Here is a 72,089-nt window from a genome sequence, read left to right on the forward strand (position 1 = left end):
ACATTTAAACCTGTTAGAACCAAACTTGTTTTCAACCAAACTATGATTTTTTTTTAATGTAAGTATCCTCCAGAACAGCTTTTTATCAAGAAAAGAAAGAAATTAGAATTATTCATGTTATACTCAAAATATGCTATATACAGTCCTATAATATACAGCGGTATCTCAATAAAGCAGAAGAAACCACCAAAAATTCAAAGAGGTCAAAGGAGACCATCCAGTAACTTTGTAACATGAAGAAGTTACTAGACTGCTCTGGACAAACATATGACAATTTTTTAGGTGAGATTTTTTTTCAATCACATTATTTATTAATATCAATAATGTTTAACTATTATTTTTAATGCTTTCAAAGCATATTTGTACATATGCTTTCACTAAGGAATGTTTGTTCTTACTAACAGTAATGACAGCACAGCTCTCCCATTTTTTTTTTCATTCTCTATTCACCTCTGCAAATTTTCTTCTGCATTCAAACTTAATACTTGATTTATCTGATCATTCCCACTCCCTTAAACAACAGATGGCTTTTAAAATCTCCAAAGAAAACCATGCAAACACACAAAGTAATATCCAGCAGACACACAGAATTGGTTCTTCTGTTTACTCAAAATTATTCTCAAAGGGCATATCAGAGTTTAGGTCAGATACACCCGCATCAGTAAGAATCTAAACAGAATTTTCATAAATTTAAAGAATAAAACATTTACATCCACTATATTATAGAAAAATTAGAGATGGCTATTAATTTAAAGGAAACGCTAAACGACCTTAAATCTTTTTCTTCTACAAAGTTCTTAAAAAAATAAAACACATGCTTTAAAAAGCCTTTCTTCACTACAGATAAGCTTAAAAAACTAAATGAATTTATTTATTTACTATTCACATGATGGGCCAGACTGAAAAGGTAAATTATAAGCAGTGTTACCTTATGCCAATGAACAAACCACAGAGATTAGTTAACACAGGCTAAAGATAAAAAGAAAAGTCAGTGACACTATCCAAAAATGAGCTGTGAAAATACTCAACTCTATGTTCTGTCCTTTGACTAGGAGAAAATAGATAAAGTTGCTCACTCAAGTCAAACTCTTTGCAACCCCATGGGCTTATATACAGTCCATGGAATTCTCCAGGCCAGAATACTGGAGTGTGTAGCCTTTCCCTTCTCCAGGGGATCTTTCCTACCCAGGGATCGAACAGCAGGTCTCCCACATGGCAAGCAGATTCGTTACCAGCTGAGCCACAAGGGAAGCCCAGGAAATAACACCTAAGAGCAAGTAATCATTTGCCTCAAACCTTGATCCATCCAACTCCAGGTCCTCACACCTCTTTAAATTAAAGCAAAAACACTTTAACCTGTTTTACATACTGGGCTTCTACAGAAGATTTCTTTTAAAGAATGAATCTGCATCTAAAAAATAGTTTGAAAACTGCTCAAGATAGTCCAGAAATTATGGAAAGATTTAGTGAGACATTAAGGAGCTGTGTATTCAAAATTTTGTTCTCTCCCTTCCCAGGCATCATCCCTTCCGACTGCCCCAGCTCTGGTTGTGGTGGTTTAGTCTCTAAGTCAGGTCCGACTCTTGAGACTCCATGGACTGTAGCCTGCCAGGCTCCTCTGTCCATGGAATCTTCCAGGCAAGAATACTGGAGTGGGTTGCCGTTTCCCTCTCCAGGGAATCTTCCCGACCCAGGGATCAAACTCAGGTCTTATGCACTGCAGGCAGATCCTTTCTCATCTGAGCCACCAGGAGGAAGTCCCAACTCTAATTAGGCCTAAATTCATCTGGCAACTTGCAAATGTTCCCAGATTCAAAGCCCTATTCTGGATGATCTAATGTCCTACCATTAACCCCACTCCCATACATCACTGTACTAATTCTCTAGTCTGATTAATACACTCCAAAATCCTAACTTTCTAATTTTAAAATTGTAGATCTATATATAAAACCATTTCAAATCTTCCACATGACAAAACAGAATATAAATTTTTAAAAAAGTTTAAACCACTGGCAATGCAAAATAATATTCATATATTTCATATATATGTAACGTAAACATTTGCAGCATTTCATGCCTAAAATTGATGATTTTACCCTAAGTGTAAAGGAAGTACAGGTTTCCTCACTATGGGCTCTTTTATTATCGGACAAGATAGAATAGAATACGATAGACGAGACTTAATCAATTTTGAATGAATTCTTCATTATTTGAACTCGTACGACTCACTTAGAATTTCATCCTACCCAAAAATACTTTCTCAACTAAGGAAATGCAAAAATTAAGATAGCAAGAGATTCTTTCATAATATAATTTATTTTCCCCACAGAATATGTAATTCTTCTTTTAAGTAAGTGCTTATAGAAAACAATGGCTGTATAAAGTTAGCCTTTATTTATTTTAGAAGTACAGTTTTTGTACTGATGAATTGGTAAAAAAAATTCAACTGTTAAATACTAAAGAGCAGGATGCACAAAATCTGCAAGTGCTTCCCCTAAGCCCAAAGTGTATGTATATTTAAAAGAAAACAAAAGCCTCACTACCCAACATGAGGTATTTTCTCAATCTATTTTCTTCACAACTGTTTTAAACCTTTTAATAACAATAATAAAAAAAAGCCATTCTAGGTATTTTAGAGTACCTTCTTAGCTTCACAATTTAAAAAATATAAATTAAAAATCTCCAATGTGAAAGAGAAAATATGAAAGTTTTTAAATCCTTGAAAATGCATAATACATAAACAATGCACAGAGGAGTTGGTAAATGGAAGGAAGAGGAGAAAGATGCTAACTTCCTTCTAACTGGGAATTTGCTTTTGCTCTAATTTTTTTTATTGCCGAGGCATGGTACAGAAGCATCATACAATTTTCCTCAAAAAAGTGGAATTCACCATAAATGTTGACTTTATAGACCTAAATTTCTGGTTCTAAGTCTTTTTGGGATCACAATCCACCTCAAAAAGTCTAATAAAAGCTTTGAGCTGTCCCTGTAAAAACACATAAGACACAAAACACTCTGCATAGAATTTCAAAGTTTTGTAGACTTCGTGATTCCAATTTAAGAACCTCTGATACAATTTAGGAGTTTGGGTGGATTGCTTTAGGTGCAATAATGGTAATGTAGCTATGTTAGAGACATACAGAAATATTTGAGATGATACAATAATGGAATTTGCTTCAAAATAACAGTGAAATAAAAACAGTGGCCTTGAGGTAATTAACGAAGCTAGGAGACAGGGCGCTGGAAGTTCATTACATTATTCTCTACTTCTACAGGTCTGCAATTTTCCAGAAAAACAAGTACAAATGCATTCACATATTTGTGCGAGCACGCGTGTGTGTGTGCAGCCACAAAAAAGACTACTAAAAAAAAAAAAAACACATCATTAAAATAGTTTCCATGCAGACAGATCATCAGAGCTTAGATTTCTGAACTCTCTAGAAAATTTTTCCCAGTCTGCCAGGCCACATTTGGTTAAAAAAAAGAAGTGGGGAGAGGGCTGCACCCTCAACAGCACAGCTTAAGAGTTCATGTGGCCATCCCCTGTCCTCCATGAATACTAAAGGTATAAATTCCTTTCTAGAGAGGCACACAACCTGCTTATCCTGTACCAAGCATACCAAGGTACTGAATAATACTCATGGATCAAACATGAAAACTACACCGTCACTCTATCAAAAAAGAGATTTTATTAAGGACCTACGAGAAAAACAGGAACTTCATATTCACTATATTTACCTTCAATACCAACAATGGCCTGCTAATATATAATGATTAATAAACCAAGAACTTTTAAAAATAAAGTTATTTAAGATAAACATCTGATCCAGATGACAATACATCTCTCTCTCTCTCTAAAGATCTGAATTTCAAGTATCAGTTGAAACACCTGACTATCCAGTAGTATTTCTGTGTTCAAGGGCATAGAATGGGAACAAATGTAGAGATGTGTTTTTGGCTTGGGTCATTCTGTGAATCAGTCAAGTTCTTATTCATACAAAAATATTTCAATGTACTCAATACAAACATAAATTCACTTCCACCTCAATTAGTTATAATACTGCTATGTATAACAACTTTATCTGAGTAGGTTCCTACTTGATCTACGGTTATAGGTACTAAATAATTTTAATTCCTTTGGTATCGCTTCCAAATAATACTTTAAATATCCATAAAAAAAAAATTGGAGAATAGTTAGGAGCCCACCATATGCAAGAAAACAACTTACTTCCATCTTGTACTAAATGCCTTGTAGGAGGTTCTTACTGGCAAAGCCAAAGGCTTCCCTTCTGCAAAAACTTGGCAAGTAACATAGAGGTCTGAACATGTTTCCTGATACAGTCCTGAAAACTTCAACATCGGGTCTTCTAGAACGGCTTTGTAACTCTTTTGTTCTCTCTTCCCTTCCAAACTTCCTCTGAAAGCATAAAATAACATTTAGACACATTTTTTTAAAACAAACCTAACAAATACTAAGAAGACTTTATGGTTATGTCCTAGTAAACTTATGCTACCTCAACATTTTCCTATAGATAAAATTAAAGTCTAAAGGTCTCTTAAAATCCTAGCATACCCAAGATCATTCCTATTTTCATCAACATACTTCTCTATTTCAGGCTTCTTAATTTTAAACCCTGTCATCAACTGTTAGATCTATCTTTGAGATGTCACCAGCTCTCCAAGCACTAATTTTTTTTTAATTTCAAGTTGACCACTTATTCCCATATTCTTTCAACAACATTTATTGTACTCAGCATAAAGGCCCAGCAATGAAAGACAAGATAAACAATACAGTGTTACAAGAAAATATTACATCCCTGCTCTGGGGAGAAAACTTACTGTTAACTGCATACTTTTTTATACTTTCAATTTATTTACTTCTTTTACTATGTAGATGTATTATCTAGTCCATTTTTTAAATTAAGAAATACAGTGTTTTAAGTCATAAAAAATATGCGTAAGATTATAAAAGAGATAGGAACATTGCTTGGGAATTAAGATTACATCATATACTGTGCCAGGCATTTTATAGAGACTTTCCTACTTACTTCCCACCATCTTACCATTTTATAAATCATGAAGCAGAGACTCAGAAATAGAATTTATTATTGAGGATCACAAAACAAGTAACAGAGCAGACAATAAAAACCAGAACAGAGGAGGCCAAAGCCAGTATTTTTCCGATTAAAGAAAAATACATCAAAAAGTCTCAGGAACACCTTGGAGGCAGGGGCTGCCTGAAATGAGCTTGAACAATACACAGGAGATGAAGAGCTACAGGCAGGAAGTCATCCTGGAATTAAAGTACACCATATATGGCAAAAAGGTAAGACTGTGTGTCTGGGGAACTACAAGTTGGTCCAGCTAAAGCATAAAGCTCATGTGGAGAAGAAGCTAGAGATGAGAATCAAGGGGAGGCGGACAATGAAGCTACAAAGTAGCCACCTCATTCAGTGCAGTGTCTGTAACAAAATAAACATTCAAAAATCTGTTCATTGAACAATTTGAAGTGAGAGGACTATGATCACATTTGTGTTTATGATACTGTGGCAGGAGTTTAAGAATGTAATGGAGAGATGGGATTGAAAGCAAGATCAGTTGGAAGACTTTTTATCAAAATTAAAAGGAAAAAGACAGATTAAGACTAGGGCAGTGGGCTTTCTAGGGGACATGGATCAAAGATACTGAGCAGGTAGATTCAAGGCAACTTGAGAATGATGAAACAGAGGTGAGAGACGGGTGTCTGTATGACTCCTTAAGACTCATTTTCTATCTTAACCAATTCAGTGAATAATGCTAACAGTCACCAAAATAGAGTGAGAGAAGATTAACATTAAAAGGGCAGGCTAATGATGTGCTCTGTTGTGGACAAGTTACTTCTAATGTTCTTTGGAACACCCAAAATGACCATGTCTTGTGGGCAGTTCGATATTCACCTATGGCACTGAGAAACGGGACATCAAAGTGCAAATTATTAAAATGACAGAAAGAGATGAAAAGACCTGGGGAAAACAAAATTTTAAAATTTACTATTCTTTGATTTTATGATCCTAAATTGATACTTCCTGTCATCTCCAAAATCAGTCTCAGAAAATAAAAGGTAGTTAGGACTAAATTTTCTTCAAAATACTCAATGCATCTGTTAATAAGGGACCAGTTTTCTTTAATTTTTTTCATTTTTCCTTTTAATGTCCAAAAGTTTCAAACAAATAAAAAAAATGCATTCATATACCCAAGAAACACTGAGAGGAATGGGACTGAAGGAAAGTCCTTTACCAGATGATGGCAACACAGGTCCTATATAAGCATCTATCTGTAAAAACTACTTTAAATGGGTGTGTCAAGCATTACAAAGGTGCAGTTTGGTTATTGATATATTATTCTTACTGCCACCACAAAATCAAAAGTAAAGGACTTATCAGAGTCTGAAGTAACTTTCAGAAACAATCATTCAAGGGAGCATCTAACAACTGAGAAAATATAAGTGTGCAGCCCTTTGTCCAAAGTACATTTGTTAAATACTGACTAAAATATGGTGAATGATGTTAGATAAATAACTTGTGATAATTTACGATCGTTTTCACACGTGAAAATGTATCTAAGAGACTGCTAACGGACATAATTTCCAACTTGGTCCTAGCTGTTCCCCATCTCGGTTCCATTAGTGTGGTCTCAAGACGTCATGTCTTGGACTTCAACTGTGATGCCTCAAGACTTTCCTGAGAAGATCTCTTCTCATATATTCTGGTCCCTTTACAACCGGAACCCTCCTCACCTTTGAATGACTTCCAGCTTCAGTAGCTGAACAATAATAACTGACTGTTCCTAAGATTCAATCTAAGCCTCTCTCACCTCTCATGTTTTTAGTACTATATCCAATTCTCAGCTACTTTATCTGCCTCTCCGTAATTTCTTCAGTATCCATTCCACCTGCAGGACGATGATTTAACCAAGACTTGATTTCTCTGTAATATGAGTAATAATCCCACAAAAGGTTGCTGTGAATAGCAAACGCTTTCTGGAAAACAAACCCTGCGGAATTTACGGACTTACTCCTACCGCTGTCTTTCTCACGAGATCGCGCCCTCGGCCTTTCCGCACGGCCCCTCTCCGACCTCCAGTCCACCTCCGCTGCCCCGGCTGCAACCCTCTCGGCCGTGGCCAGGCTGACCCTCAAGCTAAGAACCATCTTCTCTCCCCAACCCGCAGGCCCTTGCCGCCCCGCCTCAGCCTCGGCAATCCCCATCCCCGTCCCCGGACCCGCTCACATTTTAAGCTGCACGTTGATGTCCAGGTCACAGCTGTAGACATAGTGAAACTTCTCTGCTTCCCCCATGGGACCAACAGGTAACAGGTACACCTAAGGCCGAGAGCACGGCGCTGGGAAGAAGCTGGGGCTGAACTCGCAGAACAGCACAACACAGGCGCTTCCGGTTCCGCCTCTCGGCCCTGGCGCCGCCAATCCCTGGCCGGAGCGCGACCGCTTGCGGCGGAACTGCCCGCCCCGCCCATGCGTTCTCCTGCGCATGTGCAAAGGGACCCGCCATCTTGCTTGAGTGCAAACAGGATTCAGGAAACGCAATGTACTTGGTTACATTCCAGACTTCCGGTATTCCCGCGGTTTTGTTTTCGATTTTTTTGTTTTAAGAAAGTAAGAAACTGTCTTTTGATTCGGATCTATTCTGAAGTCAGACCAAAAGGAAATTCAATTCAAAAAGAAGTGTAACAACTTTCATTGCCTGGAGGTCAACCAAGGAATAAGCACAAGGATTAGAGATTTACCAAGTGTAAATTTCAGTGGCCCTTCCAAAACCTGTAGTTTAATCACGTATTTGCTCTCTCAAGCAAAGATTTCCTTTTTCTGTTCTAAAGAATGGAGAAAGAACTAAGCAAAGATCAAGGAAATCTGGCTTTACACTACGTTGATTAGAGTGCATGTGTGCTTGTTTACCGCTGGATGTTCTTAGACCCAATGTACACTTGAAGACCTATGGAACCTAGAAACATCCAGTAGCAAGTCTAGGACTCAGAATTCTGACCTCTAAACTCCTACAATGTTTACTTTTAGTATATAAAACTAATTTTTAGTATATAAAAATGTAATGGAACTGTAATCACTTCCAACTAGACCCAGAGCTCTTGGCAAGAGCAATGTGTCCCTTGGTGCCTAATGGGCTTATCTGGTTGATCAGATTACGGGAAAGAATCCGCCTGCGATGCAGGAGACCCAGTTGGATCCCTGGGTTGAGATGATCCCCTGGAGAAGGAAATGGCTACCCACTCCAGTATTCTTGCCTGGGAAATTCCATGGACAGAGGACCCTCGTAGGCTACAGTCCATGGGGTCTGGAAGAGTGAGAAATGACTGAGTAAGCACTTGATGCCTAATATATTGTTGACTGTAATAATTGCTATTCATTATTGTTAGTGATGAGCTTCCCTGATGGCTCAGATGGTAAAGCGTCTGCCTGCAATACGGGAGACCCGGTTTCGATCCCTGGGTTGGGAAGATCTCCTGGAGAAGGAAATGACAACCCACTCCAGTATTCCTGCCTGGAGAATCCCAGGGACGGAGGAGCCTGGTAGGCTACAGTCCATGGGGTCGCAAAAAGTCGGACAGAACTGAGCGACTTCACTTCACTTCATTGTTAGTGATATTGACTAAAAATCTCTACGTGTTTATTTTTAGGTGTCATATTGTAAAAGAGACAATGCAAGAGTATAAGTTATTATAATTTAGGGGAGAAGAAAAAGTTTTCAAGGAAAGATTGCAAGGCTTGTAGCCATTTAACTTGGAAAGCCAAAAAATGACTAATGTACAATGTTTTGTCCAAAGTTAAGTTTTTAAAAACATTTGTGGAAGCAACAGTAGGGAAAAACATAAATTAGTCTCTTATAAGGTACAGTTCCAAAAAAAAAGCAGACTTGACTTGTTCCTAAGTATTAATATAACTACTACCAATGGTTGGAACTGACAGGAAATGTAATTTTAAGTAATGAAACTTGAACTTTCTAATCAACAGAGCTCCCAACGGTAAAACAAACAGTTACAAGTCCCCTGTCTATGGGATAATTCCAGCGGTGGGTGTTAGGTCTAAGGTGAAATAGATTGCTCAAACTTGAATAAAACATTGACAATTTGTAAAGAACTAAATTTTCTGCCGACTTAAATTGCTTTTATTACAATATTATTTAATGTGTAAACCTGTGTAAACTTCATATATACACCAATATATTTCTTATAAAATTTTAAAAAGCAAGTTTACAAATTAGATATAAAAACTTCAAATTAACAACCTTAATGCAGTACATAGCCTTTTTGCTGAAACCCTATTGCCTACAGCATGAATATGGAATTGACTACTCTTACAGAACTGGTTCTTTGAAATTCAAGACCTCTATATTAAAAAGCAGAGACATTACTTTGCCAACAGAGGTCCGTCTAGTCAAGGCTGTGGTTCTTCCGGTAGTCACATATGGATGTGAGAGTTGGACTATAAAGAAAGCTGAGCACCGAAGAATTGATGCTTTTGAACTGTGGTGTTGGAGAAGACTCTTGAGAGTCCCTTGGACTGCAAGGAGATCCAACCAGTCCATCCTAAAAGAAATCAGTCCTGAATATTCACTGGCAGAACTGATGCTGAAGCTGAAACTCCAGTCCTTTGGCCACCTAATGCGAAGAACTGACTCATTTGAAAAGACCCTGATGCTGGGAAAGATTGAGGGTAGGAGGAGAAGGGGACAACAGAGAATGAGATGGTTGGATGGCATCATGGACTCAATGGACATGAGTTTGAGTAAACTCTGGGAGTTGGTGATGAACAGGGAGGGCTGTTATGCTGCAGTCCAGGGGGTCACAAAGAGTTGGACACTACTGAGTGACTGAAATGAACTGAACTGAACTGATACTGCCCTTTTATGGCAATTCCATTTTCTTGCCTCTTTTTCTATTCAAATAACTATGAACTCTATTAGTCTAAGTACCATGAGGGTATTTGGCCTTCATTTGACCCCAAAAGTACTTTTTTTTGTCTTAAGTCTATCTGTTCTTTTCTCATTAGCTCATAACATTCAAAGTTCCAATACAGTTACAGACACACCACAGATAAAGGCATAAAAATGAAATATCAATTCTTAGTTGTAAGATATTCATTCATAGGGTCCTGGGTAGACTTATGTTAATATTTTAAAGGTAATAATCAAGAAAAAAATGTTTAAAATAATATTAAAAATGTATATGTGAGAATCTTAGAAGACTGTACTGTAATTGTCAAAGATGATAATGCAACAAGGAAAACTAATATGCAAGTGAAGAAGATAATGGTAGGTCACAGAAGCATTGGAAAAGTCACAGAAATCAAAACTGGCAATGTCTTTCCTGGACCAACCATAGATTGAGAAGATGTGGTTAGTAGATGTGAGTATCAGACTCCAGTTAGCAAGACCATGGGAAATGAAAGCCTTGGGTATCTTTTTCTAAAAGGAAAGAAGTGATGCCTTCTTTCCCATGTGATCTTTTAGAACTCATAAATATAGGACACTGAAAGTTATAGAACATATTTCTTGCATTGCAAAAATTCTCAGTTTTACAGACTACTGCGTGTCTGTAGGAAAATAATTTTTTGCATAAATGTTTTCTTTATGTGGTAGGCCACTTCATTGAATATTTGGTCTCATATCCAATTGTAATTTAATTAACTCATCTTTGTATTTGCAGTTTTTATTTTGTTTCCTTTGCCTTATTTTTTTCAATTTCATGTTTATTCAAAATACAAACTTTAATGTTGGTTGAGAAATTTGTTGATAATAATCTGTTCCCTCAAGTTGCCCAGGACTTATGTAGTGATTATCAGGTTTATATTTGTCAGTTTCTGTCACCCAGTTCATTCTCTTTAGCTTGTAATAAAAAAATTTACTCATAGCTTAAAATATTTACCATCTATTATTAGCCTTCCATCAAGATAAAATAACTGTGATATTGTGAGATTAAAATAATCTCAAAACTGCTTTTTCTCCAATTAAAAATTGCCTTTACAAGTTTTCTAGTAACTTTAGGGATTTTAGAACCTAATCAAATGATAGAAGAGACAACATTATCAGGAAACTTGAAAAATCCTACATCATAAGCCAAGACTTATAGTCATTTGTCAAGTGACAATGTTGAAAAAGGTGAACTTGAGACTGTCTCCTAGTGATCTTGGCGTAGGAACCTACAAAGTGGGTGGTTCCATTGAAAAAAGTAAGTTCTATCAGCTACAAAATAGAACAGATCAAAAGAATGCATTTTCTGAAAAATAATAAAAGTATACTTTGTGTGTGTGCTCCTCCTACTCTGTAATTAAAGAAGCTCCTTTAAGTGTCATGAGAAAAAAAAAATGCTGATAGTTGAATAATATTATTGTCAAAAATTGCAGTTGTAAGAGAAAAATGGGGTCATATTTCCCCCAGAAAGCACAATCAGGTCCCTCCCAAGGAACATGCTTCTGGGTTAAACTCTTTGTGCCTCCTCAACCCCTTCATTCAATAAGAGGAGTGATCTCTAGTACTCAGACCTTGGAAAGAAGAGCTTTCAAACTGTGAGAACTATCTGCTGTTATTTATAATCTCTTGATTTAAGATTTTTAGAGATTTTTAAACTCTAAGCCCCATGGACTCTGGGCTTTTATAACATGTTCTAGACCCCGAAAGAGTCTCCAGTATCCTCCCCTACCTTTGCCAGAAAAACAAACAAACAAACAAAAAAGATTAGATTTATGTATTGCAGGCCTGAGATTGCTACCTCTGAGAAGCCTCCTCTGACCCCACCTTCCCTCCCAACACTAGAGTAAGTCATCTCACTCAAAAATCCATTCCTCCTGTATTCTGCTTCCATAGTATTTTCAATAGTCTCTATAATAATTATTTAATTGATGGCTGTCCTTCCCATTAGGCTACAAGCTCTCCAAGGGAAAGATTTCTGTCAATTTTATTTACCCCTGTACTCTACTATAGTTCCTGGCACAGAACAGATGTTGAATAAGAGAAGTAGGAAAGAATCTAGCACTTGAAAACTGTTATCTGTCAGATAGCACATTACATCAGTATAATAGTGAAGTAGGTGCTGTTATCCTATTTTACAGAAAAGTAACTGTAATGTATGTTAGGTAAGTTATATAAAATTAACAGCTAATAAATGGCAGAACCAGATGTGTTCAACTTCAAAACACATGATACTTTTACCAAACTGTGAAGGAATATTCCAGAATAATTCCTAAATTTACTTTTTGTAACAGGAAAAAAATTATTAATGACAGTCCTTTTAGCATCCTTGCTGTTATTTAGCACTGCCATTGATTCCCTCCACCTCTCTATAGATTATACTCTCAGGTAAACATCTTGACTCACTACAGATCAATTCCATGGAGGGAGGAAATTTTGGCCCACTCAGCATCTTTTCAGGTCATCCATTAATTTAACAAATTTTTACTTAGTGCTAAAAATGTGCCAAGAACTGCAGAAAGCATTGTATCAGACACTAGCCTCTCCAGTCTCACCAGAGAACAGTGTTCCTTGTCTGCATGTGGTGTCACCCCTGGCATCATCCCTCAGAGTGTGTTTCCTATGTCATTGTGCAACCTGTCTTCTAATATCATAGGACACAAAGAGCTTTATTTCATTTGTTCTAAAAGAAACTGTAGGATGATAATGACTTCAGGCATCTCCAAGAATCCATTGTTTTTAGAAAATCCATTACTCTGAGTGCAACCTCAGCCCACATTGTGTTTGATCTGTAATCCTGCTCTATGTTAATTATTTCCTTGTGATTCTATATGCTTTGAAGGACAGAGAATGCTGCTGTTATTTTTGACACTTCTTATTGCTTTGATTGTATGCATTTTTGTTTGTGCATGAATATTTAATCCCAGAAAGATTGTTGACTTGCGATCAGACTTGCTTCTCTGAGACAAAAAGAAGAAAAGCAATCAGAGCCTGAGTCCATAGGCAGTCATTAGTGACACAAGTAACTCCTCAAGATCCCTGGAGTCTTTTAAGACACTTTACCACCTACCCAGATTCTTTAAATGCACAGGGAAAGAATGGCAGAGACCTTAAAAATACAAAAAGGAAAAAAGGAAGGAAAAGAATGAAAAAGAGAAAAGAAAAGGAGAATTGTTCACTTGAGGGTCTGCTTGGGTTTGAGCTGTGCATTAGTGTGAGAGTTACGAAAGCTAACAATCTTTTCAGGGAGGAATGCTTAGGATAGCAATGAGATTTGATGAGGGAATAGACAGAGAAAGACTAAATGAGAGAATGTGAGAACTAAAATACTTAGACCTTCATCGTCTCAGAGAAACCTACTCTACCTACAGGACAAAGGTGAAACATTATCCCTCTTTCTGTCTTAAAGACTGTTGGAGGAGGTTAGGAGAGGACTTGACCACTGGCCAATCCTCAAGCTGGACCTGGAGAATCAGAAGGTCTTCATCCCTCTACTGTCCTTAGAATGTATGCTCTGCCTATAGTTCCCACAGTGGAAGCTGTGTTTAAGGATGGGGTATTGAAAGAGCAACCTGTTGTTGAGACTACACTGGATGTGTACATAAGTGAACCCCATTAAGGCTTCTCTATAACTCTTAAGATGCTATTGAGTGGACCAGATCCACTCCTGGGTAAGTTTCCCTCATATTAACAGCACCACCTACCAAGAGTTGCCTCTTTCTTTGGTCTCTCCTTGTCCTCTACGTATGGAGCCAGGTTCAGATTATACTCAGAAGCTCTCAAGTTTACAACACAGAAGTGATATTCTATACCAAGGTTCTTCACAGGCATTAAGAAGAAAGGGAGGCTTTCTAGAACCTTATGGTCTGTTTAAAATTGGAGCTAAGTTTTAGTTGTTTTGTGAACTTATTTTCTGTTTGTCTCTCAATGTTTGCTTGAACATACTAATTCTGAATAATATCTTTTCTCTTATTCTGTATTCAGATTTTACCTTTATCTCCACCCAGTAGTGGTAGAATTGTTGCACATGGCATTCACAATCTATAAAATCACAGTGCACTGAATTAGTAAATATTGAAACACTGATAACACAGTGCACAGTATAGGGAAAAGAGTGGGGCAAAGAAATTCTTTTATAATTAATTTTTTTCTTGTCTTGCCATAAAATATGAATTTTATTTCACAGAAGGAAGAGGTGACTTTTTAGGGAGAAGATACAGCATAAGCAACAAGTATGTGGGGAAACACAGGTTGCAAGAAGACTGTAGTTGGCTGGAACTTAGACAGAGTGTCCATCTTGGGAAGCAGTAGAAAATAATGTACCAGAAGGAGGCTGAAGGAAGAATCTGAAAGATAAAGCAGCCCTAGCTAGTCAAGAGACCTGATTTTTATTCCACCAGGTGTGATTAGGCATTAAGGGTTTTGAGCAGAGGAGTCACAAACTCATATATTAAGTGTCAATCTCATATGTCATTGTCTCAGTCAACAAATATTTACTGAGCATCGGCTATCCATCCAGGGCTAGCACTAGAGATATAGTAGTTACAGGTAGGTATTGCTTCTGCTGTCCCCAAGGTACAGTCTCATAGGGAAGGCAGAAAACTGAACAAGTACAGTTAATCCTCATTGTTCATAGTCTATACTTATGGATTTGCCTACTCACTAAAATTTATTTGTAACTCCCAAATTAATACTTATGGCACTTTCATGGTTGTTCACAAACATATGAAGATTGGGGAAACTCTAAGTCATCTAGAGTACACATTCCCTGCTGAGGTCAAACAAAGCAATGCTCTGCCTTCAGCTCTCATACTGTAAAGTAAACTTTTTGCAGTCTATTTAGTGTCACGTTGTTTTGCGTGTTTGTATTTTTATTGATGACTTTGCTGTTAAATACAGGCCCTAGGGACTTGCCTGGCAGCCCAGTGGTTAAGACTCAGTGCTTCCATTGCAGGAGCTTGGTCCTGTTCAGGAACTAAGTTCCCACACGCCATGCAGCATGGCCAAAAAGAAATTAAAAATGGCCCCCAAATGTAGTGCTGAAGTGCTGTCATATGTTCCTAAGTGTACATTGGTTGTGATGTACCTTATGGAGAAAATAGTTGAAGTTCCACTCAGGCATGAGTTACAGGGCTGTTGGTCATGACTTCAACATTAGTGAATCAATAATATATATTGAATAAGGTGTCTTTAAACAGAAACACACATAAAAAGAGATTTTGTGCTGATTAATGAAAATGTGACCAGTGCCCTTACAGGAACCTAAACCTCTATTTCGCCTAGGGGCAATTGTTCAGTATTCACTAATTCAGTGTTCACGACTTCTTTATAGAACATAACTACCATAATAACCATTGTTTATGATAGGTCTGAAAGGTGATATAGTGTGTTTCTACATTTGGGGAGGGTGCAGATGGGACAAAGAAGACTTTGCAAAGGAAGAAAGGATGAAGCAGAGATCTGAAGAATGAATAGAGATTGCCTAGGTGACTAGGAAGAAATATAGATAGGAAGGAAATAATAAAAGTATTCTGTGCAGAGAAAACATCCTGTGTTTTCTCAAAAAAGAAAAAACAAAGTGACTTGAAAGAAACACAGAACACAGTAGGAAGGAAATATATTAGTTTGCAAGATCTGCTGTAACACAGTACCATAAACCAGGTACAATAAAAAAATAGACATTTTTTGGTCTTATAGTTCTGGAAGCTGGAAGTCCAAGATCAACTTATTGGCAAGGTTGGTTCCTTCTGGGGTCTATAGGGGAGAATCTGTTTCACATCTCTCCCCTACTTCTGGTGCTTTGCTGGCAACCTTCTGTGTCCCTCAGCTCAGGAAGTGTCACCCTGACACTCTGCTTCATCTTCACAAAGTGTTCTTCCTGCATGCATGTATGTGTCCAAATTTTCTCTTTTTTTAAGGACACCAGTTTTATTGAATTAGGATCATACTTCCATATGATCTCATTTTAACTAATTATATCTGCAAACCCTATTTCCAAATTTGAAGTTACTAGGGGTGAGCATTTAAATGTAAGAATTTTGAGAGAACACAATTCAGTCAGTAACAACAGTAAAGGTAATGAAAGAGGGTGAGAGACAGGAAGACCCAGAACCTAGTAAAAATGATTAAACAGTTAAGACTTCACTGTAAAGGAATATAGAAAAAAACTGTGCTTCAGCAAAGAATTATGCATTTTCTACTGAAACTCATCCAGGCTATATGATTCTTGTATTTCATAGTATTTGAACTGGTTTAACATTTTGTAGATTATAGGCAACTAATAATGATGCAAAATAATTCCTACAGATAAATCAAAATTAATTTCCCTCCACCACCTTTAGAAAAAGCAGTTTTGCTTTAATTTGCTATTAATGTCAATATTCTTCATCTAAAAATATCAGGAGTAATCTCTGAATTCTCTTTTGAACTGGTTAGGATGTCTGCCTGGTTCCATCTTTAGTTAATGAGTAGAATAAAATTATTAAAGTGTCTTCATTTTTATATCTGTATGAGTCATCATTTTACCTTTTTCTGAAAATTGCCTTTTACAGGAATGTGAATCCCTCGGTGGATAATACATCAATAAATGAACACTGCATGAATAAGTCAGTTAACCTAGTAGGTAAACTCTCAAGAGACAAGACAGTTTAGTTATAGTTAATAATCAGATTGAGAATGACAATGTTGAACTTTATGTTGAGCCCTGTGTTCTTGGAAAACAGGGATGGTTAAGAAAATCTCTACTCTCTGTAATCTAGGGAAATGGGTTACTATAAAGACCTACACTTCTCCCTGTGACTTAGATGTGTGTGTGTGTGTGTGTGTGTGTGTTAGTTGCTCAGTCGTGTGCAACTCTTTGTGTCCCCACGGACTGTGGGTCCCCACGTGACCCACCAGGCTTCTCTGTTCGAGGAATTTTATAGGCAAGAATACTGGAGTGGGTTGTTATTTCCTTCTCCAGGGGATCTTCCCTGGCCCAGGGATCAAACCCGGGTCTCCCACATTGCAGGCAGATTCTTTGCCAGCGGAGCCACCAGAGAAGCCTGTGACTTAGATAAAACTTGCTAATAAACACCTTTTTTTTTTTATGTTAAGACCAGACAGAGACACCTCTATACTTCTATTCTTTGTTTTATAAATTTTTAACTGAACCGTTTGTTCTCCCCAAGTTGGTTGGAAACAGAGAAAAATATTTCCTGTTCAGGTGACTGACTGAAAATCTCTCTGATTATAAAAAACAATCCCAACTATAATATCACCTACCTACAATTTGTCTACTTCTCCCTACACAAGTTTCAGATGAAACCATTCTGATGAGAAATTCTGATCTTTGGACTTGGGATGTTCTCCCTATTGTAAGTTAGAATAAAAGTTTCCTTCTCAGATTCCAGGTGGCTTCAAATAGCCCTGAAATTGGAATGAAATCTAGAATTTAATAGACAACTTATAAATTCAGTGAAATTATTATTTCCTCATCAAGCTTAGTGCCCATGTCAACTCTATTTGACTTCTGTCTTCCCATTCCATAGCTGGAGTTTCATCTATGGTTTTTGCATCCAACACTGTTGGGGCACTGTAAGAGGGCTGATGTCTCGCTGCACTACAATCTTCTGGTTAAAATTTTTAAACTTCTTGTTTAATTTAACTATTTGTAATTAAATTTATTTTTATAGATGAAAAGTGAAAGAGCTTCCACCCAGGAAGCTGTCTTGGTAATGACCCGCCTACCACCGCAGGAGACACAGGTTCCATCCATGGGTAGGGAAGATCCCAGGAGGAGGAAATGGCAACCCACTCAAGTATCCGTGCCTGGAGAATTCCATGGTCAGATGAGTCCATGGGGTTGCAGAGAGTCAGACACGACTGAAGTGACTTAGCATGGACACACGCATGGTGAAAAGAATTCAAAATTATGTGAAGAAAGAGAAAAATTCTGAAGGCAAAATTATACAACATGCTATTTTCTTTAAAGGTAGTTGATGCAAGAAGCTAAATAACTTCTATGAACACTTGATGATATATATATTAGTATGTGTGTTCCCAGCTGTCTTTAGGATTATTAAAGTGTATTTCAGTGCAATGTACAGAAGCGATCGATTCCTCTTTCTACAGAAGGCATCCTTTTAAATTGCACGTTTTTCTTACACATAGTTCTGCATGACTTAGAATCTTTCTATGGTTTGTTGATTTTTTTTCATAGCGTCACAAATCTCAGAGCAAAAAGAAAAAGACCTCATCCTCTTTTATTTCATTTGAATCAGATGATTTTCATGTTAAATGGGTGAGGTAACCAGCATGCTGTTTTCTTTGTTATTGTTTCACATGTTTGCTTTTTAATCCCACATTGATCAGATGGACCATAACATTTTCTTATATTCATCAAAGGTCCCAGAATACTGCCAGACAGATCTTGGCACTCCAAAAGGAAAAAAAAAAAATTTTTGATGCTAAATGGATTATCTTTTGAGTATTTGTTTCTAGGTGACAATGAGTACTTGGAAATTTCCGTTTGTAATTAATACATTAATTTTAAATACTGAGACAAATAATAAGCTAATGTTGAAACATTCCACTAGAAGCAACTTAAATAAACGTTTCTTTAAAATGATCCAATAAATTCAGTTTTGCTAGTGTCCGCAGGGATTAGTGGTGATTAAAAGAAAAAAAGCAAGAATCTTCATTTTTATTTTGCCTTAGATCGGGTAGTAAGGTTACATTCTGAAAGTACAGTAGGTTGTTAAATGAGTAAACAGAGGTTTATAGAAAAGGGGAAGCAAGCAAAACATCAACACACACACACACATACCGCTGTTCTCTGCCTTGCCCAATTCTATGCCTAAGGAGACTGGCAGGGCAGCTGATGTGATGTGAATCTTAGAGTGAATTCATAAACTCTTTAGTCTTCTTCCTCCCCTCTCTCCCCCGCCCCCATCCCCACCAACCCCATCAATCAGAGATTCTATCTGCACGGAGGTAGTCTCCATCATTATGAATCTGGGCTGCTTCCTGATGTAAATCTGTATTTTAACAAAGAGAGAGGAAGAGAAGGAGAGAGGGATGCCTGGGGCAAGGTCATTCTTTGACCCCAGGCAATTGTCCCTCCCCACAGAGCAGTCCTGGGACCAAGCCGAAACTAAACAAATACAGCTGCCCCATCAGCTGCTACCTTGCCACCTGCTTTTTGAAGAAGAGGCTTTCTCGGGAGCCTGCCTAATGAGCGTGCCTGCCATGCTCAGACTGGCTGTTATAGCCTGAAGAGCCCTCTGCACACACATTGCGCTTTTCTCTCTACTTTGCACTTCAAGAACTTAGGAAGCTTCAGGGGAAATAAGGATTCAGTTTTTTTCTCCCTCCATTGTGATGAGCGTTTGCTTTCCCTACAGGAGGCTTTGAAGTACCTTAAAAATTCACATTGTAGCTTTAGGACACAGGCACTCAGAGGGATAGGCATGTTCTGCTCATCCTGGGCAGGAGCACAAGGAGGGACTTCGCAGCACTGGCCATGAGCACACCCTCATGGCATTCCTCGCTTGGCTCACCAAGCCCAGCCCAGCAAATGGGAGTAGCTGAGGCTACAGAGAGAAGAGAATATTGGTAAAGAACCCCAAAAGCTTGTACTATCTGAAGGAGGAAACAGACAGAACAGGCTCCATCTTGAAAGCAGGACTCCATCTTGGGCTGGACTGTGGCCTTTGAGCTATATGCCCAGTATCTATGGAAACGACATACCAACTGGAAAACAAGACCCCCCCAGATGGAAGAGCCCCAGGACTCATACCTAGACTCTCCGTCGACTAAAAGAATACCCTGATTATCTATGTAACCAAATAGAATCATAAATTCTACTATGCTTATTGGGGTATGACCATAGGCCTATTGATAATTGTCCACTGTTAGCTACCTAGGCTTAAGGCATACGAATCATGGGCTTAAGGCATACAAATCACAGGTTAACTTTGATTGTATCTTTCTTTTCCCTTGTTAAGACTAGTTTCAGAGAATCTGGGGAGGTGGGTTTGAGCACGTACACTTAGGGTATATAAGGTTTTCACAAAAACTGATTTAGGGTCCTTGATGAAGAGGAGACTCTGCCTTGGGCCCGCTGGTGTAATAAACTGCACTCCACTATCTGCATTGTCCTTCTGAGTGGGTTTGTTTCCCAGAATGCATGGCTACAACTCTATACTCTGCCTCTGTTGCCATCCCTCCCTCTGCTATTCCCAGAGCTTATCAGTCCTGCCAAGGCCCTCTACTAGCAGATTCAATCCTTACCCAAAGTCCGAGATGAGTTGAACCCAATAGGAAAGACTTAGAGTTTTTCAGCCCTTAGCCCTGAATCTTTTCTTTCTTCACCCCTGCACCCACCCAAACACACCTTCCTTCTCCAATCTAGTGGGGAGGCTGATCAAGATGAATCTAGTATGGCTTTTGCATTAATGTCTCAGTATTCAGTTGGGCCAATCTTGGATACTGGAGTTTGGATGGAGAGGAGAGTAGTAGATGGGAGCTCAGGTCGTCGATAAATAAGAGCAGAACCCTGGCCCTTAAATGGACAAATAGGGGAGAAGAGGTGATAGACCCTCATGACAGGAACTTGAAAAGAGCTAGGGTTTTATAGCAGAGCCAGGTCATTTGCTTTCCTGGGCCGTATGCATATTTAGCCCCTTCCTTCATGAAAAAATTAAAAAATACATTTTATAACTGTTTCAATAAAAGGTAAATATAATCCATGCTAGAATATATTCACTTTTTCCTTCTGATTTAAAAAGAAATAAAAATATTTCCCCAGTTCTCTAAAAGCAACACAGACTCTAGGCCCTGTGCTTACTGTGCAGTCTCTGAAGGGGGATGACGGAGGAATGATCAGAGGTGGCAGTAGGGATCAAGAGTATATCTGATCCACCTCCTGGTCCTGAAGTAGGTGGTGTGTGAGAGGAAAAAAGAAACAACAACTTCCATTTGAAAAGGAGAATAGTATTCTCAAGGACAAATACATTGCCCGTAGGTGTAAAGGTGAAGGAATGTGTCAGAAATGAGACTGCAATCGTCTGATCATAGAAGACAGTTCCAGAAGCCCAGAGAAAGGATTCGGAGAAGAGGTGGAACTGAGTCAGATTAGGGATAGTGTGGCCAAATGGCAATGAGAATTCAGGATGAGTTGATTTCTGGTGGGAGAGGCAACTTGAATGTAAGTCACTGTAGTCTTCCCTGAGAAGACCTTCTCTAGGCAAGAGTACCAGAGTGGGCTGCCATGCTCAGTTGGTAAAGAATCCACCTACGATGCAGGAGACCCCAGTTTGATTCCCGGGTTGGGAGGATCCCCTGGAGAAGGGGTGGCTACCTGCTCCAGTATTCTTGGGCTTCCCTTGTGGCTTAACTGGTAAAGAATCCATCTGCAATGTGGGAAACCTGGATTCAATTCCTGGGTTGGGAAAATCCCCTCGTTGAAGGGAAAACTTACCCACTCCAGTATTCTGGCCTGGAGAATTCCATGGACTATACAGTCCATGGGGTCGCAAAGAGTTGGAAACGACTGAGTGTCTTTTTCATTTCCATGTGCCTGGAATGGTCCTGAGCTGTTCAGAATTAGGTTTAGGTGCTCCTGAGGAAACTTACTCTGGAAGTTCAGCTCACTTGACTGCTAACTTTAACAGCAGAGGGACTGTTCCCTCACTGTGATAATCTGTAAAGTGACTGATAAAGTACAGATTGTATTCAAAGAAATTTTAATGCTTTAATCTCATTTAATTCCCACAGCAACCCATTTTACAGTGGAGAGATCAGAGAAATTGAGAGGTGGTTACTTATCTAGGGGCCACTCCTCAATAATGACTCTTGTCATGTATGTATGTGTGTATACACTACACACATGTGTACATACAGGTAGCCCCTGCTTTTCCAAAGTTTGCTTAGGCAACTTTTTTTTTTTTTAATGAGAAACCTACATTAGTACCTGTTTTCAATAACCAAAAGACATTTTAAGAGAGTTTTTGCTTTTACAAAAAAGAACAGCACTTGTTCTGCAACTAGCTATTATAGAAGCAGCTCTCACCCAGAGCAGTGAGAGGGGCACCGCCAAGCTGCTTTGCCGGACCCATACTCAGCGTCTCTCCATCAACATGCCGTATCTTTGATCTGTGTTTGTGAGCATGTGCACTTTATCCTGATTTATTTTGTGCATCTGTTAGCAAGATATGTCCTAAGGTAATGGCTTCTTTGCTCTATGCCATTTCCATTTACAAAAGGTTTTATAGACATGCTCTACTTTTGGATAGCAGAGGAAAAAACTATGTATACCTACATACATAAATGCTGCCGCTGCTTAGTCATTTCAGTCCTGTCTGATTCTCTGCGACCCTATGGACTGCAGCCTTCTAGGCTTCTCCATCCATGGGATTCTCTAGGAAAGAGTACCAGAGTGGGCTGCTATGCCCTCCTCCAGGGGATCTTCCTGACCCAGGGATCAAAATCGGGTCTCCTGCATTGTAGGCACATTCTTAACCACTGAACCACCAGGGAAGCCCATATATACATAAGTGTATATAACTGCAAAAGTCTGTGTGTGTATATATATATATATATATGTATATTCTTATATTTTATATAATATATACATACATATATTAATCTAAATATATATCAGATTCCTGCTGTAATTGCAAGTATAACTTGAAAAGTAAAGCACCTTGAGTAGTATATTATGGTTCATTATGTATAGGATAGTGCTTTTATTCTTATGCAGTATCCCCTTTATGTGTCCATGCTTCCTATGATGCAATTGCCCTGGATACTAACTTTCTAGGAGGCAGGAAACATTTCTAAGGTATATATAAGTGCTGGATAGTGTTTTGATGGTAGTGAAAAGATAGATTTTTCTAATTTCTAAATTAAAAATTTAAAATATCAGCTATCTATACTCACAGTTAGTTATCACAATGCGGAGAGAGGTAGAGAGCTTCCTATGTTTATTCAACAAATGAGTGAGGCTTTATTGCTTGTCAGGAGCTTAGCTCCTGGGGCTAGACTAGTTCCTGACCCTGGATGAATTATTTCATTTCTCTAAACCTCTGTTTATTATCTATGTAAAATTACTTAGTGAAATTCCTGGGAGTGCATGGTTGCTCAGTTTTGTTGTTTAGTCATTAAGTCATGTCTGACTGTTTTGCACTGTATAAAGAGCCTCTTGATGAAAGTGAAAGAGGAGGGTGAAAAAGTTGACTTCAAACTCAACATTCAGAAAACTAAGGTCATGGCATCTGGTCCCATCACTTCATGGGAAATAGATGGGGAAACAGTGGAAACAGTGTCAGACTTTATTTTTGGGGGGCTCCAAAATCACTGCAGATGGTGACTGCAGCCAACTGTGGTGTTGGAGAAGACTCTTGAGAGTCCCTTGGATTACAAGGAGATCCAACCAATACATCCTAAAGGAAATCAGTCCTGAATATTCATTGGAAGGATGGATGTTGAAGCTGAAACTCCAATACTTTGGCTACCTGATGTGAAGAACTGACTCATTTGAAAAGACCCTGATGCTGGGAAAGATTGAAGGCAGGAGGAGAAGGGGATGACAGAGGATGAGATGGTTGGAGGGCATCACCGACTCAATGGACATGAATTTGAGTAAACTCTGGGAGTTGGTGATGGACAGGGATGCCTGGCGTGCTGCTGTCCATGGGGTCACAAAGAGTCAGACACAACTGAGCAACTGAACTGAACTGAGCTGAGACTGTAGCCCACCAGGCTCCTCTGTCCATGGGGTTTCCGGGGTAAGATTACTGGGCTGGATTGCCGTTTCCTTCTCCAGGTATCTTCCCAATCTAGAGATGGAACCTAAGTCTCCTGTACTGGCAGATGACCTCTTTACTGCTGAGCCACCAGGGAAGCCCTAGTTGCTCAAAAGTCAGTAATTATTATTACTGTTGAATGCTTACTGTATGCCAAGTACTTTGCAACGTCTTAGGGATTCAAAGATACTCTTAAGAAGTTCCTAGTTAAGTGGTGAGACATTGAAACAAAGAATTACCCCTACACCCTATCCCCTACCACATACAAAGCCATGCATGCTGTGATAAGACATATGCGCAGTGGACTTTGAAACTATAGTGGGAGTAACTAAATACCAAAAAGGAACCAAAGAACTCATGGTGAGATGGAAGCATTTGTTTAATGTGTGTGTGTGTGTGTGTGGTAGTGGGGAGTTATAATTGTGCTAAGAACATTTTTTTTTTTTTTTTTAAACTGGAGCTGCTTAAGATACCCTGCCCAGTCCCCCACCAACTGGGAAGGCATAGTGGAGTAAAACTGATGTCTGCCATCCATAGTCTTTCCTGGATGAGCAAAGCAGTGTGGAGGAGGAAGCAGCACTCAGAAATATGATGCTCCTACTCTGTTCCTCTCTCTGTTCATGCTCTCCTCCCCACCGTCTTATATCTGCTCTTGTGAGAGTTTGGTCGTGAAGTACCAAGGTGGAGGGTAACACGAGGAAGTGTTTTTTATGTGGTTCCTTTTGTTTTTTCTCCCTTCTTTCTCCTCTTTCTTCTTTTTAAAGTTTACTTTTGCTAAATGAGCAACAAGAACCCCAAACTTACTGTTTCTCAGAATCAACAGTAAAGAGCCCTGCTCTGCTGATGTGTTTGGAGTTTTTCTTTCTCTCTGGGATTACAGGCCTTTTCACAATGCTGATGCACAGTTTTCAGCTATGTTAGTTCTGTAATGTTAGTACTGAATGTTTTCATAATATTCCCCTGGCAGTTAGAAGCCCGGAAAGATTTATTTTAAAGGGAAAAAAGAGATCATTATTTCAGCCCCAGAATCACAAGGTAAGAAAGGAAACTCGGAAAGTGTAAAGGCAATACTCTCAGCTCAAACTCCTAACCACCTCAGGTTTTGCCCAGCTCCATTTATTTATCATTTCAATTACAGAAGAGATGTGTTGCTACAGAAAGCCATATTGTGTCTATTTTCTAAAGGAAGGAAAGGCAATTTAATCTTTAAACTCTTTTACATGAATATTTCCTCTACCATTGAGGATTTTAGGAAATGAAGAATTTTATCTATAACGAGTGTTTTTATCCTCAAGTCATCTGAACTCAATAATGTGTTTTTCATCTTCTGTGATATTCTTTGTACCCCTTTCTACTGAAGCTTAATTATTGTACTTTACAATGATAAACAGATTCACTTCATTTTTAAAAACCATTTGATTCTTATAGGCGAAAGACTTTAAAAAATTCCACTAATTTACATGCTACCTATGACTATTCTTAAATTGTGTTTAACATAGTTTTTCCTGTACATTATTCAAGAAAAATTAATACATTTTTATTATGATATCATCAAGACCTAAAACTGAAAAAAATGTGTTCATGTATATCTTAAAGATGTTGCTTACTATTTCAAATGCAATCTTCACACAGCAGTGGGAAAATCAGATATGCCAGGTAAGAACCACTCATCACTAATCCTACATAATTACAGAGACTAATTAAAGTATCATGAGCTCTATTAAAGCATCTAATCACAAAGATGTAAATATGTACTAGAAACACAGAGCTCTCACTTTTGGTATAACTGTGTACATTTTTATATGGTTTTACAGTATATTGGAAAATTCAAAACTAGGGTGTTGGCTATTTCTCTACCTTTACTGAACAGACCAAAACATTGGTATTAACTTTATGGGATTAAATTCCCCTTCAAAATAAAAATTGAAGGTAAGAAATCTATCTTAAAAATAATCACAATTAGATAAAAATAAATATTTATTAAAAATTATACTTTGCAACACAATTTATAGTAACAAAAAGAAAACAATCTCAATGTTCAACAAAAGGGGACTGTCCACATAAATTCAGAGTTATTTCTGAAATGGAAAACTCCATTGTCTTTAAAATAAATTTCCCAATAATTTTGGTCTCGTAAGAAATGGTCAGGATACAGTGTTAGATGAAAAAAAAAGAAGGATTTAAATCTATATGTACTGAGTTAATCCAATTATACAAAGAAGTAGACCTATACACAAAAAGACTAGAAAAGAATGCTCCAAAATATTAAAAGCAGTTAAAGATACATTTAATTTCTTCTTTAAACTTTTCTATACTTTTACGATTTCCATAATAAGCATGTATTATCTTTCTAATAAAATTAATGAACTTTTTAAAAGTTAAAGATTTTAAAATCAAATTTTGAGACAAGTTCAGCATTTGATTAATAACTAAGTATCTTTAAAATATTGAAATATGTACTTCACAACTAACTAGAGAGTGTTTTGTTTTTGTGTCAATTTGTTTGTTTTAGTATACTGTCTTTTTTGTGTTAGACTAAAAATAAAGAATGGATATATTAAAATACATGAAAGTGGATGATAGTGGGATGAAACTTCTCTTCCCAGTTATGTGATAATAACTTAAATTTTAGAGTCTATGATATTCATGCATGCATGCATTCATTCATTCCTCTAAAATGTTTCTGCCTAAGAAGGTTGCTGGTTGGGCTGGCTCATGCCTGTGAATCTGGAGTGTCTGAGTTGTCTGAGTTAAAGTATCATACCCCAAACTTTTGGTTCTCACTTAAATAGGGGTTAACTAAAAGACCGTCAACATAACAAAACAAACAAAGCCTAAGGAGTCTCTGAAAGGTGGAAAGAAATAGATGGACTGCCTAGGGACCTCAGGACTTGAGCAACCACAGGACCACTAGTTCCCTGGGTTTCTTTATTGCCTTCTGTATATCCCTGGATTAGATCTGGCTGGCAGAAACTTCCAACCTTGAAACCTCCAACAGGTGCAGACAAAAATAGCTGCAAGGAAAGCTTGTTTCTCCTAGCCAAAGAATCAGGAAAAGGGTGGCCTCTATCATGATTTCAGCAGGACTGAATGGGGAACTGATCTTCCTTGCCTCCCTCCCAGAGAACAGGGCATCGGCAGCAGAATCCTTATGCACCTGAGCTTCCACCCCCAGGAGGCAGCAACAAGACTTAAAAGACATGATGTGTGGCAGGTGGGTGTGGGGAATTGGGAAGATGGATGTGGTTCATTGTCACTATGCTTTACTCCTCTCCAGCCCAACCCAAGTTAGTGGGGCTGAGTTGGGAGCTGAACCTCTATACCCACCTGGCTGCAATGAGACTGAATGCAGCAGTGCAAAACAGGGCTAGCTTGTATTAGCCTCCCTTCTCCTCTCCTGCTTCCACATCCCTCGCCCTTCATTTTCTGATCTACAAAGCCTGGTGAGGAGCCAGCCTCTACCACCACTTGGCATCTGACAAGGCAGAGTGAGTTGATAATTTACAGGGGTGGTTGGAAATTTACTTTCTCCCCTCGCCTCTTCTGGTGTCAGCAGGAGGTCTAGATTGAAGCTGGGTTTATACTTCTACTGGAGGCAATGCTATGGTGCTAATGTTATCTCAATTTCCAGGATACGTATCAGCCTGGCAAAATTGGAGATGAGATTCCACTCCATATAACTGCAAAGAGGCAATAGGAATCAGGGTTCACTTTTGCAGGAGTGGTGTAGGGGATGGGGAGATGGGAGATGATGCCTAGGAAAAAGAACATACACACCCACCTGGCCCCCTCGTTACACTTCAACAGGCAGACTACCTGCTTAAAAAAAATTAAGTAAGATCCAGAGTCTATAATATTTCAAATTACCATGACGCATTTGAAAATCACCTGTCACACCAAGAACCAGGAAATCATAACCTGAATGAGGAAAGGCAACACTCGTTAACTCTGAGATGAATGATATATTGAAATTATCTAACAAATATTTTAAGGAAGCCATCATCAAATGATTCAACAAATGGTGATGAATTCTCTTAAAACAAATGAAAAAATAAAAAAATCTCAGTGAAGAAATAGAAGTTATTAACCTAATGGAGATTAATACAACTGGAAAATGCAGTAACTTGAAGTGAAAAACTTATATGTGGAGATGACAGAGAAGAAAGTCAGTGACCATTGAGATAGATCCACAGAATTTACCTAATCTGAACAACAAAGAGAAAATGGACTAAAAAAATGAATAGAATCTCAGGAATGTAAGCTAATGTTTATATCTTTAAAGTCCCTGAAAGAGAAGAGAGAATATAACTAAAAACTTAATTAAAGAAATAGCTGAAATTTTCCCAAATATGGTGAAAGACATAAACCTGCAGATTAAAGACCTGAGTGATTAGCAAATACAGAAAATCCAAAGACTCACGCACCTTCCTATTACAATCATTAAATGAAAAGGGTAAACAAAACTGGACTAGAAAGAAAGGGCATGCAATATTGCTGAGAGATCCCTTGGTCCTTTTTACAAAAAAAATAAATAAGTACTTCCTAAGGCAGGTGGAAATCCACTTGGAACTTTATTAAGGTCTCCAACTATTCATTTGCATGCTTTTAAAATCTTTGTTTTCATGCATTTATTTTTTTAAATTTTATTTATTTTTAATTGAAGGATAATTGCCTTACAATATTGGTTTGATTTCTGCCATACATCAACATGAATCAGCCATAGGTGTACATATGTCCCCTCCCTCTTGACCCTCCTTCCCACTTCCCACCATTTCCCATACTTCTAGGTTGTTACAGAGTCCCAGATTGCATTGCCTGTTAAATTTCCATTGGTTATCTATTTTATATATGTTAGTGTATGTGATTCCATGCTACTCTATGCATTCATCTTACCCTCTCCTTCCTCTCCCCAACCCTTGTCCGTAAGTCTGTTCTCTATTTCTGCATCTCCACTGAGGCCCTGGAAATCAGTCCCATCTTTCTAGATTATATATGTATATATATATATATATATATATATATATATCAGATCAGTCGCTCAGTCGTGTCCAACTCTTTGCGACCCCATGAATCGCAGTACGCCAGGCTCCCTGTCCATATAGTAATATATTTGTTTTTCTCTTTCTGAGTTATTTCACTCTGTATAATAGGCTCTAGGTTTATCCACTTCATTAGAACTGACTCAAATTCATTCCTTTTTATGGCTGAATAGTATTTCATTGCATATATGTACCACAGCTTCTTTATCCATTCATCTGTTGATGGACATCTAGGTTGCTTCCATGTCCTAGCTACTGTAAATAGTGTTGAAATAAATATTGGGGTAAATGTGCATTTTTCAGTTTTAGCTTCCTCAGGGTATATGCCTAGAAGTAGTATTGCTGGGTCATATGGTGGTTTTATTTCTAGTTTTTTAAGGAATCACCCTATTGTCTTCCATAGCAGCTGCATCAATTTACATTCTCACCAACAGTGCAAGAGGTGTCCCTTTTCTCCACACTCTCTTCAGTGCTTGTTTGTGGATTTTTTGATGATGGTCGTTGTGACCTGTGTGAGGTTATATCTCATCATAGTTTTGATTTGAGTTTCTCTAATAATGAGTGATGTTGAATGACTTTTTGTGTGTTTATTAGCCATCTGCATGTCTTGTCTGGAGAAATGTCTGTTTAGGTCTTTTCCCCACTTTTTGACTAGATTGTTTGTTTTTCTGGTATTGAGTTGTATGAGCTGCTTGTATATTTTGAAAATTAATCTTTCATCAGTTGTTTCATTTGCTATTATTTTATCCCATTCTGTGGGTAGTCTTTTCAGTTTGTTTATAGTTTCCTTTGCTGTGCAAAAGGTTTAAGTTTGATTAGGTCCCAGTTGTTTGTGTTTTTAATTTCCATTATTCTAGGATGTGGGTCATAGAAGATCTTGCTATGATTTATGTCATACAGTGTTCAGCCTATATTTTCTTCTAAGAGTTTTTATTGTTCCTGGTCTTATATTTAGGTTTTTAATACATTTTGAATTTATTGGGTATGTTGTTAAGCAGTGTTCTAATTTCATTCTTTTGTCCAGTTCTCCCAGTACCACTTATTGACGAGATTATCTTTTGCCCATCATATATTCTTGCCTCTTTTGTTAAATAAACATGGGTGTGTATAGGTGCATGGGTTTATCTCTGGCCTTTCCATCTTGTTCCATTGGTCTAGATTTCTGTTTTTGTGCAAGTGCCATAGTGTCTTGATGACTGTAGCTTTGTAGTATACTCTGAAATCAGGTAAGTTTAGTCCTCCAGCTCCATTCTTCTTTCTCAAGATTGCTTTGGTTATTCAGGGTCTTTCATATTTCTACATGAATTATGAGTTTTTTTGTTCTATTTCTGTGAAATATGCCATTGGTAATTTGATAGGAATTGCATTGCATCTGTCAATTGTATTTAGTAATATGTTCATTTTCATGATATTGATTTTTCAAACCCAGGAGCATGGAATATATCTACATCAGTTTAGTTTTATTAAAGTTTACTATTGTTTCCTTCATTTTTTTCATTTATTTCCGCTCTGATCTTTATGATTTCTTTCCTTCTAGTAACTTTGGTGTTTATTTGTTCTTCTTTTTCCAGCTGTTTTAGGTGTAGAGTTAGGTTGTCTATTCAATGTTTTTCTGGTTTCTTGAGGTAGGATTGTGTTGCTATAAAATTCCTTCTTAGAACTGCTTTTTCTGAATCCCATAGGCTTTGAGTCTTTGTGTTTTTGTTGTCATTTGTTTCTAAGAATTTTTGAATTTCCCTTCTTATTTCTTTAGTAACCTATTTATTACTTGGAAATGTATTGTTTAATCTCCATGTGTTTGTGTTTTTTACAGTTTTTCCCCCTGTAATTGATATCTAGTCGCATAGGCTTGTTGTAAGAAAAGATGCTTGATACAACTGCAATTTTCTTAAATTTGCTGAGGCTTGATTTTATGACCTAAGATCTGGTCTATCCTGGGGAATGTTCCATGTGCACTTGAGAAGAAAGTATATCCTTCTGCATTTGGGTGGAAAGTTCTAAAGATATCAGTTTTTGATCCATTCAGTCTAATGTTTCATTTAAGGTTTGTGTTTCTTTATTAATTATCTGTCTGGATAATTAATTGGTGTAAGTAGGGTGTTAAAGTTCCCTACTATTATTGTGTTACCATCAATTTCCTCTTTTTTGTCTGTTAATGTTTGCCTTATGTATTGAGGTGCTCCTATGTTGGGTGCATTAATGTTTACAATTCTTATGTCTTCTTGGATTGATTCCTTGATCATTATATAGTGTCTTTCTTCATCTCTTGTAATAATCTTTATTTTAAACTCTATTTTATCTGAAATGAGAATTGCCACTCCAACTTTGTTTTGATTTCCATTTGCAGGGAATATCTTTTTCCATCTTCTTACTTTCAGTCTATATGTGTCTCTAGGTCTAAAGTGGACCTCTTGTAGACAGCATATATATGAGTCTTGTATCCATTCAGCTAGTCTGTTTCTTTTGGTTGGAGTATTTAATCCATTTACATTTAAAGTAATTACATATATATGTTCTATAGTATTTTTCTTAATTGTTTTGGATTTGTTTTTATAGGTCTTTTCCTTCTCTCTATAGGTGTTTCCTGCCTGTATAAGTCCGTTTAACATTTATTGTAAAGCTGGTTTGGTGGTGCTGAATTCTTTCAGCTTTTGCTCTTCTGTAAAGCTTTTGATTTCTCCATCAGTTTTGAATGTGATCCTTGTGTTATAGAGTAATCTTGATTGTAGATTTTTTCTTTCAGTACTATAATTATATTCTGCCATTCCCTTCAGTTTCTGCTGAGTGAATAATTAGCTGTTGTTGTTGTTGTTCAGTTGCTCAGTCATGTCCCACTCTTTGTGACCCCATGAACTGCAGCATGCCAGGCTTCCCTGTCCTTCACTATCTCCCTGAGTTTGCTCAAATTCAAGTCCATTGAATCCATGATGCCATACATCCCTCTCATCCTCAGTCACCTCCTTGTCCTCCTGCTTCCAATGTTTCCGGCATCAGGGTCTTTCCCAAGGAGTCTGCTCTTTGCATCAGGTGGTCAAAGTATTGAAGCTTCAGATTCAGCATTAATCTTTTCAGTGAATATTCAGGGTTGATTTCCTTTAGGATGGACTGGTTTGATCTCCTTGCTATCCAAGGGACTCTCAAAAGTCTTCTCCAGCACCATGGCTCAAAAGCATCAACTTTTCTGCACTCTGCCTTCGTAATAGTCCAACTCTCACAACCATACATGACTACTAGAAAAACCACAGCTTTGACTACACAAATCAGCTATTAATCATATGGGTTTTCCCTTGAATGTTACTTGTATACTTGTCCCTTTCTGCTTTTAATATTCTTTCTTTGTGTTTAACCTTTGTTAGCTTGATTAATATTTGTCTCAACATATTTCTCCTTAGATTTATCCTGTATGGGACTCTCTGTGCTTCTTGGACTTGATTGACTATTTCCTTCCCATGTTTGGGAAGTTTTCAACTATACTCTCTTCAAAAGTCTTCTCAGACCCTTTCTTTTTCTCTTCTTCCTCTGCGAACCCTGTAATTCAAATGTTGGTGCCTTTAATATTTTCCAGAGGTCTCTGAAAGTGAAAGTGAAGTTGCTCAGTCATGTCCGACTCTTTGCAACCCAGTGGACTGTACCCTGCCAGGCTCCTCCGTCCATGGGATTTTCCAGGCAAGAATACTGGAATGGGTTGCCATTTCTTTCTCCAGGGGATCTTCCCAACCTAGGGATTGAATCCAGGTCCCCTGCATTGCAGACAGGCTCTTTACCATCTGAGCCACCAGGGAATCCCGAGAGATTTCTGAGGTTATCCTCAATTCATTTCATTCTTTTTCCATTATTACGCTGTTCAGAAGTTATTTCCACCATCATATCTTCCAGCTCACTTATCAATTCTTCTACCTCAGTTATTTTCCTTTGGTTCCTTCTAGAGTATTTTTAATTTCAGTAATTGTGTTATTCATCTATGTTTGTTTAGTCTTTGTTTCTCTAGGTCTTTGTTAATTGTGTTAATTGATTCTTGCATTTTCTCCATTCTATTTTTAAGTCTTTGGGAAATCTTTATTATCATTACTCTGAAATCTTTTTTTCAGATAGTTTGCCTATTTCCTGATTGCTTTTGTGTGTGTGTGTGTGTGTGTGTGAATTTGTACTGTGTTCCTTCATTTGCTCTCTATTTCTCTGCCTTTTCAATTTTTTTTTCTCTAGCTTACTCCATTGGCAGTCTCCTTTTCCTGGGCTTAGGGCTGTATTCCTTCTTCCTTTTGGTTTCTGTCCTTGGTGGGTAAGCTTGGTCCAGTGGTCTGTGTTGTCTTTGTGTTGGGGGTGACTTGTGCCTGCATTCTAGAAGGAGGAGGTATTTTTTTTTCCCCTCTGATGGGTCAGGCTGTTTGAGGTGGTATATTTGGGGCTGTCTCTGGGAATCCTGTCTGCTGATTGGTTTTGTGTTTTGTTTTGCTTGTTGTTTGGGTGAGGTATCCTGCATTGGGTTCCATCCAGTGTTCTGGTCGATGGAGCTGATTTTGTCCCTCTGAAGGGCCATCCTGTGTCAAGTAGTAGGTTTATATGGGAATAATAGACCATCTTACCTGTCTCCTGATAAACCTATATGCCAGTCAAGAAACAACAGTTAGAACCTTGTAGGGAACAACTGACAGGTTCAGGACTGATAAAGGAGTATAGGAGTATGACAAGGCTATTTCTTGTCACTCTGTTTATTTAACTTATATGTACAGCACATCATGCAAAATGCCAGAGTGGATGAGTTACAAGCTGGAATCAAGATTTCAGGGAGAAATATCAACAACCTCAGATATGTGGACGACACCATTCTAATGGCAGAAAGTGAAGAGGAACTAAAGAACCTCTTGAAGAGGGTGAATGAGGAGAGTCAAAAGGCTGGCTTAAAGCTCAATATTGAAAAAAAAAAAGCGAAAAACAAGATCATGGCATCTGATTCCATCATCTCATGGCAAATAGAAGGGGAAAAAGTAGAAGCAGTGACAGATTTCCTCTTCTTGAGCTCTAAAATCACTGCAGATGATGACTGCAACCATGAAATTAGAAGACAATTGCTTCTTGGCAGGAAAGCTATGACAAACCTAGACAGTGTGTTAAAAAACAAAGACGTCACTTTGCCAACAAAGGTCCATATAGTCAAGGCTAAAGTCTTTCCAACTTGTGGCTCAGCTGGTAAAGAATCTGCCTGTAATGCAGGAGACCTGGGTTCGATCCCTGGATTGGGAAGATCCCCTGGAGAAGAGAAAGGCTACCCACTCCAGTATTCTGGCCTGGAGAATTCCATGGACTGTATGGTCCATGGGGTGCCAAAAGGGGGCTTCCCTCATAGCTCAGTTGGTAAAGAATCTGCCTGCAGTACAGGAGACCTGGGCTCGACTCCTGGGTTGGGAAGATCCCCTGGAGAAGGAAATGGCAACCCACTCCAGTATTCTTGCCTGGAGAATCCTATGGACAGAGGAGCTTGGCAGGCTATAGTCCATGGAGTTGTAAGAGTCTGACACAACTTAGTGTCTAAAGCAAGCAAGCAAAGTCTTTCCAGTAGTCATGTATGGTTGTGAGAGCTACACCATAAAGAAGACTGAATGCTGAAGAATTGATGCTTTTGAACTGTATTGATAGAGAAGACTCTTGAGAGCTCCTTGGACAGCAAGGAGATCAAACCAGTTAACCCTAAATGACATCAACCCTGAAAATTCATTGGAAGGACTGGTGCTGAGGTTGAAGCTCCAATATTTTGGCCACCTGATGAGAAAAGCCAATTCATTGGAAAAAACCCTGGTGCTGGGAAGATTGAAGGGCAGAAGGAGAAGAGGGAAACAGAGGATGAGATGGCTGGATGGCATAATCAATGCAGTAGACATGAATTTGGGAAAACTCTGGGAGATGGTACGGGACAGGGAAGCCTAATGTGCTGCAGTCAATGGGGTAATGAAGATTTGAACATGACTTTGTGACTAAACAACAACAACATGGGTTCAGTATGGCTTTGGGTAGCCTGTCTACTAGTGTGCAATGCTGTGTTTCTGTTTTTGTTGAAGGATTGATGTGGGATATCTGGATACTGGTACTTGCTGGCCTTTGGGTGGGCTTGGTTTTGGTGTTAAGATGGAGGCCTTTTGAGGCTCTCATCTATTAATGATCCCTGTGGTCGAGAGTTCTCTGGTGGTTCAAAGTCTTGGGCTTGAGTCTCCCTCCTCAGAGGTTCAGGCTCAAGGTTGATTGAGGCTCCAAATCCTCAAAAGACACCCAGCATGAAAGACAAGGTCCCAGTACTCTCGGTGAAGGCAACACTCAGCAGCCCAGAAAACCCAGTCAGGTTTACACCAAAGTCCTCTAATTTTTCTAGGAAGATCTCTGGACCTGTTTTGGGCAGCATGTGGTCACCTCAGTCTCAGATCGGCTTTATTCCAACTTGTGAAGTGAAGTGAAGTGAAATCGCTCAGTCGTGTCCTACTCTTTGCGACCCCATGGACTGTAGCCCATCAGGCTCCTCCGTCCATGGGATTCTCCAGGCAAGAGTACTGGAGTGGGTTGCCATTTCCTTCTCCAGGGGATCTTCCCAACTTGTAGTTGCCCCTAATGTTCACAGTTGCACTTAGAATCCACAGTCTATTACTCACCTGGACATGGTGGGTGAGCAAGTCTGAGACTCATTAGGGCTCACCTGCTCTCTTGGGCTGGGGAGAGGGGAGGATATGGCAGCCACATATGGGTTGTACTTGGAGTGCCTGTGTTAATAGTTGTTACAATCTGAGAAGAGTTGTGGGTTCTCCCAAAAGAAAAAGCCCCATTTCATGGATCCCTAGAAAGAGTTCAGTTGTTTAAGCTCCTAGCAGGTTGTGAGCAGTAACCTGTGCCTGCTCACAGTCTAGTGATAGCTGCAACCTCTGGGACTGAGACTGCATTGGTGGTGTTTTATCTGCTGCCTTCAGCACCTCTCCTGGCTTTGGCTGTGATAGGCATGTCCATTTATTCAGCCATGTCAAAGAGGTCTCTGAGCACATCCTCATGGCCACCAGCCTGCTACCTCTCCCTGGGATCTTAGCAGGAGCTTCCACCTCTGGTCCCAATCTCTATAGCAGGCAGGCCAGATCTTGCTAGCCACTTCTCTTGGCTCCCTTCCATCACCCTCTTCTCAGGTGGATGTTTGTGTGCCTCTTCGTGGTTCCCTAACCCCTCTTTCTGGGCCAGGCTAAGGCTTGCTAGCTGCTTCTCTAGGCTCCCTTCCCCAACCCTCTTGTCCAGGCTGTGGCTTGCAAGCTGCCTATGGGCTGAGAAGTGCTGTTTGAGAACTTTCTCTGTATTTTGTCTTCTAAGCCCTGCTCTGTTGCATGGCACTCTGAGGTTCTGCAACTCCCTGTTGGTCTGGCCTTGGAGAGGGTTTCTGAGTGCATGGAAATTTTTATTCCTTCATGACTCCCTCTTTCCCTTGGAGCACCCATCCTGAAGTCCTCTGGGTTTTTTTTTTTTTTTTTTTAATATCTTTATCTTTGTCCTACCTCATTCAAAGGAGATTAGCTTGCCTTTTTGGAGGCCTAGGGTCTTCTGCTATAATATAGAAGTTGCTCTATAGGAGTTGTTCTGTATCTTGATGAGTTCTTTTATGTATTTGTGCGGAGGCAGGCAATCTCCCTGTCTTACTCCCCCACCATCTTCCTATGCTTCCCCTTCATTTCTTTCTTTTGGATGTTTATTTTATAAGAAAACATTTTGTGTTTTCTTAGTCTAATTAATATTTATTGATCATCTAATATATTCTGTTTTAAGCAGTATAAAATGTTCAGGTAATACAAAGGCAAAAAGGGCAAATTATCTTCCCTTGAGGTTTCAGAGTTCAATGGGGGACACTAACATTGTGTGATAAGAGATGTCAGTAGAAGTTGTGCCAGATCAAATCATGGCTTATACTACTGTAGGTTTGGGAGAACATATGTTTATTTGAAAACATAAGTTTTAACCCTATCATCAAGTGATGGTAGAAAAGAAAACTTATATCATGCATGCCTTTCTATCTTTCTATTTGCTGATAAGTAGTGTCAGATACGGAGAAGGCAATGGCACCCCATTCCAGTACTCTCTCACTTTCATGATTTGGAGAAGGAAATAGCAACCCACTCCAGTGTTCTTGCCTGGAGAATCCCAGGGACAGGGGAGCCTGGTGGGCTGCCATCTATGAGGTCGCACAGAGTCGGACACAACTGAAGTGACTTAGCAGCAGCAGCAGCAGTGTCAGATACTGGAACTTCCCAGGTAGCCCAGCTGGTAAAGAATCTGCCTGCAATGTAGGAGACCCTGGTTTGATTCCTGGGTAAGGAAGTTCCCCTGGAGAAGGGATAGGCTGCCCACTCCAGTATTCTTGTGCTTCCGTAGTGTCTCAGATGGTAAAGAATCCACGTGCAATGTGGGAGACCTGGGTTCAAATCCTGGGTTGGGAAGATCCCCTGGAGATCTTCCCAACTGTATGGAAATATGGAAACCCACTGCAGTCATCTTGTCTGGAGAATTCCCATGGATAGAGGAGCCTGGCAGGCTATAGTCTATGCGGTCACAAAGAGTTGGACACAACTGAGTGACTAAGCACAAGCACAGTGTCAGACTACCTTGGAAGAGGAAAATTATACACCTCAGTAACTAATTAAGGCTTGGGTTTTTGAAAAGATCAACTTCCTGTAAGTAGCTTTGTGTAGGGCTGCTGGCATTCAGAAACCCTAGAACAGTTATACCCAAGTTCAGACTCTGATGTTCTCTGTTAGGCTACATCCTTATCCTCCACAATACAGAACACCACAGGAAGGGAATACGGTAAGAGTCTAAGATTCTTCTCTGAGAGTCCAGTGTTATGATGGGGTTATTGCTACTCAGCCAATCACAGTGGTCCACAGGATGGTATAGGAAATGGGAAGACCATACATATACCAACTCTCTGCATTTGGTTTCAGCCTGAACCAAATGATGCTTTCTGGTGTTGCTCAAAACCCTCTTTGTTAAATATTTTTTTAAAAAATCAATATCTTTTTGAGGAAACAATGATTCTTCCTGCCTAGTTCTGTTCTTCAAAGACTAAGAGAGGTGGAATTATGATTTCAGAGTAGGTCTTATAACTATCAGGCTAAGGCCCTCTCCACCTTATCAAACTATCATTTCTTTTCAGGATTGAATCAAAAGAAGATAAAAATTTCCAATGAAAAAATATATGAGAAAATATATTATTCATAGCTTGAAAAGTTAAACATAAAATATTTAATGTTTAAGGATAAAGAAAATTTCCATTATCAACCAGGTAGAAAGCATTAATGTTTCATTACTAATGTTATGAGGTCTGTGTGTGTTTATCTTTAAAATTTGAGGAACTGACTTGATTTGCTCCATTAAAAAATATGCCTTTAACCAAATAAGAAGTTGTCCACTCAGTATTGTGCTAGAATTCAAGTATTCAAGTATTGGAATATCAAATGAGAAATAATCATGATTATTGACACAATTTAACTGAATTTTACTTCATATTTAGTTTTGTTGTGAAATAAACAGCTAATTTTGCTTGGACACATGTTCACATGTATGTTTCTTGATCTATTCTGTTTATCTTGACCTACTTTGCTCATTAATGCCAATGTAAAATTTTCTAAAATAGTTTTTATCATATTATTTGCCTTTTCATTGTTGTATAAGCTATCATATATTAATTTATCTTTCTGTAGTGAGCAAATACTGGAGGCTAGTCTGGCCCACAAAGCTGTCTCCTTTGTGGGAAACTCTTGATTTACAGGGTGAGTTTCAAGCACCCTGGTAAGTATGATATAATCATCCCTTTTGGCCTACAATTGATTGAGTTGGTGGGGGATCTGACTTTAACAGTACCCAAATGTCATCTTTCTTGGGATATGATATTGGAATCTAGAAATTATCAGTCTGTGTCTAGAACTATAACACATAAATAGAAGCTAATAAAGCTCATTTGCAGAGTGTGAGAGAGAGAAGGATGAAAAACACATACCAAAAATTGTAGCAGTGGAATTTTCAGAAAAGGTACTTCTGCCAGCTTTCCCAGATTTGATTCTCAACCTTCTCTGAGCCTTGGTGGCATTCTTCAATTTTGGTTCCTTTAAACTCTTCCATATCATTTAAATAATTTCCTCTATTTGGATTAAACTAGCTCAAATCAGTTTGTTACTTGCAGTTAAAGTATCTTATGTAGTACACTGGATTTCAGACTCTGGCCCTATACCATATGGCTAATGATATTTTCCAATATTTTCTTTGTACTCATCATTCTTCCTCTTTGTTCACGTGGACCTGACATCTCTCCTTTTGCCCACATTGATATTCTAGCTTCAAATGCTTTCTTTCTTTCCAAACAACAACCAGTCTTGACAAAGCTGAATGTCTTTTTTCATACCGATTTTCTCATTTTTGGACTTCTAGCTTACTTTAGTCAAGACTCGTAGTTTATGTTGTGGCAGAAATTACCTTGAAATATCAGTCACTTAACAAATCTTCATTGTTTGTTCATGCTACATTTTTAATAAAGGTGGTCATGTTTTTCTCTTGCACACAATCAAGAACCCATACCTGGAAAAAAAAAAAGCTGTACAATCTGGAACTCAGAGTAATCTTAATTACTGAAATTAGATTTGTTCCCTTTAAATAATTCCTGGAATATAGTATTGAGTTTATTTAGAAGCAAGACTTCAGATATATTCCACCTTTCTTTGGGCTTAATACTTTAGTACTTAGTACTTAGTACTAAACTTTTCTTCCAAGGAGTAAGCGTCTTTTAATTTCATGGCTGCAGTCACCATCTGCAGTGATTTTAGAGCCCCAAAAAAGGAAGTGAAAGTACTAAGATTCCAAAATAATAGGTACTTTGGAATAAATTAATCTGATTATTTCCCTCCCATAAAGATAGCAAGGGCTATTAGTTTTGTGTGGATCACAATAAACTGGAAAATTATGAAAGAGATGGGAATACCAGACCACCTGACCTGCCTCTTGAGAAATCTGTATGCAGGTCAGGAAGCAACAGTTAGAACTGGACATGGAACAACAGACTGGTTCCAAAAAGGAAAAGGAGTACATCAAGGCTGTACATTGTCACCCTGATTATTTAACTTATATGCAGAGTACATCATGAGAAATGCTGGGCTGGAAGAAGCACAAGCTGGAATCAAGATTGCCGGGAGAAATATCAATAACCTCAGATATGCAGATGACACCACCCTTATGGCAGAAAGTGAAGAGAAACTCAAAAGCCTTTTGATGAAAGTGAAAGTGGAGAGTGAAAAAGTTGGCTTAAAGCTCAACATTCAGAAAACGAAGATCATGGCATCTGGTCCCATCACTTCAAGGGAAATAGATGGGGAAACAGTGGAAACAGTGTCAGACTTTATTTTTCTGGGCTCCAAAATCACTGCAGATGGTGACTGCAGCCATGAAATTAAAAGACACTTACTCCTTGGGAGGAAAGTTATGACCAACCTAGATAGCATATTGAAAAGCAGAGACATTACTTTGCCAACAAAGATCCGTCTCGTCAAGGCTATGGTTTTTTCTGTGGTCATGTATGGACGTGAGAGTTGGACTGTGAAGAAAGCTGAGCGCTGAAGAATTGATGCTTTTGAACTATGGTGTTGTAAAGTCCCTTGGACTGCAAAGAGATCCAACCAGTCCATTCTGAAGGAGATCAGTCCTGGGTGTTCTTTGGAAGGAATGATGCTAAAGCTAAAACTTGAGTACTTTGGCCACCTCATGTGAAGAGTTGACTCATTGGAAAAGATTCTGATGCTGGGAGGGACTGGGGGCAGGAGGAAAAGGGGATGACAGAGGATGAGATGGTGGGATGGCATCACCAACTCGATGGATGTGAGTCTGAGCGAACTCCAGGAGTTGGTGATGGACAGGGAGGCCTGGCGTGCTGCAATTCATGGGGTCGCAAAGAGTCGGACACGACTGAACAACTGAACTGAACTAAACTAGATGCCAAAAATACATGGAACTATATCAAAGTTTTGAGTGACTATAAATTAGAAACCTAGCATTCTATTTATACTAAGTAAAACAAGTGGAATCAAAATGTCATCATATTTTTAGCTAGGCTAAAATTCATAAAATTTCTAAAGTGAAGTGAGTCGCTCAGTCATGTCTGACTTTGAGTCATATAGCGAATTCCTATTGCCTATCTATTTTACATATGGTAATATATGTTTCCATGTTACTTTCTCCATGCATCCCACCCTCTCCTTTCTCCCTCTACCCTCATGTCCATAAATTTGTTCTCTATAACTGTGCCTCCATATGCATCTGAATTTTTTAAAGTGGTTACATGTTTTTCTATTAAATGGTAGTTTTATTGATATAGAATTCTATTATTTTCAATTGACCAGTCATGATATAATGGTATTAAGTGAATAAAGGTTACATAATCACAATAGTAAAAGATATTTATCAGTTCTCGCAATCAATAGCCAGACAAAAAAATAAAAGATAATTACAATCACAGATAATGGTAACATGATTAACCTAACAGTATAAAACAATCACATACAATTTGGGGAGTTAAGTAGAGTGATGCATGTGTCATGCATGTGGTTTCATCATGCAGCCAGTCTATGTCTTTTGGTTGGTGCAATTAATCCTTTTACACTTAAGGTGATTATCGATAAGTATGAGCCTATATAGGCTTCCCTGGTAGCTCAGATGGTAGGATCCTATATGTATGATCTTATACTGGCAGCTCAGATGGTAAAGAATCTGCCTGCAATACAAGAGACCTGGGTTTGATTCCTGGTTAGGAAGATCCCCTGGAGAAGGCAACCCACTCCAGTATTCTTGCCTGGAAAATTCCATGGACAGAGGAGCTTGGACTACAGTCCCATGGGGTTGCAAAGAGGCAGACACGATTAAGCTACTGACACACATGATCCTATTACCATTTTATTAATTGCTTTGGGTTTATTTTGTGTAGGTCTTTTCCTCCTCTTGTGTTTGCTGCCTAGAGAAGTTCCTTTATATTTGTTGTAAAGGTGGTTTGATGGTGCTGAATTCTCTTAACTTTTGCTTATCTGAAAAGCTTTTGATTTCTCTGTCAAATCTGAACGTATTTCTGGGTAGAGTATTCTTGGTTGTAGGTTCTTCCCTTTCATCATTTTAAATATACCATACCATTCCCTTCTGGTTTGTAGAATTTCTGTTGAGAAATAAGTTGATAACTTTATGGGAGTTCTATTGTATGTTATTTGTTTCTTTTCCCTTGTTGTTGTTAATATTTTATCTTTGTCTTTCATTTTTGTCAGCTTAATTACTATATGTCTTGGTGTGTTCCTCCTTGGGTTCATCCTTCCTGGGACTCTCTGTGCTTTGTGGATAATTGACTATTTCCTATCCCATGTTAGGGAAGTTTTCAGCTATTATCTCTTCAAATACGCTTTTGAATCCTTTATCTCTATATTCTCCTTCTAGGACCCCTATAATATGAATGTTGGTGCATTTAATGTTGTCCCAGAGGTCTCTTAGGCTGTCTTTCTTCTTCTTCTTCTTCTTTTTTTTTTTTTTTCATTCTTTTCTCTATATTCTGTTCTGTGGCAGTAATCGTCACCATTTTGTCTTCCAGGTCACTTATCCATTCTTCTACTTCAGTTTCTCTGTTATTGATTTTTTTCTAGTGTATTTTTCATCTCTGTTAGTTTGTTTTTTAGTTCCTCTAGGTCCTTTGTAAACACTTCTTGCATCTTCTCCATTCTTTTGCTGAGATCCTGGATCATCTTTACTATCACTATTCTAACTTCCTTTTTTGGGAGGTTGCTTATCTCTGCTTCATTTAGTTGTTTTTCTGGGGGTTTATCTTGTCCCTTCATCTGGGACATAACCTTCTGCTTTTTCATTCTGATTAACTTTCTGTAATGTGGTTTTCATTCTGACCACTGCAGGATTATGGTTCTTCTTGCTTCTTCTGTCTGCTCTCTAGTGGATGAGGCTAAAATGCTTGTATACACTTCTGATGGGAGGGACTGATGGAGGCACTGGGTCTTGCTCTGGTGGGCAGGGCCATGCTCAGTAAAATTTTAATCCAATCATCCACTGAGGGGTGGTGCTGAGCTCCTGGCCTGTTTGTTGTCTGGCCTAAGGCAACTCAGTTCTGGGGTCTTCTGGACTTTATGGCATGGTTAATAATGATCTCCAAGAGGGCTTATACCAAATGTCCCCTTCCAGGAATGTTGCTACTAGTGCCCCCATCCCCACAGAGAGCTGCTGCCAACCCACATCTCCACAGGAGACCCTCCAACACTAAGGTAAGTCTGGTTCAGTCTCTGGGGCAGGGGGTGGGGGGGGGGGGTCACTGCTGCTTTCCCCTGGGTCTTGGTGCACACAAAATTTTGTTTGTTTGTGCCTCCCAAGAATTCAGTCTTTGTTTCCCCCCAGTCCTGTGGAAGTCCTATAATCAAATCCCACTGGCTTTCAAAGTCAGATTCCCTGGGAATTCCCAGTTCCTTTGCCGGATCTTCAAGCTGAGAAGCCTGACATGAGGTTCAGAACCTTCAGAATAGCAAGAGAACTTCTTTGGTATTATTGTTCTCCAGATTATGGTTTGCAACCCCCTCACTCCCCACAGTGGGCATGGGATTTGATTTTATTGTGATTGCATCCCTTCTACAATCTCATTTCATCTTCTTCTTCATCTCTGGGCATGGGGATCTTTTTTGGTGGGTTCTAGCATCCTCCTGCTGATGGTTCTTCAACAACTAGTTACATTTTTGGTGCTGTCACAGAAGCGGAGGAGCACACGTCCTTTTACTTTGCCATCTTGAACCAGAAGCCCAGTACTTCATTATATTTAAAGGCCAACCAATATTCTATTGCATCAGTTCATTTCAGTTCAGTGGCTCAGTCGTGTCCGACTCTTTGTGATCCCATGAATCGCAGCACACCAGGCCTCGCTGTCCATCACCAACTCCAAGAGTTCACGCAGACTCACATCCATCGAGTCAGTGATGCCATCCAGCCATCTCATCCTCTGTCATCCTCTTCTCCTCCTGCCCCCAATCCCTCCCAGAGTCAGGGTCTTTTCCAATGAGTCAACTCTTCACATGAGGTAGCCAAAGTACTGGAGTTTCAGCTTTAGCATCATTCCTTCCAAAGAAATCCCAGGGCTGATCTCCTTCAGAATGGACTGGTCGGATCTCTTTGCAGTCCAAGGGACTTTACAACACCATAGTTCAAAAGCATCAATTCTTCGGCGCTCAGCCTTCTTCACAGTCCAACTCTCACATCCATACATGACCACTGGAAAAACCATAGCCTTGACTAGATGGACCTTTGTTGGCAAAGTAATGTCTCTGCTTTTCAATATGCTATCTAGGTTGGTCATAACTTTTCTTCCAAGGAGTAAGCGTCTTTTAATTTCATGGCTGCAGTCACCATCTGCAGTGATTTTGGAGCCCAGAAAAATAAAGTCTGACACTGTTTCCACTGTTTCCCCATCTATTTCCCTTGAAGTGATGGGACCAGATGCCATGATCTTCGTTTTCTGAATGTTGAGCTTTAAGCCAACTTTTTCACTCTCCACTTTCACTTTCATCAAGAGGCTTTTGAGTTCCTCATCACTTTCTGCCATAAGGGTGGTGTCATCTGCATATCTGAGGTTATTGATATTTCTCCCGGCAATCTTGATTCCAGCTTGTGCTTCTTCCAGCCCAGCGTTTCTCATGATGTACTCTGCATATAAGTTAAATAAGCAGGGTGACAATATACAGCCTTGATGTACTCCTTTCCCTTTTTGGAACCAGTCTGTTGTTCCATGTCCAGTTCTAACTGTTGCTTCCTGACCTGCATACAGATTTCTCAAGAGGCAGGTCAGGTGGTCTGGTATTCCCGTCTCTTTCAGCATTTTCCACAGTTTATTGTGATCCACACAGTCAAAGGCTTTGGCATAGTCAATAAAGCAGAAATAGATGCTTTTCTGGAACTCTCTTGCTTCTTCCATGATCCAGCGGATGTTAGCAATTTGATCTCTGGTTCCTCTGCCTTTTCTAAAACCAGCTTGAACATCAGGAATTTCACGGTTCACATATTGCTGAAGCCTGGCTTGGAGAATTTTGAGCGTTACTTTACTAGCGTGTGAGATGAGTGCAATTGTGCAGTAGTTTGAGCATTTTTGGCATTGCCTTTCTTTGGGATTGGAATGAAAACTGACCTTTTCCAGTCCTGTGGCCACTGGTGAATTTTCCAAATTTGCCGGCATATTGAGTGCAGCACTTTGACAGTATCATCCTTCAGGATTTGAAATAGCTCAACTGGAAATCCATCACCTCCACTAGCTTTGTTCATAGTGATGCTTTCTAAGGCCCATTTGACTTCACATTCCAGGATGTCTGGCTCTAGATGAGTGATCACACCATCGTGATTATCTTGGTCATGAATATCTTTTTTGTACAGTTCTTCTGTGTATTCTTGCCACCTCTTCTTAAAATCTTCTGCTTCTGTTAGGTCCATACCATTTCTGTCCTTTATCGAGCCCATCTTTGCATGAAATGTTCCCTTGGTATCTCTAATTTTCTTGAAGAGATCTCTAGTCTTTCCCATTCTGTTGTTTTCCTCTATTTCTTTGCATTGATCACTGAGGAAGGCTTTCTTATCTCTTCTTGCTATTCTTTGGAACTCTGCATTCAGATCCTTATATCTTTCCTTTTCTCCTTTGCTTTTCACTTCTCTTCTTTTCACAGCTATTTGTAAGGCCTCCTCAGACAGCCATTTTGCTTTTTTGCATTTCTTTTCCATGGGGATGGTCTTGATCCCTGTTTCCTATACAATGTCATGAACCTCATTACATAGTTCATCAGGTACTCTATCTATCAGATTGAGGCCCTTAAATCTATTTCTCACTTCCACTGTATAATCATAATGGATTTGATTTAGGTCATACCTGAATGGTCTAGTGGTTTTCCCTACTTTCTTCAATTTCAGTCTGAATTTGGTAATAAGGAGTTCATTATCTGAGCCACAGTCAGCTCCTGGTCTTGTTTTTGCTGACTGTATAGAGCTTCTCCATAGCTATACCTAATTTGTTTATTCATTGATCATGTATAAATATTTGTATTGTTTCTACTGTTTGACTATTATTAATAGTACTGTTATGAACATTATTGTACAAGTTTTGTGTGGTTATATCCTTTCAATTCTTTAGAATTGGAATTGCTGGGTAATATTGTAACTCAAAAGTTTAACTTTTTGAAGAACTATCAAACTATTTTCCAAAGTGGCTGCACTAATTTATATTCCCACCAGCAATGCATGAGGTTACATATTTCTTCACATCCTTGCCACTTGTTATTGGTAATGACTAATGATGTTGAACATCTTTTTGTGTGTTTATTGCTCCTTTGTGTACTGTGTGTATGTTTGTTTGTGGATAAATGTCTATTCAAAGCCCATTCTCATTTAAAAATTTGGGTGATTTGTCTTTTTATTGTTGATTAATAAGAATTCTTTATTCTTGTTACAAGGATTTTATTAGACATATGATTTGCCAATATTTTATTCCATTCTGTAGGTTGTCTTTTCATTTTCTTGATGGTGTCTTTTGAAATTAAAATATTTTAATTTAATGAAATCTAATTTATTTATTTTTCTTTTGTCTTTGTGCTTGTTTCTGAACTCTCAAATCTGTTCCATTGATCTATATGTTTATCTTTATGCCAGTACTTACTATAGCTTTCTATTATTTCTCCTCAAATGTAAATGGATTTTCCCTTTTTAAAAAGATTTTTATTATTTATTTATTTATTTGTTGCTATGCGTAGGCTTTCTCTAGTTGTTGCACGTGGGGGCTCTTCTCTAGTTGTAGTATACAGGCTTCTTCTTTTGTTGGCTTCTCTTGTAGCAGAGCACAGGCTCTAGGGTCACGCTCCATAGTTGTGGTGCATGAGCTTTATTGACCCATTGTATGTGGGATCTTCCTGGAAGGGATCAAACCTGTGTCCCCTGCACTGGTGGGCAGATTCTTCACCCCTAAACCATTAGAGAAGTCCTCATTTTCCCTTTCTGTGCCAGAGAACAACTTGGATAGCCTGCCCAATCATTATAAGTCTGTCTTATCACTTTTTGAGTTATATAATATCTCAGCTGGAAGGGAACTTGGTGATTAGCTGGTCCAGTTATTTCATTTTACAGATGGTGACTCTAAGATCCAGAGTTTAGAGTTTATATATGCAATTGTGTGGGCCTTTCTGCACACATGGTACAAAGTTCAAGAAATCTTATCCATTTGTCATTTCTGTTTCAGGTTTTTTGAAAGAAATCAAATATCATGGACTTTATACTTCTATTTTTCTCATTTCCTTCCCAGGATCAAGTAGCATTCTGAATCTACTGTGTACCATTTCATGCTTTTGTACTTTTCCAGAACCAATATAAAGCCAGTTTATTATCTTCATTATTTATTAACATCCTTTTTTCATTTTAGCATTGTTTTTAAGGTTTGTTCATGTTGATACATATAGCTTTGATTCTTTAATTTTAAATATTCTAACATAGTCCGTTTAATGATTATATATCCATTTTCATGTATCCATTCTCCTGTTGAGAGACATTTAGGTTTTCTCCATTTATTTGTTCTGTTATAAGCAATGTTTGCACATTTGTCCTCCTGCTCGGATGCGAGCATGTCTCCAGTGGAGCAGTGCCACAGGAGAGCAGCAGAGGACCTACAGCTTTTAAACTAGTTATTGCAAATTGCTCTCTAAAGTGCTTCTCATAGCTCCTTTTTTTCATATCCTCAATTGTATTTGATATTGTCACACTTTTTAATTTTTGCCAATCTGATGTTTGCATAATGGTATCTCATTATTTAATTTGCATTTCCCTGATGACTAGTAAAATTGAACTCTTTTTTCATGTTTATTAGCCATTTGCTTTTCCCCCTTCCATTACATGCCTAAAAACACATTTCAGAATACTGTCTTTTCCCTACAGCATGAAATTGCTCTTTTGTATTTAGCCTGTAGTTAAATATGTCTCTCTAAAGACTAGTCTACTCTTACTGCTGCTGCTGCCGCCACTACCAGTTCTTCCACTATTGCTGCTTACTGAGGGGCTACTCTGTGCCTGGAGTATTTATTATTCTAATCTTCACTAGATACTTGCAGAGACAAAATTTCCATTCTAAAGATAAGAAAACTGAGGTTGAAATAGTTATATATATATATATATATATATATATACACACAAAGCTGTAGAACTAAGAAGTGGTGGAGTTTTATTCAAATTCAAAATCATTTTCTTAAAAGTCCCTCCTTCCCCCCAACCCAGTTCTTTTTCTTTATTTTCTGTAAATGTATCTCCTTATTTCTGTTGATTTTTGCACTGTTTTAAAGAAAATGAACCCAGTTCTTTTTCTTTATTTTCTGTAAATGTATCTCCTTATCTCTGTTGATTTTTGCACTGTTTTAAAGAAAATGTTCCCAGTTTATCAGGGACCCCTTAAAGTTTCTATCTTTTAATAATTACTTTGTAATATGTTGAAATTTCTTAATTATAATTTTGATTTTTAAAAAAGTCATTGTTTTCAACAATAGACTGAATAGAAGGAATGCCAAACAGATCTATTTGGACTATCATTTGAAATAGTTAAAGAGTAAATCATTATTAACTAACTACAATTCAAATGGTCCTACTTAGTTGACTTATACATTAAGCAGTTGCCACTCAGGTCAAACCTGTGTGTGATTACCTACGATAGTGTCTTGAGAGAAAGAGATAGAAAAAATAAGTACTGCAGGGAGAAAATAGGAAAATAGTTAGGTCAAACAGGATGTATCTGACTGTGGGCTCCTGAGAAGTTATTAGGTATCAAGAGAATGCTGGTATCTGGTAATCAGGGAAGTGAAAGGTAAGCATTAGAAGCTTATTTAAAATTTTGCATGTCCTCAGTCACAAAAGGAATGAAATAATGCCATTTTCAGCAACACAGATGAATATAGACACTGTCATACTAAGTGAGTAAGTCAGAAAGAGAAAAAAAAGTCATGATATCATTTATATGTAGAATCTAAAATATGACAAAAATGAATTTATTTATGAAACATAAACAAACTCAGACTTCTGGTTACTGAAGGGGCAAAGGGGTGGAAGAAGGATAAATTAGGGGTTTGGGGATCATCAGATATAAACTATTATATATAAAATGGATAAACAACAAGGCCCTATCATATAGCACAGGAAACTATATTCGATATCCTGTAATAAACCACCATATGTGTATATATATGCATAAATGAATCACTTTACTTACATCTGAAACTAATAGAATATTATAAATCAATTACATATCAATTTAGAAAAAAAATTACATGTGATCATATTTGCTGTTACCTTTAGTTGTTGGAGACGGGTGAAGTAGAGATCAAAGGTCTATCGCCTGAAATGAAAATGAATAGCTCATGTATCTGTCTTTAGTTATTCATTTTTTACCATTAATTCACCAGAGACTTTATTTATAATAACTGGGCTTCACCAACAGCAGCCTAGTAGTCCATAAAGTTATTCATAGGCTCACTTGTGGGAAGCCATCTTCTGACCTCCATTGCTTTTCAATGGATTCTGAATGTGATGCAAATGGATTAAATAATTATTAGCACTAGTATTTCTATTAAAGGTGAAATAGGATAAAGAGGATTCATGCTTGTCAGTAAGGCTGCTTAGTACTTCATGGTTTTCCTTTTCCAATGTGCTCTTGCAAATATTAAACAGACAAATGATTCTGCTGTGATGTGAATAGAAGTCACACAGCTGTAACTCCATGGACTCTGTGAATATGTTCCCTGCATTGTCAATTAATTTTGCTTCCTGAAGCATATTCTTTCATGTATAGTTTCATCCGTGTTGTGTGTTCTGCCTGGAATGATCAGAGGCCTGCTAAAGTGGATAAAAATAACAAATTAAAAACAGAAAAAAACAACAAAACATAATAGCTTTTCAGGAGTGAGGCCAGAACTTGGAGTCTGTTTTCTTTCCGTTTTTTTTATATTTTAATTTATAGGGTAAATTCATCACCTTTCTCCCACCCTTCGATAAGAATGGTCTTTTGCACTCTATTAACCTCAGGTTCTAGAGAGAGGCAATTTCCTAACAGGTGAATTAACACTAGATAACATTACCTCAAATGCCAAGTCATTTAATGTGTAATTGAAAAAAAAATTTAAGATGGAGTAAGGCAGTGTCTTAACTTCTTCTTTTTTTTTTTTTTTAACATTATAAAAAGTCTTTACAAACTAACTATACACTCCCTACCTCTGGAGAGTGATTTGCCTATTAACAAGCACAAGAACAACTCCCACTACCAGTACAGAAGAAATAGCACCCAATTTCCAATTACTTTTGCGGCTGACAGTTCACTGGACTGTTAAGACACGTTCGGCGCCATTGTGTGGATGTGGTGGAGCCAGGCAGCCGTGTGCGCCTCTCTTTTTGATTATGTAGTAATTAGACTTTTCCACTAATGGAAGGAGGCAAAAAAGTTTTTAGAGAAAATGACATCCAGTGAAGCTAGCTTTGAAAAAATCACTGGCACAAAAGAATAAAGAGTAACCTTTTTGTCATGAACACTGTGAAAGGTTTTATGCGTTAACTAAGCTGCATAAAAAATGAAAACTTGGAATCAAAAATTAGCTCAGGCATAATTGTATGTTTGCTTGCAAATACTAAAGCAAATAGGTGATTCAGACAAGCTCATTAGTCAAGAATAAGCCTTTCAGAGATGTACACAAGAGACTCTGGACGCAGTTGAACATCTCTAGGAATTCCGGATTCTGTGTCTCCGCTCGGTGAATTCATTGAAGATCCCTTGGCAGTATCGAAAGAGTGGGAGCTCGCCCTTTTGTCTTTGAACTGGCTTCACCTGAGAGCTCAGCTCTTCCTGTAGGTTATTAATGTATTAGTCATCCTATAAAAGTTCCCTTGATTTATTTTTCTGGTGGGGAATTTAATTCCTTCTCTTAAAATTAAAAACTCAAATTCGTTTCTCTGCTCTTTTGGCCTTGCCCCAACACCCACAGTCTTCTTTTTCTTCTTTTCTTCCCACATATTTTTTTCACTCAACTTTATATCTTCAGTATTTTGTGTGAATGTGACATTTTCCTTTTTACCTACAGAATTTTCCCATTCTCACTCCCCAGTGTGAACTGAAAATGGCAGTTCTTTATTCAGTACACTGCAAATGACTGGCACTCTATTGCAGGTATGAATATAACCAAATGTCTCCCTTTTTGGTCTTATAAAGTCCTAGAGGCTTGGATGCCCTTTTCAATTTCTCTCTCTCTCTCTCTTTCTTTTTTTTTTGGTTAACAGACATAGTAAAAAGAGGCTGGAGCTGGGGATTCTTAAAATTATCAGTTAATTAAGCACTGCTCTGATGAAAGAATTTTTTAACCTGGGTTTTCATACGTTACTAGTTTATGCCTGATTTATATCCGATTTAATGTCCGCATAGTGGTTCTCTGGTGCTGTTTCTCTTGTATATGGCAATTAACAAAAATTGTATTTTTAGCAGATTTTCATGGTGACCATATTTTAAAAAAAAAATTCACAATCTAGAATTTGACAAAAGATTTTTGTGCCAATTCTGCCACTGAGAAGCACATTGTTAGATTTAGATTGTGAGATAGTGACAGTCCTGAATGCTGGAATCTTTCCTCGTTTGAGGGATGACAGTACATTTAAAATGAGGATCCATGAAGATTTTCAGCATGGGGTCCTGGTATGGACAAAAAAAAGGGCTTTATGTATAATTTTTAACATGCTACTTATATCTTCATTTTTTTTTTGGTCTCTCAAAAGAGCATATTTGAAAGAAAATGAATGAATTTGATAGAAAATGAATGGAAATGACATTGTTTATGGTACAGCCTCAAAGATACTGTTTTATTAGAAACAGTATTTTTTAAGGTATTTTCCCTATTAATGTCTTTTTATCTATATCACATGCTATGATTGATATTAAAGTACTTTACAGCCAATATGAACAAATGAGTATGTCATTACAGCTTGGTTGAGAACAGGATTAAACATATGGCTTCCTGTGTCAAGGAACATAATATAGTTAGAAATTATTTGTGATTCTCTATTATTGCCGATGGAGCTGCTGCTGCTGCTGCTGCTGCTAAGTCACTTCAGTCGTGTCCGACTCTGTGTGACCCCATAGACAGCAGCCCACCAGGCTCCCGCATCCCTGGGATTCTCCAGGCAAGAACACTGGAGTGGGTTGCCATTTCCTTCTCCAATGCATAAAAGTGAAAAGTGAAAGTAAAGTCGTTCAGTCGTGTCCGACCCTCAGCCACCCCATGGACCGCAGCCTTCCAGGCTCCTCTGTCCACGGGATTCTCCAGGCAGGAGTACCGGAGTGGGGTGCCATTGCCTTCTCCGTTGCCAATGGAGAAAAGGACAAAAAAAGAAAGGAAGGAAGCAATGACAGTTTAAAAGGGCCATTTCAAATATAAAATTTTTCATTTTGCCTGTCTTGACTGCTTCTGCCATTGATATTATTACTGTCATTAACATCATTAGTGTGATCACCACCATCATCAATCCCTGCAAATCTGGAATCACACAAAAAGACCGTATGTGTGTTTGCTTTTGAGGGTTTTTGTTGTCCAGCATTTAAAAAATGAATAAATAAAATAGAAGCCAACAAACAGACAAAAAACAGAAAACTATTCAACAAATACTTGGAAAAAAATTTAAAACATTTAAATATTCTCATACTTCTCTGGTATACATTTTATGCAGCATATTCCATTCATTATTAAGACATGAAACATGTACAGTAAGGTTGGAAAAGCAGAGTTTTGACAACAAAAATGAACTGCTTCTTTTCATGAAATATTGGTGTGAGTTAAATTTTTTTAAATCAAAGAACAATTTAATTGAAACATGCTTTTACATGAACTGGACTGCTCAATTTTAAATTAACATTGCAGCAAGTTATCTATTAAATAGGACACATTTTTTGGCAATAGAAATAGCTGCTTCCCAATCTCTTTAATATATGTTTTAGAATTTTTGAATCCATATTTTCTTACATTGGGTTTTCTTAAAGTTTGACATCCATTTAATGTGCAGTCTTCTTGCTTCATTGTAAAAACAGGGTACATGTAACAAAACATATATTTGAGGAAGGTTCTGACTTTAATTCTCCATAGGGAGGGATTACATGAGGGATCCTGTAATACTTGTGACCCAGAATATAGGTATACAGTTATGAATTTATTTAGGATCTCAATGGGGAAGTTTTATTTTAATACTACTCAGTTTATAGCCCACATCACAATTAATTCATGTAAAAAGTCTTTCATCACTGTACCCTACTCCTATAAGTATGCTCTTTTCTACATCTATTTTACTCTGTTTAATATGTACTTTCCTGTTTGTATCTATTTTTATATTAATAAGATAAATGTTTTGTCTGTGAGTATATTTAATGTCTATAAATGGTGTTGGTATAGCATTCTTGATTTTTAGAATCTTTTAAACTAAGCACTATCTATTAAAGGTCTACTAATTTTGCCGTTAACAGGGATTGGATATTTGAAAATTAGGAAACAGTTGCCAAGCAAACAGCTTTGACATCTATTACAGAGGAAGAGGAGTCTTAGGACTGGAATACAGAAACAAGTGTGCATCAGAAATCCAGACTGATACATGAAACATCCAAAAGTATCATTATAGTATACATATTATTGTGTATAAACCAAAGTAATATTTGGTGAAATTTCAGAAGAAAAGGAAATCAGTAAGTGGTGGAGAAGTAAAAGAAATCTAGAAATTAAAGAGCTCAAGATTTGAAAATGTGTCAGGAAAGGGGATTTAAGTGGGGTGTGGGGAGAGGAGTGGCAATAGAGTAATGCGAATAAAGGCAGAAAACTGTAGGCTGCATCATGTAAGGTAGTGAGAAATAATGTAAATAATGCCTTGAAGCTCTAGAATGATATTGGTTTTGCTATGGACTTGTTCTGTTCCCTTTTGCTCATACCTACTTCTTTTTCCTGGTTGCCCTCTTTCTCTACCATTATTGAGAGCTCCCCTTATGTGAGGCTCCCCAGGTGGCTCAGTGGTAAACAATCTGCCGGCCAATGCAGGGGATGCAGGAGATGCGGGTTCAATTCCTGGGTCTGAAAGATCCCTTGGAGGAAGAATTGGCAACCCACTCCAATATTCTTTGATGTTTGGCAAAACTAATACAGTGTTTCAGGTTTAAAAAAACAAAAAACAAAAAAACACAATATTCTTACCTGAAAAATCCCATGGACAGAGGAGCCTGGCACACTACAATGCATAAGGTTGCAAAGAGTTGGACAAGACTGAGAGACTGAGCATGCATGCATACCCCTTATGTGGCTGGGGAAGTGATAGCAAAAACTCTAGCCTCCATGCTCTATATGGTGATCCATCCCCTGTAATGATCCAAGAAGAGGATGTTTTCTCACCAAGGGTCTTTTCGTATATAAATTTATAGATAAACTATTCTCGGATATCCTTGGTTGTCTATTCCTTGGGCCAAGTGCTGAGGACATGGGAATGGAGTGCCATGATTGATTAAGCCTCTGCCACATGCCCAGGTCTGAGATGAGAACCAAGCAAGCCATATGGTGAACAATCTTCCGGGAGACACACAGATGGAGAAAGAGGACATTTCCTCCCAGGAAGGAGGAGCCAGGCAGACAAGAGCAGCAAATATCTGTTGGAACTTCCCATGTGTCCTCATAGCAGTTCCCAGATGTAGGTAGGATCGAGATTCCCATTCACATCAGTTGACAAGGACACAGTGGCTGACCCAAAGTCAAATAAATTGTAAGTGGGCAAGGAAGAACTTGATCAAAGTCCACTGAAGGGTTTAGAGCTGGTTTGGAAGGGTTTAGAAGGGTTTAGGAAGTGAAGTGATCTAAGTGACATTTAAGAAAGATTAATAACATAGAGATAAACTCTAAGAGTTGCGTTTTATTTTTGAACAAAAATTTTTCCATTCTTTGCTTTTTTCTTTCTGTATTTTTAAAACCTGTGAATCATATGACTTCTTTGAGGGTAAAATTTAGAAAATCAATGTGAAAAGCTTTTGATTATTCAGAAAAAATAATAAAGATCTTAAACACACACACACACAACTCCCTCTCTCGCTATTCACAGTCACAGACACAATCCTATTATGTTTATTGAAAGTTTATTGCATTCTAGGCACCTCTCGTATGCCTTACACATATTATCTCATTTAGCTCTCATAAAGTAACCTTATGATGCAGGCTCTACTGTTGATTTGCATTTTACAAAGTCACAGAAAGTTTGTTAAGTAGTTTGTCCAAGTTCATGTAGACAATAGATGTTAAAGCCAAAATTCATCTCCAGCCTGATTGCTAAATAGATGTTCTTACCCACCAAACATACAGCTAAAAAATGCATTCATATGCAGGAAAAATATGTGTATATTTTACTATATATGTATATTTCACATGATTTATTTGTGATTGCTAATGCCATACAATCTGTAATCAATTTAAAATGTGTTTATCCCAGTGGAACACAGAAAATTCCTTTATTTAGTATTTCACTGTTTATGAGAATAAATGGATACATACTGGTCTGGATCTGTATTATTAATTAAATTAAATTAAATGGATTTAGTTGCCTGTAGATGACCAATTACAGTTCTTCCTAAATACATAAAGCCCAAATTAGTCATGAAGGAAAATTTCAGGTGTCAAATAGTCTGATATTCACAAATACATTGCCCTATATACCATTCTATGACTTTATCTGTTACCTAAACACCTCTGCGAGAACCAAAATCTCCACTAAATATATTTTCTTTTCTATTTTAAATGTATTTTTCATGTTTCATTCTGAATATAATTGTTCTTGAGTTATAAAAGATCAGCACTTCACTGCTGGAAAATAATACTTTGATGGCAGCCAAGACTTAGGGAAGAAACTATGCAATGGATCCTGTCAATATTCAGCTGACAGAGGCTACTCCTGCTTGTTTCAGGGGAAGATTTTCAATCTGTTTGCAAGTACCTGCCAAAACGTTTGAGTGAATAGGGATGAATGCAGTCAATCACCCAGATGTTCCACCTGTAGGAAGCCATGCACCCAGCTATTTAGGAACAAGCAGGTGCCCAGAATATGAAGACAACACACCTGGAAGATATGTGGGTTGTGTGTGTGTGTGTGTGTGTGTATGTGTTTGTGTGAACTTTTTTAGGACACATATTGATGTCATGAAACAATAATTAACCCCTCTCATATGCAACTCTGAGATAAAGTGTATATAATATAGTTTAGAAGAATGTTTATGTATCAGTTCAGTTCAGTCACTCAGTCGTGTCCGACTCTTTGCGACCCCATGAATCGCAGCACACCAGGCCTCCCTGTCCATCACCAACTCCCGGAGTTCACTCAGACTCACATCCATCGAGTCAGTGATGCCATCTAGCCATCTCATCCTCACATCCATCGAGTCAGTGATACCATCCAGCCATCTCATCCTCTGTTGTCCCCTTCTCCTCCTGCCCCCAATCCCTCCCAGCATCAGAGTCTTTTCCAATGAGTCAACTCTTCACATGAGGTGGCCAAAGTATTGGAGTTTCAGCTTCAGCATCATTCCCTCCAAAGAAATCCCAGGGCTGATCTCCTTCAGAATGGACTGGTTGGATCTCCTTGCAGTCCAAGGGACTCTCAAGAGTCTTCTCCAACACCACAGTTCAAAAGCATCAATTCTTTGGCACTCAGCTCTCTTTCTGGTCCAACTCTTACATCCATACACGACTACTGGAAAAACCATAGCTTTGATTAGATGGCCCTTTGTCAGCAAAGTAATGTCTCTGCTTTTTAATATATTGTCTAATTGATGCTTTTGAACTGTGGTGTTGGAAAAGACTCTTGAGAGTCCCTTGGACTGCAAGGAGATCCAACCAGTCCATTCTAGAGGAGATCAATCCTGGGTGTTCTTTGGAAGGAATGATGCTAAAGCTGAAACTCCAATACTTTGGCCACCTCATGTGAAGAGTTGACTCATTGGAAAAGACTCTGATGCTGGGAGGGATTGGGGGCAGGAGAAGGGGACGACAGAGGATGAGATGGCTGTATGGCATCACCGACTCGATGGACATGAGTTTGAGTTAACTCCGGGAGTTGGTGATGGACCCGGAGGCCTGGCGTGCTTTAGTTCATGGGGTCGCAAAGAGTCGAACATGACTGAGTGACTGAACTGAACTGAGATTGATCATAGCTTTTCAGAACCAAGGAGCAAGGTTCTTTTAATTTCATGGCTTCAGTCACCATCTGCAGTGATTTTGAAGCCCAAGAAAATAAAGCCTGTCACTGTTTCCATTGTTTCCCCATATATTTGCAATGAAGTGATTGGACTAGATGCCATGATCTTCATTTTTTGAATGTTGAGTTTGAAGCTAGCTTTTTCACTCTTCTCTTTCACTTTTGTCAAGAGGCTTCTCAGTTCCTCTTTGCTTTATGCAAAAAGGGTGGTGTCATCTGCATATCAGGTTATTGATATTTTTATGGAAGTCTTTATTCCAGTTTGTGCTTCATCTAGTCTGGCATTTTTCATGATGTACTCTGCATATAAGTTAAATAAGCAGGGTGATATACAGCCTTGACATACCCATTTCCCAATTTGGAACCGGTACATTGTTTCATGTCTGGTTTTAACTGTTGCTTCTTGACTTGCATACAGATTCCTCAGGAGACAGGTAAGGTGGTCTGGTATTCCCATCCCTTGAAGAATATTTCACAGTTTGTTGTGATCCACACATTCAAAGGCTTTGGAGTAGTCAGTAAAGCAGAAGTAGATGTTTTTCTGGAACTCTCTTGCTTTTTCTATGATCCAACAGATATTGGCATATGATCTCTATGCCTTTTCTAAATCCAGCTTGAACATCTGGAAGTTCTCAGTTCATGTACTGTTGAAGCCTTACTTGGAGAATTTTGAGCATTATTTGTAGGGCCAGCCAAGATGGATGGGTCATGGTGGAGAGTTCTGACAAAGTGTGGTCCACTGGAGAAGGGAATGGCAAACCACTTCAGTATTCTTGCCTTGAGAACCCCATGAACAGTATGAAAAGGCAAAGATATGACAATGAAAGATGAACTCCCCAGGTCAGTAGATGCCCAAAATGCTATTGGAGAAAAGTGGAGAATAACTTCAGAAAGAATGAAGAGATGGAGCCAAAATAAAAACAACACCCAGGTGTAGATGTGACTGGTGATGGAAGTAAAGTCTGATGCTGTAAAGAACAGTATTGCCTAGGAACCTGAAATGTTAGGTCCATGAATCAAGGTAAATTGGAAGTGGTCAAATAGGAGATGGCTAGAGTGAACATTGACATTTTAGCAATCAGTGAACTAAAATGGACTGGAATGGGTGAATTTAATTCAGATGACCATTGTATCTACTACTGTGGGCAAGAATCCCTTAGATGAAATGCAGTAGTCCTTATAGTCAACAAAAGAGTCTGATATGCAGCACTTGGGTGCAATTTTAAAAATGACAAAATTATCTTTGTTCATTTCCAAGGCAAACCGTTCCATACCACAGTAATCCAAGTCTATGCCTCAACCACTAATGCCAAAGAAGCTGAAGTTGAATGGTTCTATGATATCTACAAGACCTTCTAGAACTAACACACATACACACACAAAAAGATAACCTTTTCATCATAGGGGGCTGGAACGTGAAAGTGGGAAGTCAAGAGATACCTGGAGTAACAGGCAAATTTGGGCTTGGAGTACAGAATGAAGGAGGGCAAAGGCTAACAGAGTTTTGCCAAGAGAATGCACTCATCATAGCAAATACCCTCTTCCAACAACACTCTACACGTGGAAATCACCAGATGTCAATACTGAAATCAGATTGATTATATTCTTTGCAGCCAAAGATGGAGAAGCTCTATACAGTCAGCAAAAACAAGACTGGGAGCTGACTGTGGCTCAGAACATGAACTGCTTATTGCCCAATTCAGACTTAAATTTAAGAAAGTAGGGAAAACCATTAGATCATTCAGGTATGACCTAAATCAAATCCCTTACGATTATACAGTGGAAGTGACAAATAGATTCAAGGGATTAGATCTGATAGACAGAGTACCTGAAGAACTATGGATGGAAGTTCATGACATTGTATAGGAGGCACTGATCAAGACCATCCCCAAGAAAAGGAAATGCAAAAAGGCAAAATGGTTGTCTTAAGAACCCTTACAAATAGCTGAGTAAAGAAGAGAAGCTGAAGGCAAAGGAGTAAATGAAAGCAATACCCATTTGAATGCAGAGTTTTAAAGAATAGCAAGGAGAGAAAAGAAAGACTTCCTCAGGAATCAATGCAAAGAAACAGAGGAAAACAGTAGAATGGGAAAGACTAAAGATCTCTGCAAGAAACTTAGAGATACCAAGGGAACATTTCATGCAAAGATGGGCACAATAAAGGACAGAAATGGTATGAACCCAACAGAAGCAGAAGATATTAAGAAAAGGTGGCAAAAATACACAGAAGAACCATACAAAAAAGATCTTCATGACCCAGATAACCACAATGATGTGATCACTTACCTAGAGCCAGACATCTTGGAATGCGAAGATGTCTGGCTTAGGAAGACATCTTCGCATTAGATGGCCTTAGGAAGCATCACTACGAACAAAACAAGTAGAGGTGATGCAATTCCAGGTGAGCTATTTCAAGTCCTTAAAGATGATGCTGTTAAAATGCTGCACTCAATATGCCAGCAAATTTGGAAAACTCAGCAGTGGCCACAGGACTGGAAAAAATCAATTTTCATTCCAATCCCAAAGAAAGGAAGTGTCAAAGAATGTTTAAACTACTGCACAATTTGGATATCTAGTAGAGAATATTTCATCATGGTAATGGTTAAGTAAACAATATATCCACCTGTAGTTTTTCTTGGCTTCCCCCATTAACTTCTATAATTTTATTATCTAGTCATCAATGAATTAGCCCTAAATGAATTCAAATGACCAATAAGCAGGGGTTTCCTTGGTGGCTCAGTGGTCAAGAACCTGTCTGCCAATGCAGGAGACATGGGTTCGATCCCTGATGTGGGAAGATTCCCCGTCCTGCAGAACAACTAAGTCTGTGTGCCACAACTGTTGAGGCTGTGCTCTACAGCCCAGGAGCCACAGCTACTGAAGCCTGCATGCCCTAGAGCCTGTGCTTCAAAACAAGAGAAGCCATCAGAATGAGTAGCCCACGCACTGCAACTAGAGTAGCCCCTTCTCTCTGCAACTAGAGTAAAGCCAATACAGCAATTAAGACTCAGCAGAGCCAATAAATAAAATTATTTTTTAAAATGACCAATAAATAAAGATAAGAAAACATGTCTGACCTGCTTAGTTTTTCAGTATATGTGATAAAATACAAAATAAACAAAGATAACAAGATAAAATAACAAGACACAGTGTAGGAACTTTAAAGAGGGGGACAATTTGGTCAGAATGCTTTTTAAGTTTATCTCATGATATAAATCATACAGATATGACTTTGAAAACATGTACAAATTGTAGTAATTTAGTACATGGAAATATCAATTCTGGAAATGGTGAAACACTGAAAGCTGGTACTGTGGTTCTAATCTTGGACAGAGGTGGAGAGCAAGTTGTGAAGACAGGAACATGGGGTCAGAGAATGAGAAAGGTGTATTGCTACTGAACTTGGGGCATAAAGGGAGGAAGATAGAGGCATGTTGATTGGATTAGGGTGTTGGCCACTCACTTCACACTGCAGAGGCTAGATATATAATCTATGGTGTGAAACCAGTTGGGAATCAGGGGGCCCCAGTTGGGAATCAGGGGGCCCCAGTTGGGAATCAGGGGGCCCAGAGGCAGGGCTGTGTTAGGCATCTGCTATACTGTAGGCTATTGGACAAGTCTCTGTACAAAATGACTGAGGCCCAGATATCAACAATCTCTCTGCACCAGCCAGGGTATGTTTGTAATAGGCTTTAAGTTTTATCATCTGTAATTCACTTAGAAAAATAATACTGTTATCTGGGAAATTACCTTGGTAAGACTAAGAGAAAGGCGAGATCCTAACTGAATTTGCAGTAACCAAAACAAAAAATGAAACAACTACATTTCTCTGAGTTAGAAAGAAACAAATATTGAGATGGGAGAGAGAAGAGGTATAAGAAGTTGGAAGGAGTGAGGAGACAGTGAGAACCATTGAGGAGACGCAGGGCTAAGGCACTGGAGGTGAAGTGGTCATCTGCAAGAAGATCCCTGGGATGGGTTAAAAAAATGGAGAGAGCAAGTCTACTTGAAAGGCTAGCATTCATTTTGAAGTTGTCTGCAATCCTGTTAGAGTGGCCAAAAAGTTTTTTTGGGGTTTTCACTATTTCAATATTTCACTATTTCCAGATATTATGATATTTCCATGTACTAAAGTACTACGACTTGTTCATGTTCTCAAAATCAGATCTGTATGATTTATATCTTGCGCTAAACTTAAAAACCCCCAATAAACCTTTGACCAACTCAATATATTGTTGGCTTTCCTTTCCCTTCCCCCAGACCATCTATAACACTAGGGTTTTAGTGGAAACTGAGAAAGGAGCTTAATTACATTCATGGGTTAATGTGGTATAGAAGGCAGAGTGTACCTGAGATGCTGAGAATTAAAACCTCCAAGCAAGAAATCACCATTAGGACATATTTGGCACCCTTGCCTACCCTCTGCCTCTCCCCCAACTCTGCTCATATTTCCAAGAATTTGGAGAAAAAAATCAGGTAAAGGCTTTGGATTTCCGCAAGAAGTTGAATGGAGCTTGTGCCAATCACATAATAGGGAGCCACGAACTGACATCTAGGCGACTTTGTAGGTCTGATGCCCTATTCAATTCTGGTTAAAATAATAAATGATTTTTTTCCTTTAAGAAATAGATTTAATGCAGTAGAGGAGCACTGTGATAAATTGTCTGAAACTAGTGTGAAGTATCGGGCTGTCAGGGATAGTCTTAAATAAATCAAACCAAAAGTTAAAAAAAAATCTAAGGAGACAGTAGTTTCCATCTTAAGAAAATGTACAAAGTTTGAAAAACAAAAACATGCTGTGGTTTTCAGAGGCTTATTTACTGCAACATGGAACATTAACTAATCTTAGGTGGTTATGACACCATGACTAGCTCTAGGGTCCAAGCAAAAGTAGGACTAGAGAAGAATTCATGGAACCCAGGATACCAGAGAGACTCCCCAGAGAACTAAATGTTCTGTTCCTGTCCATTTGTACTCAAGGATTCAGTTTTTTTTTTTTTTTTTTTTTTTTTTTGACATTAATGGAAACATATTGATGTTAGAACGAATAGCTCCTGTTTGGTTTCTTTTTATAGGTCCAAATGTAAAATTATCCGGTTGTTTACTTATTCATTCTCAAGCATTTATTGAGTTTTTGTTGTATGTCAGACATTGTGACACAGCACTGAAAATGCACAGATAAATAAAATGTGGTCCCATCCTTGGGAACACAAAGCCTAATGAAAAGAGAGCAGGCAAACAATTTTAATGGAATTGCAAATGGTGAAGCTTGGGCAAGGTTTCAGTGGGAGCACTGGTAGAGACAGGTGCTGGCTCTGTCTAGAGAAGATGGAAAAGACTTCAAAGAGGAGGTTATTTATAATAAAAGCACTAAGACCAGAGTCAGGGTCTTAGGGTATCTTCTAGGAAATAAAACAGGTTTCTTGAGCTGAAATGAAGCATAGACATATAGAAAGCCTAATTATTAGGCCTATTTATTAGTGAGCATTATATTTCTCTCCATCATTCCTACCACAGAAAAACATAATCAATTTAGATGAAGACAAATATCCTGTTAATCGTAACTACTACTACTAAGCTACATGTTATTAATGTAGCTTATTAGTGATAGTTATGATGTAAGTTAAGCTGTTATAATAAACAGAGCCCAGATGTAGTGACTTAGGGAACAGTTTATTTCTCACCTTTAATTCCAGGGCAGGCATCCCAGGTCAGAAGGCAGCTCTTCTCTGCACAGAGATTGAGGGAATCAGGCTGCTTCTGCCTGTGGCTGGGTCATACCCACCCCCAACTTTTTGTCAGAAGTATAGTTAGGGTCTGGGTTCAAGAGTAGAAGGAGGGAGAGAGGATGAAGTAGGCGCACTGCCATCCCCAACACCCCCCCCAAGTACAGTCTTTTATTCACATACAAACAGTCTAGAAAATAGTCTCAGCATAGCATCTGATTACAAAGAATGCTGAGAAATGTAATCCAATCATGTGCACAGGAAGGCGAGATTGGTTTTGGTGGCCAGCAAGTATTCTCTGCCATAGATATAAAATTAAAAATGAGAAAATTTTAGACAGTCTAAATTGTTCTAAATGGGTCTAAACCTATAATATAAAAAAATTATAATACTATATAAATATCTTCACTTAGGCTAAAAACAATGAATTGTACAAGTGTAGAATAGGACAGCCAAATTAGCAATGTTCATGCAAGAAAAAGTTGGGGATTTTGCTTGAAGACTAATTCAGTATAAGCCCACAGTTTGATGTGGTTCCTAAAAAGCAAACAAATACAAAATCAAACAACAACAACAACAACAAAAACAAATACAGTTGTAGACTGCTCCAGTACAAGTGTAAAAGAAGGAAAGGAATTGATCCAGAAACACTTAAGTCAGAATCTTTTAATAGTGTTCTCGCATTATTTTGAAGAGGCTTGTGAGCAAACAGAAAGAATCTAGGATGATAAAGTGGCAGGGATCCAGAAACTGTTGTTTGAGGATGAGTAGTAAAGAAATCAGGTTCTATCCTAGAGAAGAAATGCCATGATGAGGGAAGGTTTTGTGTGTGTATGTGTGTGGACGGGGCGGGGGGTGGGGGGATATGAACTGGGGAAGGGTATGCATTAAAGTCATCTTTAAAATTCAAAGAAATTTAGTTTAAGTTCTTGAAATTCAGCCATATGGAAGGAAAAAGTACATTCATTCTCTTCTGCATCATGAAACAACAACAAAAAGAATGTTCTAGTTTGCTGTGACAAAGATCTGAATAATAATTAAAGCTATCCAAGAATTCTGAAATAGGCTACTTAGAAAACCATTGAGATTCACATCACTGGAAGTGCTTGATCAGAAGCTGAATGAACTTCAAACCTGCTGAAGAGAATATTTTCTTTCAGAAAGGACTAGATGATGCTTAAAATATTTTCTAATTCTATGATTCACTAAATTTGGTATTAATACTATTGCTGTTCTAGATGATTCAAGCCAAAATAAAATTTCTGTTGAAATATATGTCTTGGCCAAGAGGCACAGCAGTGTGGCCAACTCCATTTTGCACTGGAAAAGCACTTCTAAAATCATCTAACTAGTAGCACTTTTCATGAGATACCATTCTGCTTAAAATTGAACATGACAGACAAATTATGGTTATTTAGACTAGAGAATTTGGCAGACATTTTCTGAAAATGAAAAATGTGAATTTGTCACTTCAAGAAAATATGAATAATGTTTATTGCCAATGAAAACATTTGAGCTTTTAAATAAAGATTGGCAGTGTGGACCCTTTATATCTGCCACTTGACCATGATAGTTTCCTAATATTTGAAGATTTTTCTGATGAGGTCAGTGGTGATATTATTAACAAATGTGACTTAAAAAGCATTGTATAATGAAATGTGTCAACTTTTGGATGATCTGTATAACTCAATGAGCCACTATTTTCCAAATGACCAATACATTATGTTATTAAATCCTCATGGATTAAAAAAATTTGCTCAAAGTACACAATAAACCAGTGAATTTTTACTTGAAGTTAAAAAAAAAAAGTCTTTGATAGGCTTTGGATTCCATATTAACTTTCAAGAAATAATCACATCGCTTGAGTTTTGGTGTAGTATCAAAGAAGAATATTTATTTTATTTTTTTTTAATTTTATTTTATTTAACTTTACAATATTGTATTGGTTTTGCCATATATCAAAATGAATCCGCCACAGGTATACATGTGTTCCCGATCCTGAACCCTCTTCCCCCTCCCTCCCCATACCATCCCTCTGGGTTGTCCCAGTGCACCAGCCCCAAGCATCCAGTATCGTGCATCGAACCTGGACTGGCGGCTCGTTATCTGAAGTTGCTATTAATACACTGTTCTCTCTTTCACCTACCTGTTTGAGGTCAAAGTTTTTCATGTACTATAACTAAAATCAGGTTTTGCTGTATTGAATGCAGAAGCAAATTTAAGAATCTAGCTGTCTCCTACTAGGGCATATATTAAAAAGATTTGTAAAAATGAAAACAATGTTCCTCATTTCCCTAAATTATTTTGCTTTGGAAAATATAGTTACTTTCTTACTTTTCTTATATATTTTTGAATAAGTATATTATACTGTATAAATATGTAATGGATTTATTATTGTCTTGAAAATAAAGCAATATTTGAGCCTCTTGATGAAGGTGAAAGGGAGAGTGAAAAAGCTGACTTAAAACTCAACTTTCAAAAAACTAAGATCGTAGCATCCTGTTCCATCACTTCATGGTAAATAGATGGGGAAACAATGGAAACAGTGAGAGACTTTATTTTCTTGGTCTCCAGAATTACTACAGATGGTGACTGCAGCTGTGAAATTAAAGACACTTTCTCCTTGGAAGAAAAGTTATGATAAACCTAGAAGTGAAGTGAAGTGAAGTGAAAGTCACTCAGTTGTCTCCAACTCTTTGTGACCCCATGGAGTATATAGTCCATGGAATTCTCCAGGCCAGTATACTGGAGTGGGTAGCCTTTCCCTTCTCCAGGGGATCTTCCCAACCTAGACACCAAATCCAGTTCTCTTGTATTGGAGGTGAATTCTTTACCAGCTGAGCCACAAGGGAAGCCCAAGGATACTGGACTGGGTAGCCTATCCCTTCTCCAGCGGATCTTCCCAACCCAGGAATCGAACCGGGCTGTCCTGCATTGCAGGTGGATTCTTCACCAACTGAGCTGTCAGCAAAGTCCCATTTGACAGCATATTAAAAAGCAGAGAGGCTGACAAAGGTCCTTCTAGTCAAAGTTATGGTTTTTCCAATAGTAATGTATGGATGTGAGAGTTGAACCACAAAGAAAGCTGTGCGCTGAAGAATTGATTCTTTTGAACTATGGTGTTGGAGAAGACTCTTGAGAATCCCCTGGCCTGCAATGAGATCCAACCAGTCCATCCTAAAGGAAATCAGTCCTGAATATTCATTGGAATGACTGATGCTGAAGCTCCAATACTTTGGCCACCTGATACGAAGAACTGACTCATTGGAAAAGATCCTGATGCTGGGAAAGATTGAAGGCAGGAGGAGAAGTGGACAACAGAGGATGAGATGGTTGGATGTCAATCACTGACTCACTGGACATGAGTTTGAGCAAACTCCAGGAGTGGGTGATGGACTGGTGACGCCAGGGAAGCCTGGCGTGCTGCAGTCCATGGGGTCACAAAGAGTCTATTACAACTGAGTGACTGAACTGAACTGCAACACACAAGAGGTGTAATTAGAAAATAATTTGATTTATTCCTCCAGTGACCATTCAAACACGTACTGCAGGACTAATATTTTCCTTTACCTTTGAGTGGAAACTATGGCATGGTCCATGACTCTGAAGCTGTAAAAGTGATTCTAGCTCAGTAATAGTATGTCTAGTACAGTAATGAAAAAGTAAAATTTCTCTTGAAATTACAGCTTCTTTGTCTCCCTGCCTCAAGACTAGGTGTTGCAAAGAGTGAAGTTGCTGTTGTTCTTCACTTGGTGCTATTCCTCTCTGTTTATCTTCCTTAATATGAGTTATAATGCTGGGTTGGGAGTTAGGGAGGAAAAGGAGAGTCAGTGGCAGAGGAAAGTTCTAACTTGACTGGAAGTATCACTGATCTTAGTTTTCTTTACCAAAGGCTGACTCTTTCCCTAGTGGGAATGCCTCTGTGGTTCTTGAGACCCTCACTTTTTGCTCCCCCTCTCCTGAGCATCTTCTCCTCCTCCCAATCTGAGCATCTCTGATCATCAGGTCCACCAAAATGGGTAATTGCGGTTTTTTTTTTTTTTTCCCAGCTGGTCAACTTAACTTCAGGCATTCCATGGTACACATTCTGCTTTCTTTTGCTTCAGTCCTTCACAGAACTTAGGTTTTCATGGCCCTCTAGATGGGGACCAAGACAGTGTCATATCATCTCTCTAAAAAATCTCTTGCTTCACGTCTTTTCTACAGGAAGACTTCCATGTGTGACCCCTCACTCATGGGAATGCAAGAAATTCACAAGCCACAGTGCTTTATCTAACTGCCTTAATCTTATGCTTTACCATGTTGAGGCAGATGCCAGTTCTCGGCCCCCTCCAGATTTTAGGAGACACATTTCAAGGTCTTCAAAAGGTGGTCTTTTGAAGACTTAAAAGGTAGGACTTTCCTGGTAGTCCAGTGGTTGAGAATCCTCCTACCAGTGCAGGGGATACAGGTTCCATCCCTCGTCTGGGAAGATGCCACATGCCGCAAGCCATGTAAACCTGTGCGCTGCAACTATGGAGCACACACTGTGACTACTAGAGTCCACAGGCCCTAGAGCCTGTGCTCCACAAGAGACACCACCTCAACAAGAAGCCTGCACACTGCAACTAGAGAGCAGCCCCCGCTCTTAGCAACTAGAGACAGCCCATGTGCAGCAATGAAGACCCAGTGCGGCTAAAAATAAATAGATAAATAACACTAAAAATATGGAAAAACTTTAAAAAAGAATTATTTTAGTATGATACTGAAAAAAAAAAAAAGATACCACTGAATTATCTATTTTGTAGACCTCAATTTAAGGGCAGGTGCTTCTCTCCCTTAACCTTGCTGTGTGTGTTGGAGGAAGTGTTAGCTATACTCAAAGCACAACACCTCATTTGAGCTCTAATTCTTGATGAGAGTGAGCATTAAGAACTGAAAGCCAGGTCCCTCAGGTTAAGAACTCAGTCCCTCAAGGTGCCCCCCACTTCAGACACCATTTACAAGTCCAAGGTTATCACCTGTACTTCTGACCAACTGGCTATAGAATGGCAGTTTCCACAACCCTCTCCCCAGATTTGATAATTTGCATTAAGGGCCTGAAGAATGCAAGGAAATACTAACTTACACTTACTGATTTATTTTAAAGGATACAAATAGACAGCTGAAGAGTTACATAAGGCAAGGTCTGGAAGGTCCTGAGTACCTTGTCCTCAGGCACCTCTTGTCCCTGGGAGTTGGGTGTTGCCACCCTCCCAGCACATGGATATGATCATCAGCCTGGGAGCTCTGTAAACCTCATAGTTCAGGGATTTTTATACAGGCTTCATCATGTAGGCGTGTTAGATTATTAATTAAATCTCCAACATCTCTCCCATCCCTGGGGGTTGGGGGTGGGGCTAAAAGTTCCAAGCTTCTATTCATGGCTTCCCAGTTCAGTCACTCAGTCATGTCCAACTCTTTGATCCCATGGACTGCAACATGCCAGGCCTCCCTGTCTATCACCAACTCCTGGAGTTTACTCAGACTCATGTCCATTGAGTTGGTGATGCCATCCAACCATGTTATCCTCTGTTGTCCCCTTCTCCTCCTGCCTTCAATCTTTCCAAGCATCAGGGTCTTTTCAAATGAGTCAGTTCTTTGCATCAGATGGCTGAAGTATTGGAGTTTCAGCTTCAGCATCAGTCCTTCCAATGAATATTTAGGACTGATTTCCTTTAGGATTGACTTGTTTGATCTCCTTGCAGTCCAAGGGACTCTCAAGAGTCTTCTCCAACACCACAGTTCAAAAGCATCAATTTGAATTATGCCTTGGTCTTTCTGATAACCAGCTTCCACCCTGAAACTTAGTGGCTACACAACAACAATGTAAGAGAGCTTGACAAAGAAGAGCAGAGCTGCCCTCATGATCCACCACTGACCACAGAAACATGAGTAAGCTTAGCTGAGACGGGCACTGCCTACTTAATGCTTGTAGTTTAGACCCACTAAGTTTTGGGCTGATGCATTATGTTGCTGTTCAGTCAGCAAGTCATGTCGTGTCTGACTCTCTGCCACCCCATAGACTGCAGCATGCCAGGCCTCCCTGTCCCTCATCATCTCCTGGAGTTTGCCCAAGTTCATGTCCATTGAATTGGTGATGCCATCCGCCATCTCGTTCTCTGTCACTGTCTTTTCCTCCTGCCTTCAGTCTTTCTCAGCATCAGGGTCTTTTCCAATGAGTCAGCAATAACTAATTTATACAGGTTTTAGTGAGAACCAGGGCTTCCCTGATAGCTCAGTTGGTAAAGAATCTGCCTGCAATGCATGACACCCCAGTTTGATTCCTGGGTAAGGAAGATCTGCTGCAGAAGGGATAGGCTACTCACTCCAGTATTCTTGGGCATCCCTTGTGGCTCAGCTGGTAAAGAATCCGCCTGCAATGCGGGAGACCTGGGTTCGATCCCTGGGTTGGGAAAATCCCCTAGAGAAGGGATAGGCTACCCACTCCAGTATTCTGGCCTGGTGAATTCCATGGGCTGTATACTCCATGGGCTTGCAAAGAGTCAGACATGACTGAGCGACTTTCACTTTCACTTAGTGAGAGCCAAGACTAAAATGGGCTTTCCTTGTATAGTAAAGAATCTGCCTGCAATGCAGGAGACCCAGGTTCGATTCCTGAGTTGGGAAGATCCCCTGGAGGAGGAAATGGCTACCCACTCCAGTTTTCTTGCCTGGGGAATTCCATGCACAGAGGAGCGTGGCAGGCTACAGTCCTTGGGATGCAAAGAATTGGACATGACTGAATGACTAAGCACGCACACAAAGACAAAAATAATTTTGTTTTGATATCCTATTACAGTAATGTATATCTTGAAGGAAAGGAGAAGAAGAGTATCACAGACTGGGGAGAAGGGACAAGAGTAAGAAAATAAGCAGTTAAAATATATACAATTGAGTATTAAATAATATGGTTTTGAACTGCGCAGGCCCACTTACACATGCTGCTGCTGCTGCTAAGTCCCTTCAGTCGTGTCCGACTCTGTGCGACCCCAGAGACGGCAGCCCACCAGGCTCCCCTGTCCCTGGGATTCTCCAGGCAAGAACACTGGAGTGGGTTGCCATTTCCTTCTCAATGCAGGAAAGTGAAAAGTGAAAGTGAAGTCACTCAGTCGTGTCCGACTCTTAGGGACCCCATGGACTGCAGCTTACCAGGCTCCTCCGTCCATGGGATTTTCCAGGCAAGAGTACTGGAGGGGGTGCCATTGCCTTCTCCTTGCACATGCTATTTTTTTTCCAAACATACATACTATATAACCATACAGTCAGTGGCTGGTTGAATTCCCTGGTGCAGAACCATAGATGCGGAGAAACCGCATATACAGAGGATCAACCATAAGTTATATAAAAATTTTCCACTGCTAGGAGGGTTGTTCAAGGGTCAATTGTATTTATTCAGGAGTCAGTCGATAGGCTAAAGTGAAGATAAAACTTTACATTAGGGGGCAGGAGGATAAAGAAGCCAGAAAAGTGAATTCGAGTTAGACTGCAGAGACTTTGGGGTAGGAGCTTCTGTCGTCTGTCATTTGACATTCAATGGAGAACCCCTGAAGGTGACGACTATGGTTTCCATCCCCATTTCTTATATTTCTCTCTCATTCTGACCACTCATTCCTATAGTGCCTGCTAAAGTAAAATTCAGAGTCAACGGAAGCACCTCTCTTTTAACCCACAGGGTACTGACTAGCAATGAAGAAAGCATTCTCAATGTGTTTCCTTGTGAATAACTCCCAGCTTACATTTTATGGCTTGAAGCACAATTTGACAGAAGATGAGCCAAGGTACTTCTATTCTGACCAAAGAGAAACAGATGGAAGAAATGATTTCCTCCACAAAAGAAGACAAGTAAAAAAGAAATTATCCTGTTTAAGTGAAAAAGAAAAACACGTTTGGTTATTCATGAGAGCCATTAAATCTTTCCTTCTTTCTTGAAGAGGCATGTGAATTTATTGACCACTAGATGGCACTTGTGTACAGCATTTGAAACATATCTGTGAAAACAAGGGTACCTGTGCTGTGGTCAGAGAAGAATCGGAGGTTTTGCTCTCACGCAGCCTACTTCCTCCCCCACCCAGAGTCAGGAGGGACGCAGAAGAGAGGGCCTAAATCTCTTCTGCGCTTTCTTGACTTGTAAAGAAAAATGAACATGGCAGAAGTGTACCTGATTAGATCGGGAGAAAAAGAATGATACATTCTTGCCTGGTGAATCAGGAGAGATGATATTCTATCATTCTTTAGATATAGACTTGAAATACTAACTTTAAATTTATGGTTGTGGTGTGAGCCATGGTTCTCTGCTTACCTAGTCAGTGGATTTGGGTGAAGTATGAACAGTGGTTAATTGGTTAATTTAACACTGATACTTTCAGAAGATATAATAACTCTTATCCTTTTGGGTGAAAAACATGGATCTCAGAAGTCTTCTTATCAGTTCACCATAGTTTGATTCATCTTTATGAGAGTTGGTTGCCCGTTGTTCATTGCTCTCTCCAACTCATCTGGACATTCTCAGATGATGCAAAGGGTAATAGCATCTGTGAACATCATCAACTATACCTGAACCAGTATAGACACATCTTCAAAAAAAAAAAAGGAAGAGAGACAGAGAAATATCAAACAAGCAAAACAAACAAACCAGAAAATTTAATAGTGCAAGACAGCCTAATCAGGGGTAACAAAACTGATAATCTTGTCTGACCTGCGCCCCTTATTCCTCTGGCCCTGGAGCTATTACCAACATTTAGAACCACCAGCAGTACACAACCCCCTTTCTGGAAGGGAAGATGCTGGCAATCTTCCAGTTACAGCTCTGCTAACCCATTAGCTTGTCGCCACTGTGCTGATGCTGATCTCGTTTGGGTCTCATCTAATCTGTCCTTTCAGTAGCCTCAGCTTTCTCCTGTTTAGCCTAAGCTGCTGTAAGCACATGTTTTGAAGTATCACCAGATCTGATATAAAAGGGACATCTGTCCTAAAGAAGATTAGGGTAGGGTCAGAGAGCTCCAGTAGGGCAAAAAGAAAATAGCAGATTGGGTCATAGGAGTGAAGGGAAACCAGAAAGAGAACTGTATGTGCTGGGGCAGTGCTATGCCAGAGAAGGAGCTCTCTTTAGTACCTGTGGTCCTATGCCTTTGACCGCCAGAATGGCCCCTCTGGGTCCTCTTTTTGGTTACTTAGAGCTTTTATGCTTTTTCCAAGTGCTCTTATCAACTCACACCT

The 72,089-nt window shown here is 38.8% G+C and overlaps 1 protein-coding gene and 1 long non-coding RNA gene across 2 annotated transcripts in view; one reads left to right on the top strand and one right to left on the bottom strand.

Moving 5' to 3' along the window:
- PIK3C3 (phosphatidylinositol 3-kinase catalytic subunit type 3) overlaps positions 1–7,439 on the bottom strand; it is a 165,828-nt gene extending 158,389 nt beyond the window's left edge. The window contains exons 1-2 of the mRNA XM_055559404.1: positions 7,269–7,439; positions 4,229–4,417 (exon numbers count right to left, since the gene is read on the bottom strand). Coding sequence (XP_055415379.1) covers positions 4,229–4,417; positions 7,269–7,336 — 257 coding nt within the window. The 5' untranslated portion in view covers positions 7,337–7,439. The remainder of the gene's footprint in view (positions 1–4,228; positions 4,418–7,268) is intronic.
- Positions 7,440–26,987: 19,548 nt separating this feature from the next.
- LOC129636070 (uncharacterized) lies at positions 26,988–55,471 on the top strand. The gene is made up of 4 exons (XR_008706614.1): positions 26,988–27,252; positions 43,024–43,103; positions 50,958–51,043; positions 54,317–55,471. It is a non-coding gene; the product is annotated as an uncharacterized LOC129636070 (long non-coding RNA).
- Positions 55,472–72,089: the final 16,618 nt, after the last annotated feature.

This window comes from Bubalus kerabau, chromosome 21 (genome assembly GCF_029407905.1).
Source record: "Bubalus kerabau isolate K-KA32 ecotype Philippines breed swamp buffalo chromosome 21, PCC_UOA_SB_1v2, whole genome shotgun sequence".
Classification (NCBI taxonomy): domain Eukaryota; kingdom Metazoa; phylum Chordata; class Mammalia; order Artiodactyla; family Bovidae; genus Bubalus; species Bubalus kerabau.